The sequence below is a fragment of the Rattus norvegicus genome (assembly GCF_036323735.1).
Source record: "Rattus norvegicus strain BN/NHsdMcwi chromosome Y unlocalized genomic scaffold, GRCr8 chrY_unlocalized_1, whole genome shotgun sequence".
Lineage (NCBI taxonomy): Eukaryota > Metazoa > Chordata > Mammalia > Rodentia > Muridae > Rattus > Rattus norvegicus.
This window is the reverse complement of record NW_026947367.1, coordinates 1,611,688-1,683,776: the sequence shown is the minus strand read 5'-3', so window position 1 is coordinate 1,683,776 and position 72,089 is coordinate 1,611,688. Positions and strand designations below refer to the sequence as shown.

The window sequence follows — 72,089 nt, the reverse complement described above, 5'->3', positions numbered from 1 at the left end:
ATCCTCAACACTCAATCATATTTCAATTGCCTGCTGTCCTAGTGTATGATACATCTATGCCTGCTTTCTGAAGAAAATTGCATTCCCAACCACTTATTTATGAACTATCCAAATAGAAGTCCACCAGTAGAGATTGGATTTAAGAGCACAGTAATAATTTAGAGTGAGACTGTAATCTAGGAGATTACTGTAAAAGAAATAGCAAATTTAGTAATTATGTTTCTTAATTTACATGCCTAACTTTGCCCTCTCTATTGCCCCTTCCTCCCAGAGTCTCTGACACAATCATCTTTTCTCCTAAGATGATGACATACCTAGGTTGCTCAAACTCTGAAATATCAAGTCTCTTCAGGATTAGGCACATCTTCTCCAACTGCAGTCAGATAAGCTAACTTTGTTTGGGAACAGATTCCTCAGTCAGGCTACAACTTGACTACAACAGGACATCCCCCACTCAAGTTTTTGTGGAACCCACATGAAGATTGATCTACATGTCAGCTCCATATGCACTAGGGCTTAGGTCCAGCCTGTGCATGATTTTCGGTTGGGGTCTCAGTCTCTAAGAGCTCTCAGTGGTCTAGGTTCATTGACACTGTTGTCTGCCTGGTGCTTTCCCATGGGATGGGTCCCTATTTGCACTGGCAATTCACTCAGTGCCTGATTTTCTTTTAGACTTGACAAAATGTCTGTAGAAAGTTTTGTGAGTGTACTTGTTTCTTTATCCCTCCACTGTTGGTCCTTCCTGACTAAAGGAGTTGGCCTATTCATGTTCCATATCACCAATGTAAGTGACATCTTAGGTCACCCCATTGATTCATTGGTACGTTCCTTATCTTAGGTCTCTTTCTCTTCCTGGAGATTTCCCCTAACTCCTCATCTCCATAAGTTCAAGATTTCCATTACTTCTCTTGCCTATATCGCCATATCTTCTGTCCCTTCCCACACGTAATCCACTCTCCACTCCCTTCCTTCTCCCATCCATTTCCTTCCCTCATTCTGCCTCCAAGACTATTTTATTCCCCATTCTAAGTGAGAGTCAAGCATCTGCACTTGGGCCTTTCTTCTTGTTTATCTTCTTTGGATCTATGAGCTTTGTGGAGCGTATCCTATAGTTTATGGATAATATTAACTTGTAATTGAGCAATTTCAACAACCCTGAAGAATTATATTTTTATAGTAGTATTCGACATTGAAATTTATAGTTCAGTATGAGTGAATGTCAGGAAGGGCAAAAATTAAGCAAAAGGCAACTTAAAACATAGATCAAATCACAAATTTTACCAGTTGATACTCTTATAATAATACTCTACTACCATAAGTAATTATTATCTTACAGGTGATTTTTTAAATGATACCAAAACTTGGCAGGCAAGTGATGTTTCTACCAAATAATTATGGATAGTATGACTAAGATTAAATAAGTTAAATAGATTGTTTTCATTTTCATATCACTTTCTGGCATTTTTCCTCAAACATGATGTATATTACATTAAATATTAAGGTATTAATTTTAAATTTTAATATTTATTTTAACCTAACCTATAAAGTAACTGGTTGCCTTATGTCATGTTTGTAAACATTCAACTTCATCCTTCTTTCCTCAGTACTTTTTCCCCACCACCACTATGTCCCTAACACTTGCACTATTCTGTCTGTGTTATTCTTACTTCTACATTCATACCGCACATGTTCAATAACTGCCAACCTATACTGTTTAAAACACTACTTTCTAGTTCATGAGACACATTCCAGTTTAATGAATTCAAACCACTCACAGCTTCACATAAATACAAGTATGTGAAAATGAGATTCTATTATCTACATGAGAAAGAACACATCGTATTTCCCTTTCTGAGTCTTTGTTACCTTTCTCGGAATATTTTCTAGTTACATCTATTTTCCTGAAAACATCATAGTTTCGTTTTCCAAGGGGTGAATGAAATACCATTGTGTATATTGTGTTAGTCTTCCTTTCTACCTATCAATGAACATTCCTTACTATTTTCAATAAAAAAGCAATAGATTTCCTTAAGAATAATGATGAGAAAGCTCAGATACAGAAGTCAAGATTTATTACTGACAAACCAAGAAAAAATTTTTCAAAGATGAAATAATAACATATTTGTGTTTATAGTAATTAGAGATTTGTATTTTCATAAATGTTATTGTATTCATAATACTGTATACTAATTAATAATGGAAAATATTTAATAATTTAGAGAATGTTTGTAAAATTGACAATCACTAAGTGATATTTCCACTAAAAATTAATCTTTTTATAATATATATATATACATATATATATATATATACATATTTAATTTACTTTCAAAATAAAGCTCATTAAGAAGTTACTGGAATAAAATTCAGTAACACAACCAAAGACCTGTTATATGAATGAACAGCAGTTTAGGTGTTATTGAATACCTCTCCAGTTAAATTAAGAGACTTAGAAGGAGTTAGCATTTTAATAGAAATTCACATGTCAAACAAGATACAATAAAATCCTGAAACTCTAGCCAGATGGTTACTATGCATTCCTATCTGCAAAGGTTTCTTCACACACATGGTACATGAAGAGTATGTATATATGAGAAATATATATTCATATTATCATTGTAACTTTCTTCATAAACCCAAGCAGACATGTATCTATTTTGTGGCTTAAAAAGTATGTACAAAGTACGGCTTTTGATAATAACACTAATATTTCAAAACTATCATGTAAACATGCTAAGACCTTAATACAAAGGACAGAGGTTTCAGAGCAACCATAATTTTTTTTTTATTAACTTGAGTATTTCTTATTTACATTTCAAGTGTCATTCCCTTTCCTGCTTTCCGGGAAAACACCCCCCTAATCCCTCCCGCTCCCCTTTGTTATGGGTGTTCCCCTCCCCATCCTCCCCCCATTGCCGCCCTCCCCCCAAAAATCTAGTTCCCTGGGGGGTTCAGTCTTAGCAGGACCCAGGGCTTCCCCTTCCACTGGTGCTCTTACTACGATATTCATTGCTACCTAAGAGGTCAGAAACCAGGGTCTCTTAAGATGAAAAAGAAAAATTTTCTAGGTACACAGATATGCATAATGAAGTCCCCAGCTAACCAATACCAGAGGGGTAAAATTTATTGTCCTATATATTCCATAGAATACTCTCTCCCAGTCCGTTGTCCCTTAGCAGACTTTTTTCCTTATCTTTCTCTGTTTCTTATCTTCTCAGAGGAGGTTGTATTTCTCACAAAATTTGTTCAAATCATCAGATCTGGACTTCAATAAAAAGAAGCTGTATACTTTAGAGGAAAACCAATTAAAGGTTCTCATTTTTATTGTGCAACATTTTAGATTAGATTTTGTATGCTTAATATACATCTATACCTTAGTCATTACCTTTCAAGATTGACCTGAAATCCACCATTCTAAATTAACAATGTGAAATCCCTTTAGCTAATCACAGAAAAACTTTCAAACTGTATTTACATAGGTTTATTTAATAAAAATTCAGCTTGTAGTTTAAGGAGAATAGTGATGGAAAACATCTTTTCATACATTTTAAGTGCCTTCACATTATTTTAAAGCTAAAATATTGCATTAGACTCAAGATAAAATTATTAACATCTTACTAAAATAAAATGAGATTTTTTTCTTTGTATACTACAGAAGTTGTAACTGAACTTTTTTCGAGACAGTGTTTCTTTTATATCCCTGGCAGTACTAGAACCTTATCTTTCCGTTTCTCTGTAGACCAAGCTGGCCTTGAACTTAGAGTTCTACTGCCTTCCTCTTCTTACCCAGTGCTAAGATAAAAGGCCTGTGCCAGCACATCCAGTGCTTTCTTCATCTTTAACAAGGTCTTATTTGATTATATTCCAAATCATATGAAGTCACTTCCCTAGAAATATCTAGAAGAAATCAAATACCAACATCATATTTTGCACACCTAAATCCCTCATCCCGAGTTCCTGATTGATCTAGTAACCTAGCAAGCTCTCTGAGGGAACTGAAAATAACAAGTATTTGCTTTCATTACAGGAATAAAGAAAAGGCCGTCTCACTGCACAATCTCATGATATCATGGAAGAATTCTTCCAACATTACAAAGTGAAATCTCATAAGGAGCCCTGTATCTGAAGCCACAGTTCCTTATCTTGTGTTTGGTTTTGTACACTGTGACCACCATTTCATTATAACCAGGTTGAACCCAAAGGTATTCTCTGCCCCAATGATCCATTTCTATCATATTGTCATACTCAGCCATATTCAGTTAAATTTAACCATCGACCACACCAAAGTGAGGATTTATAAAATACCCAACAGAAACCTGGGAAGAAATGCTACAAAAATAAATTCATGCCTAACAAATAAACAAAATATCTCTTACTTGTTGTAACACAGCGTCTATCCATTTTCATTGTTTTGATTGGTTCTGGATATATTCACAAGCCAAGAAAATTGTATTTAAGCCAGGAAACAACTTGTGAGATTTAGTTCTCTCTGTTTATTATATAGACTATGAATACTAAACTTAGATATCAGTTCTTAATAGAAAGCAATTTTACATGTTGTGTCATTTCACTGTTTCTTAGACTTTTTTGTATAATTGAAAAAGTAGAGCTAAAGCCTGTTATTTAATATTTTTCTCAATACATTTCAATTTCTACTCTAATCCTGAATGCTAAGTCCAACTTGGATCTGATTAAGTTTATTGGCCTCATACTTATTTTTCTTAAAATCATGAGGCAATAATTTTATATGCTAGAAAGTATACTTTTGGGAGGACAATTTACTGTAAATTTAGTTCATCCCTTTTCATTAATTTTGTCTGAATGACTTCATTATTTACTAAACTGTTTTAAATTTTTAGAAGTATTGTGTGGTTTTGCGTGTGTGTGTGTGTGTGAGTGTGCCTGTGTGTGGATAAATACCTACATATGTATATTTGATAATTCAAATATAATATGAAAAGAGAAAGTTGCTTGAGTGTTATTGATAATTTATGGACACAGTGAATTTTTGTTTATGCTGTATATATAACCTTGAAAGTATGTACTGTATAATTTTTCAAAAGCAATGTTTAAATATGTATACTACATGAAGCATACTAATTGCAGTTTTAGCTATTTCCACACTAATTTTATCTCTTTAGATGTCTAGAAAGAAATACACGGAAGCATGAATCATCTCTTAACTCCAAATGTAGGTAGACTCAATGATATATCTTGCTTTTGCACATGATTGCTCACCTTTAGTTCATAAATTATATATTTAATTTGCTCTATTTATGTTACAAAGGTGTGGCACATTGCTTTTGTAATGTGTGGCACATTGTATATATGTATTCGTTGATAACTATCTTCTGTCAACAAACATTAAGAACAAATAATTTTTAAACATTATTACAAAATCTAAGATCATTCAGTTTCTTTCATAATCAAATAATAAAATGCATAAATATCAGAAGCATTTCCTTATTTTGACTATTAACAGAAGTATTTAATGTACCATTCCTATAAACATATTTTGATATTATCCATTAAAATATCTTCAAGGAGTAGTTTAAATATTAATGAAGGTAAGTATAATCAAATTGTTAGTATATTTGAATCACAAATGATGTCAGTATTTTACATAGCCAAATATGCATAAACATGTAATTTTAAAACTGGATTCCATAAACGTGAATTTATATATTTCCATTCAAAATCACCTGGGCCTAACTTACACGCATTCTCACAATTACACTCTTAGACACACAAACATGCATACATTCTTGTAATTACATACTTACACAGATATTCTTACTTACATAAGCATAGGGAGCAAATGACCAAGCACCAGTGCAGAAAGATGAGCTCCAATCTTTATTACATAAAGAAAAAAATCACTTCGACCCTTTTAATGCTAAGTGAATTAAACCCAAGTGTGTAAGAGAAAAGCCTTGTTCCTTTTGATAAGAGTAAGCCTGCATTGCTATTAAGAAATGACCTGTTCTGTCCCATGGTAAGGAGAAACCAGACTGCACCTTCCGCTCTTTCCAGCTTCTTCTGTTTTCCTCATCTCCTCTGCATTCTGCAGATTGCCCTCTTATGTTACTTATAGTATCTACATTATACCTTTCTACATTTCTTCTCAGCCCAGATATTTTTGGCTCAGTTCTACTAAGCTCCGTTCTCCTTAGCTCAAAGCTGACTTTTCAGCTCGGCCCCTCTCAAGCTCAGTCCATCTGTCTCTGTCCTTCCAGTTCAGTCCTTCTCTCTCAGTCCTTTTTTGTGTTTATTTCTTTCTCCTCAGCATTTAAACATATTTCAGAATACATGATCACATGTTTCAAAGTTCATCTCTAGTTCATATGAAAGATCAAAGCATAAATTGAAATACAATTTACAACCGAGAATTTTTACATGAATATTTATCAGGAGTAATTATCTGGCTAAACATTCATCACCAGTGTCAGCTCTATAGGTTCACTGAAGGTCTAAAACCATAGTTGATAGAGAAGTTATTTACAGATAAACCCAGTCAATATCTTATCATCTGTCCTTGCACCTGTAACAAATCATTTCTTCTCTTTTTATGACTCTTGATAACTGTTTTACAACCTTGTTAATGGGTTCTGAATAGGATAAAGTCTGTTTACTATCTCAGAAGAATTAACTGGTGACACCTGGTAGACTGGCAGAGTTCTCACTGCAATTTTGACTATAAAAAGAGACTTCTAGCAGTCCCACTATAAAAGAGCTTAATAACCATTGATATAATATTAGAAATTATTGTAGGATCATTATTAAGTGTAAAGAATTGATCTATTTGTCTGTATAGCATCACTACAGGACAGTACAACTTCGTAGCTCTGCAGAGATCTCCTCCAAGTGGGTGTGCTCTTACTCAATGATTGTTATATATTTCTAATAATAACAACAGGAATAGCATTTCAATAGCAGGAAAATTTCCCAAAATGTATCCCTTACAGCCTTGCTTAATAAGGGCAAACAAGTTGTGGACTATAAAATAATCCAAGGCTGTCCATCTGAGGATGACCACCTGCTAGTTATTAGCTTGTCCTCTTATGGCTCCTGACACTTTCCTCTCAGTCCCACATGGTACCTTCTCCAAAACTGACAATAACATCCATCACGAAACATGCCTCAACAGATACAGGAAGATTGAATTAATTCCATGCATCCTACAAGATCATTACAGACTAAAAATTGTCTACAATAACAACAAGAACAACCAAAGTCCGACTTATACATGGTAGCTGAGGAATGATTTACTCGAGGAGAAGTTATTCAAATAGAAATAAAGAAAAAAAATTAAAGACATTCTTGAATTTAATGAAAATGAAGGCCTAACTTGAGAATACAAAAAAGCAATGCTAAGAGAAAAACTGATAGCTCTGAGACCCTCAACAAAGAAACAGGAGCTATGATACACTAGCAGTTTGACAGAACACTTGAAATCTCAGAACTAATAAAATACAAATACACCAAGAGGACTAGACAATAGGAAATATTCAAACTCCGGACTGAAATCAACCAAGTAGAAACAAAAGGAATTATATAAAGAATCGAGAAAACCAGGAGCTGGTTCTTTAAAAAAATCCAGAAGACAGGTAAATCCTTATTATTCAAATTAAAAATAACAAAATCATAAGTGAAATAGAGATATAACCATAGAAAATGAGAAAACTCAAAAAATTATCAGATCCTACTATAAAAGCCTATACTTAACAGAACTGGAAAGTAAGGATTTAATGGATAATTTTCTAGACAGATACAAGGTACCAAAGTTGAATCACGATCAGATAAACCATCTAAATACTCCCATAACTCGTAAAGTAGTAGAAGCAGTCGTTAATTGTCTCCCAACAGAAAGATCCCTGGACCAGGAAGGTTTAGTACAGAATTCTCTCAGACATTCATAAAATACCTAATACCAATATTCTCCAAACTATTCCACAAATTAGAAATAGAAGGAACACTACACAATTCCTTCTCTGACGCCACAGTTATGCTTATAAGTAAAGCAAACAAAGACCCAACAAAGAAAGAGAATTTCAGATCATTTTTTTCATGAATTTCCCTGCAAAAATTCTGAGTAAATTTCTTGCATGCAAATTCCAAGAACACATCAAAACAATGATACATCATGATCAAGTATGCTTCATCCCAAGAATACAGGGATGGATTAATATACAGAACCTAATAACCAATCAGTCTAATCCACTACAAAAACAAATCAATGAAAAAAAACAAGCAATCATCTCATTAAATGCTGAGAAAACATTTTATAGAACCTAACCCTTCATGGTAAAACTCTTGGAAATATCAGAAATTCAAGTACCGTACTGAAGAACAGTAAAAGCAATATACAGGAAACCAGTAGCTAACATCAAACTAAATGGAGAGAAACTTAACACAATCCCACTAAAATCAGGAACTAGACAAGGACACACACTCTCTCCCTACCTTTTCAATATAGTATTTGAAGTCCTAGCCAGAGTAATTAGACAACAAATGGAGGTAAAGAGATACATATTGCAAAGGAAGTATTCAAAATGTCACTATATGCTTGCAGATTATGTGGTAGTATATTTATGTGACCCCACAAATTCCACAAGTGAACTTCTAAGCCTGATAAACAACTTTGGCAGAGTGACAGAATATAATATTGATTCAAACAAATAAGTAACTTTCCTCTACTCAAAAGAGAAAAAGGCTGAGATAGAAATTACGGAAATGACACCCTTGACAATAATAAAGAAGCTTATAAAATAACTCAGATTCACTCTAACCAAGCAAGTGAAAGATATATATGACAAGAAAACAAGTCTCTGAAGAAAGAAATTGAAGATCTCAGAAATTAGAAAGAACTCCCATGTTCGTTTATTGGCAGGATTAATATTGTAAAAATGGCCATTTTACCAAAAGCAACCTATAGATTGAATGGATTCCCCATCAATATTCCAACTCAATTCTTCACAAACATAAAAGTGAAAGTTTTCAAATTTATTTGCAATAAAATAAATCACAGGATAGAGAAAATTATTCTGAAAAAAAAAGCATTTTGGAGAAATCACCATCCCTGAGCTCAAGTTGTATTACAGAGCAATCGTGATGAAAAATTGTATTGTATTGGTATTGAGACAGGCAGGTAGATCAATGGAATAGAATTGAAGATGCAGAAAAGAACCCACACAACTATGGCCACTTCATTATTGACAAAGGATCTAAAATCATTCAGTGGATAAAAATTGTGCTGTTTCAACTGAAGGACAGAATGTAGGAGAATGCAAATCAATACATTCCTATCTCCTTGTACACAGCTCAAGTAAAAATGGATTAAAGACCTCCAAATAAAACCAGAGAAACTGAAACTAATTAAAGAAAAAGCAGGGAAAACCTTGAACACATTGGTACTGGGGAAAATTTCCTGAATAGAACACCAATTACTTTTGCTCTAAGATCAAGAATCGACAAATAGAACTTCATAAAATTTCAAAGTTAGTGTAAAGCAAAGACCACTGTATTTAGTTTCATACAGCAACATACAGATTGGAAAAAGATTTTACCAATCCTACATCTGATAGAGAGCCAATATCCAATATTTACAAAAAACTCAAGGAGAAGATTTACTCCAGAGAATCAAATAACACTATTTAATAGTGGGCTACAGTTCTAAACAAAAATTCTCAACTGATGAATATTGAACAGCTGAGAAGCACCTAAACTAATATTCAACATCCTTAGTCGTTGGGGAAAAGCCATTTAAAACAATCCTTAGATTCTACCTCATACCAGTCAGAATGGCTAAGATAAAAAATCAGTTGACAACAGACTCTGGCAATGGTGTGGAGAGAAAGGAACACTCTGTCACTGTTGATAGTGCAAGCTCTTAAAACCACTCTGGAAACCAGGCTGGAGGTTCTGCAGAGAATTGAACATAGTATTTACTACCTGAGGACCCAGCTGTACCATTCGATGGCACATACCCAAAACTTGCTCCAACCTACAACAAGGACACGTGCTCCACTATGGTCATAGCAGTCTTATTTATAAAAGAGAGAAGCTGGAAAGAACCCAGATGTCCCTCAAAATAGAAACAGATTCATATAATGTGGTACATTTACACAATGGTTTGATACTCAGCTGTTAAATAGAATGACTTCATGAAATTCATAGGCAAAAGGATGAAATCAGAAAATATCAATCTGAGTGAAGTAACCCAATCACAAATAAAGGCACATAGCATGTACTCACTGGTAAGGGGGTATTCTCTAGAATGTCCCAGGTACTAGGGATGCGACAGGTTCCCCGGACCCAACAGTGATGACATTAGCCAACATACACAACAGTGATATTGAACCTGAAGAAACCACCTGCAGTAGATAGACATAGCCCCCAGTGCAAGGATGGGACCAGTCACCCAGCTCTTATTAAAGCAGAGTTATCCCTGTCTAATGAAAAGGCAGGGGCAAAAATGGAGCAGAGGCTGGAGGAAAGGCCTTCCAGAGATCTGCAGACACCAAACCGGACACTGTTGCTGTTGCTGAGATGTGCTTGCAAACAGGAGTCTGATATGCCTGTTCTCTGAGAGGCTTTGCCAGGAAAGCCAACCATTGAACTGAACCTAGAGATCCCAATGGACGATGTAGGGGAAGGGATTTAGAATCTGAAGGGGATTGTAATTAGAGGTAGAACAATGATTTCAATTAACCAGACCCCTCAGAGTACCCCTGGCCCTAACCACCAACTATAGAATATACATTGTCTGGTACCCTACATATGTAGCAGAGAACAGCCTCAACTCACATCAGTGGAAAGGGAAGCACTTGGTCCTTTAGATGCTTGATGTCCTAGAGAAGAGTAATTCAGAGAACAGTGATTCTAGATGGGTGAGGCAAGAATGATTGGGAGAGTTGGGGAGGCACCCTCTTAGAAACAAAGAGGAGGAGTATGTAGTGGATGGAGTTTATTAACAGGATCTGGAAAGGGGTTAATATTTGAAATGAAAACAAATACAATGGTTAATAATAATAATAATAATAATAATAATAATAATAATAATAATAATAATAATTATAAAGGAATGGTATTTTCCATACATTATTTTACTGCTCAGGTTAGCTTGGAACACTTATTGTTCCCTAGATGCATATTTCTTCCTACAGTTCCTGATTGCTTGTTTCTCTGAGGAGTGTAGCCTTAGATCTTTCTCTTCATTCAAAGAAGGCATAACACTTAACTCCTTTCTCCAAGCAAGGGAGATTGTAGATATGTCTGTAAAAGGCGGGGGGCATTTGCACAATCTAATTGGGGATCACCAAAAGAATTATTTAAAAGAAAAGTTTGTAATGCAAACAGTTGTATTCAATCAGCTTACCAGTATTGAAAGCATCCCAGGATTTCTAGCCAGGCAACTGCGTAAGATATCAAGAGACATTTAGAATTTCAATACATGTGACTAGAAAAAATACATTCCATTGTGTAGCATACTCAATATTTAAAAACTATCATATTGGAAAGAATATTAAGAGCTTTTGGACAAGAAAAAATAGTGATACATCTAGGCAGAAGCATCACAGTAACACCTGGAAGTCACATGGAATTCTAATATCAATCCCATGCATTCTATGCTCTATTCACATCCTCACATGTTCATTCCGTAACACAGTCAACCAGTGATTTTCTAGTCCCTGCAGTCTCTGAGGAGCAAGGGTCTGGATCAGCCTTTCCCATTTGCTTATGATGTTCCAAGACACATCACTGCACCACTGATGGCCTCCAGTTAGAGCGATTTACCCTGTTGTAATATTCGCTTGACCGCACAATGTCCTAAGCACCCCTTTCCCTTTCCATTCATGTTGCTCCTTCCAGAATCCCTTATCTCGGCCCCTGACAGAGAGCAGATAGCACTCTGGACTCAAAGGAAGAGAGTCGATAGGGTTCCTCCTCAATCAGAAAGCTTGGATGATCGCGCCGCTACTACAAATACTGACAAGTGAGGCAGCTCCTGACTGGTCCGTGCAGACCTCGCGACTGCAACGTGCAGACCTCGCTATTGCCCCACGCAGACCTCGTGACTGCCCCAGCAGACCTTGTCACTACCCCGTGCAGACATCGAGACTGCCCCTTGGAGACCTCGCAACTGCCCCATGCAGACCTTGCGACTTCCCCGTGGAGACTTCGCAAGTGCCCGGTGCAGACCTCGCAACTGGTCCGTGCAGACCTCGCTACTGCCCCGTGCTAACTCGAGGACAGCCCCTATCCAACTTTGTTTCCTGAGATCAAGGTTCACTCGAGATTCCCCTGCTTTTCTTTCTGGACTTGTCCACAGTTCTCGGGAGAGAGACCCATACTCAAAGGATACAGCTCAACTGATGTTCACCAAGACTCACCTCTGGGCAAGTACATTCACTGCCCCTTACGTGGTAGTAGCCCATTCACGATTTCTTGTTCAATTTTCTTAACGACTAAACAGCCAGATGTGTGGAGAGAGGCCAGCGAGCCTCATCCGGGACTTTACCCTCTGACCATGCACTGCCGATTTCCCAGCCTCCACAGCCTGGAAGCCCCTTCAGTGTCCCCCCAAGCAGATTATAACACCGGACTCCAATGGGGGAAGCACTTGAAGGGTTCCCAGCCTATGCCACCTGAGACTGCCTTCAGTGTCCCCGAACCAGATTACAACATCATTCCTCAATGGGGGAAGCACTTGAATAGCAGAGACCCGAGCAAGTTTGCACCTCCAGGACTACTTACATGGACTCGGCACAAGTTCAGATGCCCAAAACCCTATGAAGACCAGAGATTCAAAAAACCTGATGCTCGTGTTACAGAAAACCTATAGAAACTCAAAGATCATATAAAGGCTTCAGTCAGTAAGAGGGCCCTAGACCCCAAGAGTTAACTGACTGAGAACAAGAAATGGACAGTTCCACTTCCTCTGAGGGTTCCTTAGGGCATGAGTAATCCACTGACCAAGGATAGCAGATCACTGAGTAACACACTGACCAGGGATACCAGAAGATCTGCTTTACATCCTGCTACTAGAAAAAAGAGTGGCCTCATCTTTATTGCCCATTCTTGGGAAGATGAAAAAAAAAAAAGCGGGTTATGTCTACTGGGTTTGAAAAAATCTGGACATTGACGAGTTGGTAGCCAGAGTGCCTGCAACATCTACAAACCACAGTACTGGAGAGAACAGTGAAAGTTTCAGAGAAAACCACACTGTACCTGGGCCACCTTCTGCTGACTCTTCTACTGACAAACTGGGCCAGGTAATATTCACACACATTCCAGGTTCCCAACATCATTCCCTATCTAGACATGGAGAACTTGGATCTCCCATTTTTCCCCAAGATGTTCCTATCCACCCAGGACTTTCCGGAAATAACCAAATGTTTCCAATATTCAATAGGGTTTTTCGACATTTGTCCAGGTGTCCAAAATTCTTCCCATTGATCCTTAACGGAAAATCATATGTTCTCCTCTTCCAGACGGAGTGTTTTTTTTTCTTCTATTTTCATTAACTTGCAAATTTATTATTTACATTTCAAATGTTATTCCCTTTCTAGGTTATAGGTTAACATTTTCCTAGCTCTTCCCACTCAGCTTCTATAGGGGTGTTCCTAACCCGATCCACCCCCATATTACTTTCCTTCACTGGGGGTTTAGTCTTGGGAGGACCAAAGTCTTCCCCTTCCACTGGTGCCACTACTAGGCATTCAGTGATACCAATGATTTTGGAGTCCCGGGTTAGTTCATGTATAGTCTTTGGGTAGTAGCATGTAACCACTAATGAAGACAAGACAATTCTCTAGATTTAGAGAGATGGAGTATGTAAAGGTTTCCACTGTGTCACAAGAGACTCTCCTGGAAAAGGCACTCTTGAAACTGGTCAATATAAGGAAAGCTGTTCAGCAGGTAGGACATGGAGGTTCTCAGTGACATCATCATCATTAGGTCCTTCCCGAAAAATCTCTTGTAACCTGGAGAGCCCTAGCTCCTTCTGTGAGGTCAGAAGTGTTGTTGTGACACCACCTGCTTCTCAGATATTCCTTCAGTACATCTAGGGTTTGTAACTGGCCTTTAATTCAGAGTAAACAGCCATTTTTTAGGGAGAGCAAAGAGGATGAAAGGATCCGAGATGAGGAGAAGGAAGCTGCCCTTCTGTCATGGTATAAAAAAGGAAGAAATACATGGTCCACTGGAGAGCTCAGTGAATCCTGGGTAGGTGTTTAGTGTGTTCCCTGAACAGAAAGCCTTGATCTGACCCTTCCACATATGGGAATCAAGAGCTGTGAGCCTCTCAGAAGCATCTGGACTTCCCTGTTCTTATGGTTCCTGGAAGTCAGAGAGTTTATATCATTAATTTCTTTATTCCCAAAGCCAAGGGTTGGGAAGGGCACAGTTGATTTCCTGAGAGCTCATGGACTTTACTCCTTTTGAAAAGAAGAAAAAGGTCCTAAGGAAAAAGGGAGAGACAGGAATTGTGTACCTAGCTCAGAGAAAACTCCTCCATGGTTTGGATACCTATATTGCACTTTGTGTCTGACACTGATATCTGGGAGAGAGAAGTGCTTCTAGTTGAGATTTCATCATCAGTCTTTCACTAGTATTACTCTGATTACCATTCCCTTACAGTAACCCTTTAGATTTCAATAGGTGAGATTAGGTAGCAGTTTCTTTTACTTCTTCCATTTTTTTTTTTATTTTTTGGCAAAATTCATTGCTCATTTAATTGGATATTTCTATATTTACATTTCAAATGTTATTTTCTTTCCCAGTTTCCTGTCAATATGAGCCCTATCTGACCCCTCTCCCCTTCTTCTATAACCTCCCATACTAAACCTTGACATTCCCTTGAACTGGGAGTCAAACCTGGAAAGACCAAGGGCTTCTCCTTCTATTGGTGCCCCACAGGGTCATCCTTTGTTACATATGCAGTTGGAGCCATAATTCTGTCCATGCACAAAATATTGGGTTAGTACCAGAAATCTCTGGTTCTTTGGCATTGTTTTTCTTATGTAGTTGAAAGCCCCTTCAGTTCTGTTTGGAGCGACACTCTTGATGCCCTCCACTGTTGATGATATTATTATGGTTAGAATTTACTATCACTATTTTCATGGAAAATCCCCACCAAGCTGCAAAATAGTAATACACATTTGGTGGTAAAGAAAAAATAATACTATTTTAAAGTTGTCCTGCTGACTAATAATATGACAAACCTGTGACATTTCTGATACTTTGTGAACATCACCTTATTACCTGACCACACCAGTATTGTATGTTGATCCTGGGTAAATGTTTCTTACTTTTCCCTGCCCTCTGTTACCCCTGTTATGGTATAAATTCAGCCTTGGAGGAAAATAAAATTGCCGCCCTGGTCAGACTCCTGTCTTAACGTCATTATTTATCCCAAGAACCCTTGTCCCAATTCTATTCCAGGCACCCTCTGATCTCTCACTTACAAAAGGCACCCAAGTTGTGGCTCTTTGAAGGTGTCCTGGAGGAGAAAGTCTTTCCCTATTAATAGGCTGGTCTGTCTTCTTTGTTTGTGGAAGACTTTGCTCCTTCTTGGACCTTTGGCTCCCACCCCTAACCCCCTCCCAGAGCTATTGCTGAGTGATGGGACAAGCATTCTACTCTCATCTTTTGTGACAGGACACAGAGAGTCATTCAGGACACAAAGAATAGGGCTATGGGGTCTTAAAGCACTTTGGTGCATCACAGGGACTGTGCTCCCTCCAGACCACAATTGGTTAAGAGATCAGAGGTAAGCTTGAGCAAGTCTGTGTTTTGTGTTCTGTGTTACTTTCTGTTTTGTCTCTGTGTCATGTTTCGCCTTTGTTTCATGCTGACTTGTGTTGTATGCCCCTGCTGTCTGAAGGGTTTGAGTCCCAACTGGAGAAGTTTTAGAGTCCACTTGGTGGTCGCTATTGGTCCTGTAAGGGGCTTATGGCTGTGACAGGTCGACTTGCTTGTTGTCACAGGCCAGAGAGGATGCTCTAGGAGGAGAAAGGAATATAGAGGACACTCTAGAGTCACATTGGGAGGTGGGATCAGATGTTCTGCCTCATCCCAGAAACAGCTAAGGTTAAGCTGCATTTTGGGCCAGGTATTGAAGGTAATGGGCATCTGTGGAATTCACTTATAGAATGCTTTTTCTTGGTCTTGTTTGTCTAGTTTTTTTCTTTGGTATTGTCGAGTGTCTTTTTTGGCTGTTGTTTCATTTTTGGACTTGGACTGATGATAGTGTTTGAAATCATGGAACTGTTTGCTTTCTTTCTCAAGAAGTTTTACTTGGTCTACTTGGTGCTTAACTTGGAAATAATTTGCTTGAGAGAAATTGTTTTCTGCCAGGGAACCTGCCTTATCTGCTGGCCCTATTGCAAGTGAGGAGTTGGTCTTCAGCATTAAGTCACCTTCCTTGTTAGTCATCATTGACATACACAGTGCCTCTGATCCTATTCCTGCAGCAGTCAGTTCTTACCCCTGTGGTCAAAATGCCCCAGGTTGGGAATCAGGGTAGTCCCGAAAATAGTTTCAGAAAGAGTCTGCAGCAGACTGTGAGGAACTTCTTTGTGCCAGACAGAAAAGGCTTTACTCTAGGATGACAAGTGGAGAAAGTCTTAGCACCGGCTCTTCAGCTTACTCCAACTGGAGGCTGTGGCCACGGTCAGGATCAATGTTTTCTTTTTCATGGCCCTCTAACTCAGTGAGGCGGCTTGGTGAACGGCTACCACTGAAGTCCTTGGAGGGCTATACTTCTATTAAAGATCAGTACTCCAATGTTAGTAATCTATTTATTGGTTGTAAGAGTCCGGAAACCCAACACAATTGTGACCAATGCCTCAGGAATGGTAGCCGAAAGCGTCCTTAAAACCAATTGCCTGTAACTATAGTTTACTCTATGATATCTGAGGCTTCAATCGGATAACACCCCCTGGGCAAGCCCCCCTTCAATTCTCAAATGCTATTTTCTCCTGGTCTTTTGGCGCAAGGTCATCTAGCATGTATGACAGCCTGGAAGAAACTTCCCCCTTAAAGTAGACGAACCATACAATTATTTTATCAGCCACTTGGCATCTAGCACTCAGTTCTTAACCATCTCTCTATCCTTTTGTTATTAATTCTTACTGGAAGCCTAGTGTCCTTCAGAGGCTGGGTCTCTTGATAGGCAGAGCCACTGAGCTGACTCTAAGGAGCTGAGCTGAGCTCAGGACAATCAAAGTCCAGAGAGACAGCCGGTAACAAACCAGCTGCCACTCTGCTCTCATTTTTGTTTCACAGGCACAAAGCTTGTGCCTGATTATGGGCTGGCCTTTTTGCCCCAAGAAAGCTGGCCCATTTAGCTGTATGACTGAATGCTATTTGTCACCTATCTGGTTGTTCCACGTGCTCTCACCAGGTCACCCCCTAGCATTCTTGCCTGGCACCTCACCGCTGTTCTTAAGAATTTTATCACCCAAGACACTGTGTAATTTGACTTAAAATATATCCCATCCTGCTAATATGGATGTCCCAGATTCACATTCTGAAGGTACTAATTTTAAAACAAGGGATGGTACATTCCCCTAAATATTAAATTGATATACTTGGGGTCTTAGAACGTTTCAATCAGAGGTTGATACAGAGATTATAATTACTTTAAAATTGTTAAAAGATACAGTGCATTCTTACTGACCTGCTTTTGGGCAAAAAGATCCAAAGAAGGAGCCCAGCGAGGCACTTAACATGGCGTAAGGTACACGCGACTTCATCTACAGCCTGCATTCCACTCAAAGGACCTGCTTCCTCAAAGAACTGCATCGCTTCAAGAAGAATGAGAAACCTAACACCCACTCCAGGACAGCTAAATTATGTATTCTTCAAAAATGCAATACCATTCATAGGATTTGACTTTTTGGATAATGCAATTATGATTGTTGCAGGAACCCAAATTGTATTGTCTATTTGATTTATTTTGAGACTTTAAAAAATGTCAATCAGCATGCTATTTTTCCTTTTATGTATCAACACATTATTTATTTTTCAGTTAATGATGCTGTACATTAATTATTTGGGGTTTGCTTATTCCTTATTGGACATGCATGGGATACCTATTTATCTCCTTGTCTTTTGCTTATATATTTTGGCCCTTGGACATTTAATCATTTATCATCCTTGTTAAGTAACAGGGAGATAATATAACAACAAAACCTATTCACTTATATTATCATAGGCTAACTATCGACGATGCTTTGATGAGGGTCAAGTTCACCTACAAATCTCCATCCCAGTCCAGGGAAGGACATTTTTGTTCCTCAGTCAAATGAGGCCATCATTCTTTTTTGCCTACTGTCCTGATGCCTTTGCTGAAAAACCAAAAAATTCTCACCCCTGCGTGAAGAGCTGGACAGTCATTGATGGATAGAGAATGATATATTCATGAATAAATGGCCTAAGACAGGAGGGCCAACATTAGCTGCTGCCTTATCCCATGATGGGCCCTGGCTACAAGATTCTCTTGGCCATGTGACAAATAACACCCCAAGTTAGACAGACGCAGTTTCCAAGGGGTGCATTCCAGTACATGCATGGGCACTGGTCACTTTTACATTTGAATATATGTAAATTGGAGATGTTGGTTGCAATTCCCTTGAAGCCCTCCATTGTAGATGTTATTATTATGATTAGTATTAAGTATGACTGGGTTCATGGAAAATCCCCAGTCAGCTGCAGAAGACTAATACAAATCTGGTGGTCAAGAAAATAAAAATATGGTAATGTTGTCCTGCTGATTAATAATATGACAAACCTGTAAACTCTGTACCATCCTTTCAACATCAATCCGTGACCAAACAAATCATGTGTTTTGCCCTGCGTAAATGTTTCTTAGTTCCACCTCCCTCTGTTAACCCTCTTATGGTATAAATTCAGCCTTGGAGAAAAATAAAATTGACGCCTTTTTCAGACTCTTGTCTTGGCATCCTTCTTTGGTCCTTTGTCCCACATTCTCTTCCAGGTACCCTCAGAACCCTCACTTACACAGCATTTGTAATCCCTTCTCAAAATCTACCAACAACATATCAGTTGTCAGTAAACTAGTTTGCCACTAGCATTCACTTCTGTATTTGATATGCTCTAGCTGTCTCTCTTAGGAAGGAGCTATATCCGGTACCTGGCAGAATGCACTTCATAGCTTCATCACTCATATCTAGTTTTGAATATATATATATATATATATATATTCAAATATATATATTTGGTGTCTCCTACAGCAATGAGGTTAGGTAGAATTTTAGCATGGATTTTGCGCAACTAGCTAAAGAATGTAGAATCCACAAATGACAATGGCAAATAATCTCACTCCTGTTCTTAGGAACCTATTGAGGTTGATGTTTAACTGGACCTCAAGCCATTCCTCTCACTGCCCATCCTCCTAAGTATGATGTATGGCCTGAAGAAATAATCATGGTGGGAACACAGGTAGGTAGATATGAGAGAACTGATACTTAATTGGAAATAGAACCACATTCTATAGTCAATGTTGTCCTTTGTTTTATTGATATCTGCTATTTTTTGGATAAAATAAGCATTTGGGAGTTTATCATTCGAAGTAGGTAGACAATATTTACATTGTTATATTCATTCTATTGCTAGACCCACATTGTTGCCAAAATCAATGAAAAAAAATGGAATTGGAAAACAGATTATTTGATAACACATTCTGGAATATATATATATATACATATATATATATTCCAGAATATATACACACACACACATAAATATATATATATATATATATATATATATATATATATATATATTCCAGAATATATATACGTATATAATATATATATATACACATATATATATATATACACACACACACATATATATATATATATATATATTTATATATATATAAATTCCCCAATCAAAGAATGTTCAAATAGAAAATGAAATACAATATACACTCAATTAAAGGTCTGTAGGGTAAATACAGGTTTTTGGGAAACAAAGAAAACCTAGGAAACTGAACTGTATATCACAGGAATGGACCTATTAATAGAATTATGATCCAGAAGAATCTCCTCCATCCTATGTTCCTAGATGTTTTCTACTCATGCCAAGCCCCTGAATAACTTTCTCCATTCAGACCATGTAAACACTAATACAGGAAAGAGAAGTATCTAGACTTAGAGAGATGAAGTTTGTAGTACGTACAGGTTTCCACTGTGTCATAGGAGACACACCTGCAAATCACATTCTTGAATCTATTCAATGTACCTCTCCAATATTCCTTCAGTACATATAGGGTTTACTAATTGGCTGCTAATTCAGTGTAAAGGGCCATTTAGGAGGGAGGACAAAGAGGATGAAGAAATCAGAGGTGTGGAAAAGAAAGCTGGCCTTCTGTCTTGGTATAAAAAAAGGAAGATATGCATGGATTATGGGAAATCTCAGTCCTTGGTAGGAGTTGAGTATATTCACTTGAGACACAGACATGACCTTAGCCCTCCACATACGAAATTCAGGTGCTGGAGCCTATCAGAAGCATCCTGACTTCCCTGCTTCTAATGGTTCCTGGAAGTCAGAGAGTTTATATCATTAATATCTTTATCCAAAAGGCCAGGTGTTGTGAAGGACACTGTTCTTTTCCTTAGAACTCATCGTTTTTATTCTTTCTGCCCAGAAGAAAATGGTCCTAAGGAAGAAGTAAAAAACATGTATTGTATCCTCAGCTCAGAGGAAATTACTCAATTATTTGGATACTTATAGAGCAGTATGTTCTGATACTGGTATTTGAGAGAGAGAATTGCTCCAAATTTGGACTTCATCACCTCAGACTTTCCACTAGTATTATTCTGACTATAATTCCCTGATAGGGACCATTTGGATTACTGAGCCAATAGGTCTGATTAGCTGCTAATTTTCTTTTCTTTTCTTTCTTTAATTTTTTTTTTATTTTTTTAGCAAATTTTATAGCATTTTTAAATGGGTATTTCTATATTTACATTTCAAATGTTATTTTCTTTCCCAGTTTCTTGTCCATAAGATTCCTAACTGGTCTTCTTACCCTTCTTCTATAACGCCTTTACTGAGCCTTGACATTCCCTGGAACTAGCAATAAAAACTAGGGAGAACCAAGGGCTTATCCTATCACTGATGCCCAAAATCACCATACTCTGCCACATATGCAGTTGGAGCCATAAGTCTGTCTATAAACAGTCTTTGAATATTGGTTTAGTACCAGAAAGCTCAGGTTAGTTGAACTTGTTTTTCTTATTTGGTTGAAAGTCCATTCAGTTCTTCAAATCCTTTCTCAACATCTACAAACAAGGGGTCTTTTTTCAGTTATCTGGTTTGCCACTAGCAATCACTTCTGTATTTGACATGCTCTGGCTGTCTCTCTAATGAAAGATCTATAACTGTTTATTGGCAGAATGCACATTTTAGCTTCATCAATCTTATCCAGTTTTGGTGCCTGATTTTATATATATATATATATAAAATGGCTCCTACAACTATGAATTTTAGTGGAATATTTACATGGATTCTGTGCAATTAGGTCAAGAATATAGGATCCACAAATGACAATGCCAAATAGATTCCTTCCTGTTCTTATGAACCTGCTGAAGTTGAGGTTTCACTGGACCTCAAGCAATACATTTTGCTGCACATCCCCCTGAAACTGACGTTTGGACTGAAAAACTCTCATGTCTTGCCCTGGGAATACAGGAAGATAGATATTAGAGAAAAGATATGTAATAGAACTATAGAACTGCATTCTATAGTCATTGTTGTCTTTGCTTAACTGATGTCTGTTAATCTTTGGATATTATAATGATTTGGGAGTTGATCATTTGAGGTAGTACACAATATTTCCACTGTTATATTCACGCTATAGCTGGGTCAAGTTTGTTTACCAAATTTATTGCAAAAAATGGAATTCGAAAAATGAAATTTTTGAGTACTCATGCAGGAATATATAGAATGTCCCCTGTCAATGAATGTACAATCAAAAAATGTAACAAAATATCCAGTAAATTAAAGGTCTGTAGGGAAAATATTGGCACATGGGAAACTGAGAAAACCTAGGGATTTGAATTGTATTTCACAGGATTGGACGTGGGAATGAAATTAATCTCCAGAAGAATCTCCTTCACTCCTTGTTCCTAGATATTTTCTACCCATGCTAAGCCCTTGCCTAACTTTCTCCATTCAGAGCATGTGACCACTAATGAAGCAGAGAAATCTCTAGCTTTAGAGAGATGTAGCATGTGAAGTTTTACCCTGTGTCAAAGGGGACACTACTGGAAAGGGCACACTTGAAACTGGTCAATGTAAGGAAAGCTGTTTAGCAGGTAGGCCATGGCAGTTCTCAGTGACCTCATCATTAGGCCCTCCACGAAAAATCCCTTGTATCCTGGAGAGCCCTAGCTTCTTCTGTGACGAAAAAGTGTTGCTTCGTCAGCAATTGTCTCTCAGATATTCCTTCCATATATCTATGGTTTACTGATTGGCCTCTAATTCAGAGTAAAGAGCCATTTGGGAGGGTGAACAAACAGGATTAAGAGATCAGAGATGGGGAGAAGGAAGCTGGTCTTTTGTCTTGGTATAAAAGAAAAAAGAAACATGTGGTTCTTGGGAAAACACCCTGGGAAGATGGCTTTAGTTTTTTTGATCTCTGGTTTAACTGTGATCTTGGAGAAGTTGCTGAACATTCTAAAGACCTTTGGGCAGATGGTAAAGTTTCTAGATACCCCTTTTTTATTTCATTGGTCCTGGGGATTGTACGGCTGATGGTAAATGTTTCCGAGGAAGACTGCTAAGCCAGATTGATTTTTGGATGCTTTAGAAGACATGGAATATTTCTGATATACTTGGGCTGATGGCACAAGGTCTAAAAGATATTTTTCGATGTGGACTTTCCCTCAGACCTTTGAAAATATAAAAAAAGCTTTTGTAATTTTGAAGTCTAATTTGCACAATGACAAATCACTTTGAGCATGGACAACACTTACTGGAGCCCTAGAGTAGTGTGAAGAAATTCCCTGAAACCCTGGGCAGACCGTGAACATGCATTTTGGTAGAAAAGTGAGTTTCTTGAGCACCTTGGGACAATATGGAATGTCCAGTATGCCCTTGTAAGGATTGGCAACTTTCCAAAATTCCTTCGTCATTTTTGGAAAATTCAAAGGGCCTATGGACAGATGGAGAATGTGTGGGACTCACCTGAGGAGTAGTTGTATCTTTTGGTGTCTCTTTGTTTCCAGAAGATGACACAATATCCCAATTCACAACTGTCTTCCTCAGAGGAGAAAGTTCTCAAGACTCTATCCGAAGGATCAAATCTTAACCCTGTGTTTCTAGAGACTGGATGCTTATGGTCCACTATGGTAGAGGGAGAATGCAATCTATTTCTTCCCAGAGTGCACATGTGATATAAATCTACTTGGGTAGACAGGGATAGGTGTAAAGCATGCTGTTCAGGTGCAGTAGATCCTCAGACATCCTTCTCAGATGAGGAAGGTCTTAATGTATCATGTATATGTGTAGAAATCCTGACTGTGACATCAGAATGGTGGTTAGGTATTAGAGCTACCTCTGAAGATATGACTTCTTCTAGAGCATCATGGACATATGTGAAAGATCTGGGAGCCTCATGAGCAGATAAGGATGTTTCTACACATCATTGTGTAATTGTGGAAGTTCCAAGAAAATTTTCTTCTGCGGGAGAAATGGAATCAGACTTTCATATAGAAGTGTCAGGTTCCCTAGCCTGCTTGATAGGCAAAACGGCTTCGAAGGCACCTTCAGGAGATAAGGTAAAATCCAGAGCCTTAGAAGTATTTTGCAGATGTTCTGGGTCTGCTTGTGGGTATAAAGAAGGACTGGATACCCTTTGGGAATATTTGGAAGAGTCTGTAGCGTCTTTTGTGTTTGTGGATGTTGGCTGAGCTTGAGGAGATTAAGAAGTTCGTATAGACACCTGTGAAGTTAGCAGAGGTCATATCCATTCTTTTGCACAAATGCAATCCAAGCAATCCCTTTCCTCAGCTGTTGAGGATGGTACAGACACTGGTATTTCGTTATCATGTTCCCCCACTCCTGGTTCATATATGGTTGAATCCATAACCTTCTCTACAGATGGAATATGTCCTAGAACATCTTTTGTACATGTGTCACATCGGCAAGCCATTTCTACATATGTGGCTGTGGGTAGAACTCCTTTTCTAGATGTTTCTTCTCTCACAGTCTCTTTAAGAGATATAGTACTACTCAGAGAATTCTGCTAAGTTTTGGGAAATGCTAGCATCTCTGCTGTATATGTGGAAAAATTTGGAGCCTCTCCTTACAGGACAGAATGACCTAGAGTCCCTTGAGGAGGTAGGGGATGTTGTATCTTCTCTGCACTTTGTATAAATATGGAGTCTGCATGGCTCATTGACTGTGTGTTGTGATAAACTTGGTTCTTTTGGGCCTGATGACAAGTCAGGAGGGACCTTTTCGGTGGTAGAGGATATTTGAATAATTCTCTGTTGTATAGTGACATTGTAAGTACTGGGGGAGATGGTGAGGGTGCTAGATCATATTTTTTATATGCTGAAGGCACAAGAGTTCCTTTGGTGGACTTAGAATTTTCTACCACATCTTGCTTGCGTATGGAACACTGAAGAGCCCCTTCTGAAATTGTCAATGGTCCTTGATCTAATGTTGTACATGCAGAAAGTTTTGTCTCTGCTTGGGCTGGTATGTGCGTTATGAGTTTCACTTTGGGATTTGTGACTGCATTTTGTCACTCTGGACCATAAGTGATGATTTAATCTCATTTTTAATAGTGGAGGGCTTTTAAGTTCCTCTTGGTTTAATAGGGATGTTCTGAAACCCCCTTTTTCAGCAGAATCAGGTTTAAAATTCGCTTTACCCTAAGCAGATAGCATTAGGCACTTTGATGTAGATTGGGGACATCTTTGACTGTCTTTCGGATTGGACATAGCTCTCTGCCCTGCTTTGGCAGCTATCAACGGTATTAAAGTCTCCGGTGGAGAGGGGGCATGTATTAATCCATTTGTGGAATATGAATAATCACTGAGATTACCTTTAAGAGAAGTAGTTTTGCAGCCCTCTTTTTCTGATGGGGCCTGTTGTACCTCCCCTTGACCAGAGGGGTCTTGTCCATCACACTTTGGAGGAGAATTGGAATGATTAGAGACCTACAGGATAGGGAATGAACATTTGAAACTCCTCTGGAATCTCTGTGTGACAGAGAGCTGATCACCCAGAAGAGTGGGCAATACTGGGACCTCAGGGAAGGAGAGACTGCCACTTCTGTCCACCTGTGCTGACATCCCTAGCCCAAGAGGAAACTGCACAGTGCCTCTGGATACATGAATAGAGTAGGAGTCAAAGTACAGGAGCCCTGCAGTCCAAACTGCATCTTTATCTGGTTTAGTCCAAAATGCATCCTACACCCAAATCTCATGGGATTGGAAGACTTAGAGCATCAGAGGGGTGGAAACCCCTGAAAACCACCTAGCTCCAACTGGGCCTCCTGTGCATAGGGACCTAGGAGCAGTAGGGGTAGGACATTTCTGCTTGTGGCTCTCATAGAGAGCTGAAAGTCAGCTGTGGAATGACTTCTGGCCTGAGACCAGTGGTAAATCCAACTTTTCTGCTCTAAGTGACCTGACTGGTGGACTCAGAGCAAGCAAAGGCAGAACTTTTCTGGGACCAGGCACTTCCAGTTTCTAGCTTTCTCCTGAAACTCGTCATCCCGGCCCAGAGCTCCCTGCTCCTAGACGCTGTGGGAGAGAGAGCTGATTATCCAGTATTGTGCACAATACTGAGCCTACAAGGAAAAGAGGCTCCCATGTCTTCCCACTGTTACCCACATCTCTGGCCCCAGACAAAAGAGCATAGTGCTACTGGACCCAGGAATATAGAGGAGTAAAACTGTAGGAGCACCATGTCCCAGACTGTGCCTGGATCTGAAATGAACTGGATGAATAGCTCACTGCACACAAATCCAGAGGGTGGGGGAACTATACTTTCAGAGGAGCGGACACTCCTGGGAAACCAGAGGATACTATTCTATCCCCAAATTCCTGTCTCAAGAGGGAAACACCTTGTGCCTTCTGTGCCCCCACCCGCACAGAAGGACCTAGGAGAAGTATGTGAATTTCCTTCTGGTTCCTGCCCACAGGGAGAGCTGAAAGCCAGTGGACAGGAGAAACTACTCGGCTGAGAGCAGAATACTCTGTTCCCATAACTGGCTAAAAGAAATCAGGAAAACAGGTTTACAGCCGTCCTGACACACGAGCATACAGGACTGTCAAGCCACTGTCATAAAGAGCAAGACAAGCTAACTCTAGAGACAACCTGATGGCTAGAGACAAGAACAGGAACTCAAACAACAGTAATCTAGACTACTTAGGCTCATTCAGAGCCCAAATCTCCCACAAAAGCAAACACTGGATATCCAAACACACCAGAGAAGCAAGATCTAGATTTAAGTTCACATTTTATCATAACCATGGGGGATGTTAAGAAGTTCATAAACAACTTCCGTAAGAAAATACAGGACAGTAAAAAAATACAGAAGTAAACAGGTAGAATCCCATAAAGAGGGAACAAAAAGGTACCTTAAGAACTACTGGGAAAACAACAAAACAGGAGAAGGAAATGAACAAAACCGTCCCGGAATTAAAAATGGAAATAGAAACAATAAAGAAACACAGAAGAAGACAACCCTGAAGATGGAAAACCTAGGACAGAGACCAGGAGTCACAGATGTTAGAATCACAAACAGTATAAAAGAGATAGCACACATAATCTAATGAGCAGAAGATTCCATAGAAAACATTGACACAACTGTCAAAGATAATGTAAAACTGAAAAAAACTCCTAGCCCAAAACATACAGGAAATCCAGGACACAATGAGAAGATAAAACCTAAAGATAACAGGATGGAAGAGAGTGAAGACTGCCAACATCAAGGGACAGTAATATCTTCAACAAAATTATAAAAGATAACTTCCATAATCTAAAGGAAGAGATGTCCATAAACGTACACAAAGCCTACCGAACTCGAACTCCAAATAGACTGGAATGGAAAAGGAAATAATCCAATCACATAAAAGTCAAAACACCAAATTCACAAAAGAAATATAAATATTAAAAGCAGTAAAGGGAAAGGTTAAATAACATATAAAGGCAAAGCTGTCAGAATTCCACCAGAATTCTCACCAGAGACTATGAAACCCAGAAGATCTTGGACAGATGTCATACAAACACTAAGAGAACATAAAGGCCAGCCCAGGTTACTGTATCTAGCAAAACTCTCAATTAACATAGCTGGTGAAACCAAGATATTCCATGACAAAACCAAATTTACACAATATATTTTTACATATCGAGTAAGACAAAGGAAACTAACTGGTAAACCCCAATACAAGGAGTCAGGTAAAATCATAGATAAAGCAAGAAATTAATCTTTTCACAACAAAACAAAGAGAAGCACACAAACGTAAACTAACCTTCAATATGAAAATAAGAGAAAGTTACCATCACTAATCCTTAATATCTCTCAACTTCAATGGACACAATTTTCCACTAAAAATACACAGATTGACAAACTTGATATGTAATGAGGACCCAGCGTTTTAAACTACAGGAAACACACTTCAGAGACAAAGACAGACACTACCTTAGAGTAAAAGGCTGGATAAATACTTTCCAAGCAAATTGTCTGAAGAAGCAAGCTGGAGTAGCGATTCTAATATCATATAAAATCTACTTTCAACCAAAAGTCATTAAAAATCATAAGGAAGGACACTTCATATTCATCAAAGGAAAAATCCACCAAGATGAACTCTAAATCATAAATATCTATGCTCCAAATACAAAGGCACCTACATACATAAAAGTAACCTTACTAAAGCTCAAAGAACATATGGCACCGCAAATAATAATAGCAGGAGATTTCAATGCCCTACTCTCATCATTAGACCGATCAGGGAAACAGAAATTAAACAGAGACATAGACAGATTAACAGAAGTTATAAACCAAATGGACTTAACAGATATTTTAGAACATTCTATCATAAAACAAAAGGATATAACTTCTCACCACTTCATGGCACTTTCTCTAAAATTGATCATATAATCAATCAAAAACCAGGCCTAAAAGAATATGGAAAGATAATAATAATCCAATGAATCCTACCAGACTCCATGGGCTAAAACTGTTCTTCAATAACAATTAGGAAAGAACACCCACATATACATGGAAGTTGAACAATGCTCTACTCCATGATAACTTGGTCAAGGAAGAAATGAAGAAAGAAATTAAAGACTTCTTAGAATTTCATGAAAATTAAGGTACAATATACCCAAACTTTTGGGACTAATATAAGCTATACTAAAAGGAAAGCTCATATCTCTGAGTGCCTGCATATAGAAACAGGGGAGAGCATACAGCAGCAGCTTGACAGCACACCTAAAACTCTAGAACAAAAAGAAGCAAATATTCACAGGTGTAGTAGAAGGCAGGAAATAATCAAACTCAGAGCTGAAATCAACCAAGTAGAAAAAAAGGGGACTATACAAAGAATGAAGAGAACCAAATGCTGGTTCTTTGAGAAAATCAACAGGATACATTAACCCATAGCCAGACTAACCAGAGGGCACACAGAGTGTTTCCAAAATAACAAAATCATAAACGGAAAGGGAGAAATAACAGCAGAATCAGAGCAAATTATAAAATTTATCGGGGGTTGAGAATTTAGCTCAATGGTAGAGCACTTCTGTAGCAAGCACAAGGACCTGGGTTCGGTCCCCAGCTCTGAAAAAATAATTTAAAAAAAAAGTTATCAGATTGTCCTACAAATGCCCATATTCAAGAAAACTTGAAAATACGGAGAAAAAGGACAATTTTCTCGACAAATGCCAGGTACCAAAGCTAAATCAGGAACAGAAAAACCGTTTAAACAACCAATAACTGTTAAGAAATACAAGCAATCATTAAAAGCCTCCCAACATAAAAGGAGTCCAAGATCAGATGGGTTTAGTTCAGAAATCTATCCAATATTCATAGAACATTTCATACCAATACTGTCCAAACTATACAACAAATTAGAAACAGGTGGAGCACTACCGAATTCCTTTTATGAAGCCACAATTACTCTTATACATAAACCACACAAAGACCCAACAAAAAAGAAAACTTCAGAGCAATTTCCGTTATGAATATTGGTGCAAAAATACTCGATAAAGTCTTGCAAACTGAGTCCAAGAACACATCAAAAAATCATCCATCATGATCATGTAGGTTTTATCCCAGGCATGCAGGGATGGTTTTGTATATAGAAACCATCAACATAATCCACTATATAATCACACTCAAAGATAAAAACCCAATGATCCTTTCATTACATGCTGAGAAAACATTTGAAAAAATTTAAAACTACTTCATGATAAAAGTCCTGGAAATTATAGGAACATAAGGACCGTTCCTAATCATATACAGCAAACCAGTAGCTAACATTAAATTAAATGGAGAGAAACATGAAGCAATCCCACTAAAATCAGGGACATGACAAGGCTGTCCACTCTCTCACAATTTATACAATGTAGTTCACGATGTCTTAGCCAGAGGAAGCAAACAACAAAAGGAGGTCAAAGGTATATAGACTGGCAAGGAAGAAGTAAAAATAGCACTGTTTGTAGATGATATGATAGTATACTTAGTGATCTCAAAAGTTTCACAAGATAATTCCTGAGCCTGATAAACAATTTTAGCAAAGTGGCTGGGTATAAAAGTAACTCTACACAAAAGCTAAACTAGCAGAGCAAGAAACTAGGCATATGACAACCTTCACAATAGCCCCAAATAATATAAATATCTCAAGGTGACTTTATCCAAGCAAGTAAAAGATATGAGCATATGAGCAGAACCACAAGTCTCTGCAGAAAGTGAAGGAGATTTCAGAAGATGGAAAGATATCCCATGCTCATGAACTGACAGGAATAATATAGTAAAAATGGCCATTATACCAAAAGCAACCTACAAATTAATTCCAATCCCCATCAAAATTCCAATCCAATTCTTCGTAGAGTTAGACAGTACAATTCATTATTTCATCTGGAATAACAAAAAACACAGAATAGCTAAAACTATCATCAACAGTAAAAGGACTTCCTTGGGAATCACTATCCCTGAACTCTAGTATTACAGAGCAACAGTGATAAAAACTGTATGGCATTGAGACAGAGCCAGGCAAATCAACCAGTAGAATAGAATTGAAGACCCAGAACTTAACCCATACTCCCATGGTCACTTAATTTTTGAGAAAGAGCCAAAACCATCCAATGGAAAAAAAGATAGCATTTTCAGCAAGTGGTGCTGGTTCAACTGGAGGTCAGTATGTAGAAGAAGGCAAATTGGCCCACTCTTACTGCCCTGTAAAAAGCTAAAGTCCAACTGGATTAAGGACCTCCACTTCAAACCAGATAAACTCAAACTAACAGAAGAAAAAGTGGGGAAGCATCTGGAACACATGGTCACTTTAGAAAATTTCCTGACCAAAACACCAAAGGCTCATGTTCTAAGATCAAGAATCAACAAATGCCATCTCATAAAACCGCAAAGCTTCTGTAAGGCAGAGGACACTGTTCTTAGGACAAAATGGCAACCAACAGATAGAAAAAAGATCTTTACTAATCCTACAACAGATAGAAGGGTAATATCCAAAATATGCAAAGAAAACAAGAAGTTAGACTGCAGGAGACAAATAACCCTATTGAAAAATGGGGTTCAGAGCAAAACAAAGAATTCACAGCTGAAGAATATCGAATGTCAGTGAAACACCTAAAGAAATATTCAACATCTTTACACACAAGGGAAATGCAAATCAAAACAACACTGAGATTTCACCTCAAACCAGTTAGAATGGCTACGATCAAAAACTCAGGTGACAGAAGATGCTGGCGAGGATGTGGAGAAAGAGGAACACTCCTCCATTGTTGGTGGGATTGCAGACTGGTCCAACCATTCTGGAAATCAGTCTGGATGTTCCTCAGAAAATTGGACATTGAACTACCTAAGAACCCAGCTATACCTCTCTCGGGCATATACCCAAAAGATGTACCTTCATATAACAAAGACACATGCTCCACTATTTTCATAGCAGCCTTATTTATAATAGCCAGAAGCTAAGAACCAAGATGCCTTCAACAGAGAAATGGATACAGAAAATGTGGTACATCTACACAATGGAATATTACTCAGCTGTCAAAAACAATGTCTTTATGAAATTCATAGGCAAATGAATGGAACTGGAAATATCATCCTGAGTGAGGTAATCCAATCACAGAATCACATACATGGTATGCACTCATTGATAAGTGCTATTGGCTCAAATTCTCGAATTACCCTAGATGCACAGAACCAAAATGTGAATGCTTCACTCCTTCTTTAAAAGGGGATCAAGAATACCCTTGTCAGGGAATAGGGAAGCAAATTGTAGAACAGAGGCCGAAGGAACACCCACTCAGAGCCTGCCCCACATGGGGCCCATACATATACAGCCAGCAAACTAGGTAAAAAGGATGAATCAATGAAATGCAGGCTGATAGGAACAAATGTAGATCTCTCCTGAGAGACACAGCCAGAATATAGCAAATACTTAGGCAAATGTCAGCAGCAAACCACTGTACTGAGAATGCGACCCCTGCTAAAGGAATCAGAGCAAGGCCTGAAAGAGTTAATGGGCTTGAGACCCCATCTGAACAAAAATGCCAACCAAACCTAGGTTCAACCGACTAAGCCACTACCCAAGCCTATACATTAACTGACCTGAACTCCAAATTCACAGGTATCAATGAATGCCTATTAGGGACACCAGTGGAAGGGGAAGTCTTTGTTCTCCCAAGAATGAACCCCCAGTGAATGGCATTTTTGGGAGAAGGGCAGTAATGTGTGGGTGGATCGGGAGAGGAAAACCCCTATAGAAGGGGAGAGGGAGGGGCTAGGAAAATGTTAATGGGGAAACTTGGAAGGGGAATAACATTTGAAATGGAAATAAGAAATACTCAATTTAATAAAGATGGAAGAAAAAAAGATACTCCCTCTGGAAGAGGAGAATGTATGATTTTCCTTTCAGGATCTGTGGGAGGAATTTTGGACACCTGGGCAAATGTGGAATAACCCTATAGAACATTGGAACCATTTGGTTATTTCCGGAAAGTCCTGGGTGGGTAGGAACATCTTGGGGAAAAATGGGAGATCCAAGTTCTCCATGTCTATATAGGGAAGGATGTTGGGAACCTGGAATGTGTGGGGAAAGTACCTGTCCCAATTTGTCAGTATAAGAGTCAGCAAAAAGTGGCCCAGGCACAGTGTGATATTCTTTGAGTCTTTCACTATTCTCTCCAGTATTGTGTTTTGTAGATGTTACAGGCACTCTGGCTACCAACTCGTCCTAGTCCACATGTTCCTCAATCCCAGTAGACATAACCCGCTTTTCTTTTCTTTACTTTTTTTTTTTTTTCATCTTCCCAAGAACCAAGAATGGGAACTTAGATGAGGCCACTCTTTTTCGGGTAGCAGGATGTAAAGCAGATCTTCTGATATTCCTAGTCAGTGGGTTTCTCAGTGATCTGCTATCCTTGGTCAGTGTATTACTCATGCCCTCAGAAACCCTCAGAGTAAGTGGAACTGTCCATTTCTTCTTCTCTGTCAGTTCCCTTCTGGAGTCTAGGTCCCTCTTATTGACTGAAGCCTTTATATGATCTTTGGGTTTCTGCAGGTTTTCTGTAACACGAGCATCAGGTTTTTTGAATCTCTGATCTTCATAGGGTTTTGGGCATCTGAACTTGTCCCGAGCCCTTCTAAGTAGTCCGGGAGGTTCAAAGTCGCTCGGGTCTCTGCTGTTCAATTGCTTCCCCCACTGGGGTAGGAAGTTATAATCCACTTGGGGGACACTGAAGGTCTTCCAGGCTGTGGAGGCTGGGAACCCTTAAAATGCTTCCCCCATTGGAGTCCGGTGTTATAATCATCTTGGGGGACACTGAATGGGCTTCCAGGCTGTGGAGGCTGGGAATCCTTCAACTGATTCCACTGTTGCACTCAGGTGTTGTTGTCATCTTGGGGGACACTGAAGGGTTCCCAGGCCGTGGAGGCTGAGAAATCGTTGGTGCATGGTCAGAGGGTGAAGTCCGGGATGAGGGTCCCTGGCCTCTCTCCTCACATCTGGTCGTTTAGTCTTTAAGGAAATTGAACAAGAAATGTCGAATGGGCTACTACCATGTGAAGGGGCAGTGAATGTACTTGCCAGTGGTGAGTCATGGTAAGCATCAGTTGAGCTGTATCCTTTGAGTATGTCTCTCTATCTTCCGAGAACTGTGGACAAGTCCGGAAGGCAAAGCAGGGAAATCTCGAGTGACCATTGATCTCAGGAAACATCCAAAGCTCGAGAGGAGCTGTCCTCGAGTTTGCACAGGGAAGTAGCGAGGTCTGCATGGGGCAGTAGCGAGTTCTGCAAGAGGCAGTCGCGAGGTCTGCACCAGGCAGTCAGGAGCTGCTTCACTTGTCATTTCTGCTTGTAGTTGCGGAGCGATCATCCAAGCTTTCTGAATGAGGAGGAACCCTGTCGAATCTCTTCCTTTGTGTCCAGAGTGCTATCTGCTATTGTGCCCACTGTCAGGGGCCAAGACAAGGGATTCGGGAAGGAGCAACATGAATGGAAAGGGCAAGGGGTGCTTAGGACACTGTGCGGTCAAGCGACACTTACAACACGGTAGATCCCTCTAACCAGAGGCCATCTGTGGTGCAGTGATGTGTCTTGGAGCCTCATAACCGAATGGGAAAGGTTGATCCAGACCCTTGATCCTCAGAGACTGCAGGGACTAGAAAATCACTGGTGGATTTTTTTAGGGAATGAACATGTGATAGGATTTGTATAGAGCATTGAATGCATGGGATTGATATTAGAATTCCATTTGAGTTCCAGATATTACTGTGATGCTTCTGCCTTGATGTATCACTATTTTTTCTTGTCCCAAAGCTCTTAATATTCTTTCCGTGATGATATTTTTGAAATATTGAGTATGCTACACAATGGAAAGTATTTTCTCTAATCACATATATTGAAATTCTAAATATGTCTTGATATCGTATGCAGTTGCCTTTATTATTACTATTATTAACAATTGTATTTCTTTGCATTTCAAATATTGCCCCCTTTCCGGTCCGCCTCTATAATCCCCACCACCACATACTCTTCCTCTTTGTCTCTAAGAGCGTGCGTCCCCAACACCCCCAGTCGTTCTTACCTCACCCCTCTAGATTCGCTCTTCTCTGGGACATCAAGCTACTAAGGACCAACTGCTTCCCCTTCCACTGATGTGAGATGAGGCAATTCTCTGCTACATTTGTAGGGTACCAGAACATGTATATTCAATGGTTGGTGGTTAGGTCCATGGGTTCCCTGAGGGGTCTGGTTAATTGATATCGTTGTTCTATCTCTAATAACAATCCCCTTCAGCCCCTTCAGCCCTTCCCCTACATCTTCCATTGGGATGTCTAGGTTCAGTTCAATGGTTAGCTGTGAATATCTGCATCTGTCTCAGTCAGGTGTTGGCAAAGCCTCTCAGAGGACAGGCATATCAGACTCCTGTTTGCAAGCACATATCAGCAGCAGCAACAGTGTCCAGGTTGGTGTCTGCAGATCTCTGGATGGCCTTTCTTTCAGCCTCTGCCCCACTTTCCCCTCTGCATTTCCATTAGACAGGATAACTCTGAATATATTTGAGATGGGTGAGTGGTCCCATCCTTACACTGGGGGCCATGTCTATCTACTGGAGGTGGTGTCTTCATGTTAATTTCAGTGTTATTGTTGATGTTGGCCAATGTCATCAGTATTGGGTCCAGGGAACCTGTCGCATTCCTAGTATCTGGTTTATCCTAGAGGTTACCCCCATCCTCAACTGTTCCTTCTCTCTATACTAATTTTCCTGGTCCTCTGTTTTTTTCCCTGTTTCTTCCAACATCTTATCCTGATCTCCTATTTTTCTATTTCACTCCCCTCTCTCACACAGGGTGATTCCTCCATCTGACTCCCATGAAAATTTTCTTCCCCCTTCTAATTGTTAATGAAGCAATCCCCCTTTGTCCTTTCTTGTTAAGCTTCAGAGTGCATATGAGTTTATGGTGGATATTATGAGCTCTTGGGCTAATATTCACTTACTAGTGAGGGCATGCTATGTGCATTTATTTGTGTTTTTGTTATGTCACTCAGGATTATATTTTCTAGTTTCATCCATTTCCCTATGAATTTCATGAAGTCATTCTTTTTAATAGCCGCATACCACACCATTGTGTAAATGTACCACATTATATCAACCTGTTCCTCTTTTGAGGGACATCTGGGTTCTTTCCAGCTTCTGTCTGTTATAAATAAGGCTGCTCTGAACATAGTGGAGCATGTGTCCTTGTTGTAGGTTGGAGCAAGTTTTGGGTATATGCCATCCAATGGTACAGCTGGATCCTCAGGTAGTAAATACTATGTTCAATTTTCTGAAGAAGCTCCAGCCTGGATTCCAGGGTGATTTTAAGAGCTTGTAATTTCCACAGTGAAAGAGTGTTCCTTTCTCTCCACATCCTTGACAGAGACTGTTGTCACCTGACTTTTTTGACTTAGCCATTCTGACTGGTATGAGGTAGAATTTCACGATTGTTTTGATTTGCATTTCCCCAATGAGTAAGGATGTTGAACATTTTTAGGTGCTTCTCATCCATTCAATATTCATCAGTTGAGAATTTTTGTTTAGAACTGTAGCCCAGTATTAAATAGGGTTATTTGATTCTCCGGAGGATAGCTTATTGAGTTTTTTTGTATATATTGGATATTAGCACTCCATCGGATATAGGATTGGTAAAGATCTTTTCCCAATCTGTTAGTTGCTGTATGGAAGTAATAACAGTGTTCTTTGTCTTAGAGAAACTTTGAAATTTTATGAAGTTTCATTTTTCAATTTTTGATCTTAGAACAAAAGCCTTTGGTGTTCTATTGAGGAAATTTTCCCCAGTACCAATCTGTTTGAGGCTTTCCCCTGCTTTTTATCAATTAGTTTCAGTGTATCTGGTTTTATTTGGAGTTCTTTAATCCAGTTTTACTTGAGCTTTGTACAAGGAGATAAGAATGGATTGATTTGCATTCTTCTACCTTCTGCCCTTCAGTTGAAACAGCACAATTTTTAAAAAATGCTATCTTTTTTTTCCACTGTATGGTTTTAGATCCTTTGTTAATTATCAAGTGGCCATAGCTGTGTGGGTTCATTTTTGGGTCTTACATTCTATTCCATTTTTATACCTGACTGTCTCAATACCAATACAATACAGTTTTTCCTCACCATTGCTCTGTAATACAACTTGAGCTCAGGGATAGTGATTTCCCCAAATGATTTTATTTTTAAGAATAGTTTTCTCTATCCTGGGATTTTTTTTATTCCATATAAATTTGCAAACTGCCATTTTTATGTCTGTGAAGAAATCAGTTGTAATGTTGATGGAGATTGCATTGAATCTGTAGGTTGCTTTTGGCAAGATGGCCATTTTTACAATATTAAACCTGCCAATACATGAACATGGGAGATCTTTCTAATTTCTGAGATCTTCTTCAATTTATTTTTTTCAGACAGTTGTGTTCTTGTCATGTATATCTTTCATTTGCTTGGTTAGAGTCACACAGAGGTATTTTATAAGCTTTTTCACTATTGTCAAGGGTGTCATTTCTGTAATTTCTTTCTCAGCCTATTTCTCTTTTGAGCAGAGGCAGGATACTGATTTGTTTGAATCAATTTTAAACTCTTCCACTCTGCTATAGCTGTTTATCTGCTTAGAAATTCACTGGTGGAAATTGTCGGGTCACAACATCTGCATATAGTGACATTTTGAAAATTTCCTTTGCAATATGTATCCCTTTACATCCATTTGTTTTCTGTTTACTCTGGCTAGGGCTTTGAATACTATATTGAAAAGGTAGGGAGAGAGTGGTTATCATTGTCTAGTTCCTGATTGTAGTGGGATTGCATTAAGTTTTTCTCCATTTAGTTTGATATTGGCCTCTGGTTTGCTGTATATTGCTTTTATTGAGTTCAGTATGGTCCTTGAATTTCTGATCTTTCCAAGACTTGTAACATGAAGGGCTATGTTCTGTAAAATGCTTTCTCAGCATCTAATGAAATGATTGCTTGTTTTGTTTTCTTTGAATTTGTTTTTATAGTGGGATTAGTTTGATTAGTGATCAGGTTCTGTATATTGAACCATCCCTGTATCTCTGGGATGAAGCCTACTTGATCATGATGGATCATTGTTTTCATGTGTTCTTTGATTTGACTAGCAAGAAATTTACTGAGAATTTTTGCAGGGATATTCATGAATAAATTGGTCTGAAATTCTCTTTCTTTTTTCGGTCTTTGTTTGCTTTAGTTGTAAGCATAATTGTGGCATCAGAGAAGGAATTGCGTAGTGTTCCTTCTATTTCAAGTTTGTGGAATAGTTTGGAGAATATTGGTATTAGGTATTCTATGAAGGTCTGAGAGAATTCTGTACTAATCCTTTCTGGTCCTGGGATCTTTTGGTTGGGAGACATTTAATGACTGCTTCTACTACTTTACAAGTTATGGGAGAATTTAGGTGGTTTATCTGATTCTGATTCAACTTTGGTACCTTATATCTCTCTAGAAATTTATCCATTGAATCCTTACATTCCCACTTGTTAAGTATAGGCTTTTATAGAAGGATCTGATAATTTTTTGAGTTTCCTCACTTTCTTTGGTTATATCTCTATTTCATTTCTGATTTTGTTATTTTTAATTTGAATATAAGGGATTTACCTATTTCTGGATTTTTCGAAGAGCCAGCTCCTGGTTTTGTTGATTCTTTATATAATTCCTTTCATTTCTACTTGGTTGATTTCAGTCCTGAGTTTGATTATTTCCTGCTGTCTAGTCTTTGGATTTTTATTGGTTCTGAGATTTCAGGTGTTCTATCAAACTGCTAGTGTATCATAGCTTCTGTTTGTTTGTGGAGGCTCTCAGAGCTATGAGTTTTCCTCTTGCATTGCTTTTTTGTGTTCCCAAGTTATGCCTTCATTTTCATTAAAATCTGAAATGTCTTTAATTTTTTTCTTTATTTCTTCCTTGAACAAGTTCTCATCGAGTAAATCATTCTTCAGCTACCATGTATATGTGGGACTATGGTTGTTTTTGTTGTTATTGAATACCATTCTTAGTCTGTAGTGATCTCATAGGATGCATGGGATTAATTCAAACATCTTGTATCTCTTGAGGCCTGTTTTATGATGGATCAGATTGTCAGTTTTTGAGAAGGTACCATGTAAGACTGAGAAGAAAGTGTCAGGACCCATAACAGGACAGGCTAATAACTAGCAGGTGATCATCCTGAGATACACAGCTTCAGATTATTTTATAATCTACAACTGGTTCTCCCTTATTAAGCAAAGTTGTAAGGGATTCATTTTGGGAAAGTTTACGCTATTAAATGCTATTCCTGTTGTTATTATTAGACATATATAACAATCATTGAGTAATAGCACACCCCTTTGGAGCAGATCTCTGCAGTCATACGAAGTTTTACTGTCTGTAGTGATACTATACAGGCAAATAGATGAATTCTTTAGTCTTAATAATGATTCTACAATAATTCCTAAAATTATATCAATGGTTATTAATCTCTATTATAGTGGGACTGCTATAAGTCTCTATATTTTTTTTCTTTTTCTTTTTTTCAGAGCTGGGACTGAACCCAGGGCCTTTCGCTCGCTAGGCAAGTGCTCTACCACTGAGCTAAACCCCGAACCCGTATAAGTCCCTTTCTAATAGTCAAAATTGCAGTGACAATTCTGCCGGTGTCCCTGGTGTCAACAGTTAATTTTTCTGAGATAGGAAACAGACTTTCTCCTACTAAGAACACATTCCATGATGTTGCAATACAGTTATCAAGAGTCATAAAAAGAAAACAAACGATTTGTTGCAGGTGCAAGGACAGTTAATATAAGATATTAACTGGGTTTATCTATATATAACATCACTAACAACTATGGTTTTGGATCTTCAGTGAGCCTGTGGAGCTGACACAGGTGATGAATGTTTCGCCAGATAATCACTCTTGATGGATATTGATGTAAAAATTCTCGGTTGTAAATTATGTTTCAATTTATGCTTGATCTTTCATATGAACTTGTGATGAACATTGTAATATGGGATCATATATTCTTAAAGATGTTTAAGTTCTGAGGAGAAAGAGAAGTCACACAGAAGGACTGAGAGAGAAGGACTGAACTGGAAGGACAGAGACAGATGGACTGACCTGGAGATGGACAGAGCTGAAAAGTCAGCTTTGAGTTAAGGAGAACTGAGCTTAGTAGAACTGAGCCAAAAATATCTGGGCTGAGAAGAAATGTAGAGAGGAATAATGTAGATATTATAAGTAACATAAGAGGGCAATCTGCAGAATTACAGAGGAGAAGAGGAAAAGAGAAGAAGCTGGAAAGAACAGAAGGTGCAGGCAGGTTTCTCCTTACCATGGGACAGAACAGGTCATTTCTTAATAGCAATGCATGCTTACTCTTATCAAAAGGAACAAGGCTTTTCTCTTACACACTTGGGTTTAATTCACTTAGCATTAAAAGGGTCGAAGTGATTTTTTTCTTTATGTTATAAAGATTGGACCTCATCATTCTGCACTGGTGCTTGGTCTCTTGCTCCCTATGCATATGAAAGTAAGGATGTCTGTTTAAATATGTAATTACAAGAATGAATGCATATGTGTGTGTGTAAGAGTATAATTGTGAGAATGCGTGTAAGTTGGACCCAGCTGATTTTGAGTGGAAATATATAAATGCACGTTTATGGAATTCAGGTGTAAAATTACATGTTTATGCATATTTGGCTATGTAAAATACTGACATCATTTGTGATTCAAATATTCTAACAATATGTCTATACTTACCTTCATTATTATATAAACTACTCATTGAAGAAATTTTAATGGATATATCAAAATTTGTTTATAGGAATGGTACATCAAATATTTCTGTTAATAGTCAAAATCAGGAAATTCTTTCTATATTTATGCATTTTGGTATTTGAATATGGAAGAAACTGAATGATCTTAGATTTTGTAATAATGTTTATAAATCATTTATTCTTAATGTTTGTTGAAAGAAGGAAGTTATCAATGAATACATATATACAACGTGCCACACATTACAAAAGCAATGTGCCACACCTTTGTAACATAAATAGAGCAAATTAAATATATAATTTATGAACTAAAGTTGAGCAATCATGTAAAAAAGCAAAATATATCATAGAGTCTACCTACATTTGGAGTTAAGAGATGATTCATGCTTCTGTGTATTTCTTTCTAGACATCTAAAGAGATAAAATTAGTGTGGAAAAGGCTAAAACTGCAATTAGTGTGCTTCATGTAGTATACATATTTAAACAATGCTTTTGAAAAAATATACAGTACATATTTTCAAGGTTACATATACAGCATATACAAAAATTCAGTGTCCATAAATTATCAATAACACTCAAGCTACTTTCTCTGGTCTTATTATATTTGAATTGTCAAAGATATACATGTATGTATGTATGTATACTCAAACAGGCATACTCACAGACAAACAAACAAACACACACAATACTTCTAAAAATTTAAAACAAATTTGTAAATAATAGTCTTTCAGACAAAACTAATGAAAAAGGATGAACTAAATTTCCAGTGTAATGTACTCTCAAAAGTGTACTTTCTAGCATATAAAACTTTACCTTATAATTTTTAAAAAAATCGTACGGGGCCAATATATGTAATCAGATCCCATTTGGACTTATTACTCAGAGTTAAAGTAGAAATTGAAATGAAGTGGGAAAAATATTAAATTACAAGATTTAGCTATACACTTTCAATTATACAAAAAAATCTGAGAAACAGTGAAATGACACAACATGTAAAATTGCTTTCTATTAAGCATTGATATCTAAGTTTAGTCTTCATAGTCTATATAAAAGAGAGAACTAAATCTCAAAGTTTTTTTCCGGGCTTAAATACAATTTTCTTGGCTTGTGAATATACCCAGAACCAATCAATACAATGAAAATGGATAGATGTTGTGTTACAACAAATAAAACACATTTTGATTATTTATTCAGTATAAATTTATTTTTGTAGCATTTCTTCCTATGTTTCTGTTGGATATTATATAAATCCTCACTTTGGTGTGGTCAGTGCTTAAATTTAACTGAACATGACTGAATATGTCAATATAGTAGAAATGAATTCTTGGGGCAGAGAATACCTTTGGGTTAAACCTGGTTATAATGAAATGGTGGTGACAATGAGCACAACTAAATAGAAGGAAAGAAACTGTGGCTTCAGGTACAGGAGTCAATATAAGATTTCACTTTGTAGTGTTGGAAGAATTGTTCCGTGATATCATGAGATTGTGCAGTGAACAGGCCTTTTCTTTATTCCTGTAATGAAAGCAAAAATTTGTGGCTTTCAGTTCCTTCAGAGAGCTTGCTACGTGTGCAGATCAATCAGCAACTCGGGAGTAGGGATTTAGGTGTGCAAAATATATTTTTGATACTGAATTTCTTCTAGGTACTTTAGGGAGCTAACTTCATAAGATTTGGAATATAATCAGACAAGAGCTTGTTAAAGATGTAGAAAAGCACGGAGTGTGGTGGCACAGGCCTTTAATATTAGCACTGGGTAGCAGAAGCAGGCATAACTCTAAGTTCAAGGCCAGCTTGGTCTACAGAGAGAGAGAGAGAGAGAGAGAGAGAGAGAGAGAGAGAGAGAGAGAGAGAGAGAGAGAGAATAGGTGAAAGAGATAGTGAGTTCTGGTACTGCCAGGGATATAAAAGAAACAGTGTCACAAAAATTTTCAAGAATAAGTTCTGTATTATACAGAGAAAATTCTCATTTTATTTTAGTAAGATGTTAACAATTCTTTCTTGATTCTAATGAAATCTCTTAGCTATAAAATAATGTGAAGGCAACGAAAATGTAAGAAAAGATGTTTTACATCACTATTCCCCTTAAACTATAAGTTGAATTTTTACTAAATAATCCTATGTAAATACACTTTGAAGGCTTTTCTGTGATTAGCTAAAGGGCATTTACATTGTGAATTAAGAATGATGGATTTCATGCCAATTTTGAATTGTCATCACTAAGGTGTAGAAGCATATTAAGCATACAAAATCATACATAAAATTTTGCACAATAAAAAATGAGAACCTTTAATTGGTTTTCCTCTAATGTCAACACCTTCTTTTTGTTGGAGTGAAGATTGGATGATTTGAACTAATTTTATGAGAAATACCACCTGCTTTCAGAAGATAAGTAACAGAGAAAGATGAGGAAAAACATATGCTAAGGAACAGTGAACTGGGATAGAGTATTCTATGTAATACATAGAACAATAAATTTGACCCATCTGTTACTGGTAAGGTGGGGACTTCATTACGCACATCTATGTACTTAAAAATGTTTTCTTTTCCTTCTTAAGTTTGTATGGTTGCTATGAAAACTATGGGTTTTGTGTTAAGATCTTTGCATATTTAATGATAGTTTTGAAATATTAGTGTTATAATCAAAAGCCGTGCTTTGTACATACTTTTTAAGCAACAAAAAAGAGAAGTGTCTGCTTGGGTTTTATGAAGAAAGTTACTATGTTAAACATGAATTAATTTTTCTGACATATACATTATCTTCATGTACCATGCTTGTTGATGAAATCTTAGCACATAGGAATGAATAGTAACCATCTTAGTATAGTTTCAAGATTTTATTGTATCTTGTTTGCCATGTGCCTTTCTATTAAAATGCTATCACTTTTCTAAGTCTCTTAATTTAACTGGAGAGGTTTGCAATATCTCCTATTCTGTTGGTTATTCATATAATTCGTCTTTGGTGTTGTTATTGAATTTTATGACTAACTTCTTAATATTCTTTATTTTGAAGGTAAAATATATATATACATATACATATATATATATATATGTAAAATAGTTTATAAAAAGATTACAGTTTTAGTGGAAATATAACTTAGTGATGAACAATTTTATAAGTATTCTCTAAATTATTGAATATTCTACATTTTATTAGTATAAAAATATTATAAATACCACATCCTTTATTAACTTTAACACACACTGCTCCAGTTAATATAAACACAAATATGTTCGTCATATTTATCTTTGAAATTTTCTTAGTTTCTTAGTTTCTTAGTTTCTTAGTTTCTTGACTTTTCTATCTGAGCTTTCTCATCGTTTTTCAAAAATAAATCTATTGCTTTTATTGAGAATCATAATGAATATTCATTGATACATAGATATATAATAATGTGACAATATACACAATGGTACTTCATTCTCCCTAGGAAAACTAAACCGAGTAAGGTAACAAAGACTTAGAAAGGCAAATACCATGTGTTCTTTTTCAAAGAGATCAAAGAATCTCCTTTTAATATACTTGTATTTATGTGAAGTTGTGGGTGGTTTGAGTTCATTTAACTGGTATACGTCACAGAGATTAGAGAGTAGGGTTTTAAACAGTGTGGTATGGAAGATATTGAGCATGTGGGATATGAATCTAGAAGCAAGAATAATGAAGAGAGACTAGTATAAGTGGTGAGGGACATAGGGCAGGCGGAAACAAAGAACTGAGGAAGCGAGGATGAGGGTGATTGTCTACAAACATAACATATGGCAACCTGTTACTTTATAGGTTAGGTTAAAATAAATATTAAAATTTAAAACTAATACCATAATGTTCAATGCTATAAACATCATGTTTGAGGAAAAACGCCAGGAAGTGATATCAGAATGAAAATAATATATTTATCTTATTTGATCTTAGTCATATTATCCATAATTACTTGTTAAAAACATCATTTGTCTGCCAAATTTATGGTACCACTTAAAAATTGCCTGTGATATAATAATTCCTTATGATAGTAGAGAATTTTTATTATTAGGTCAATTTTTAAAATCTGTGATTTGATCTTGTTTTAAGTTTCTTTTTACTTAAATTTGGTCCTCATGACATTCACTCATACTAAATTATAATTTTCAATTTTAACATACTACTGTAAAATATGATCAAGAGGGTTGTTGAAATTGCTCAATTATAAGTAATATTATCCATAAACTACAGGACATCCTCCACAAAGCTTAAAGGTACAAAGAAGATAAACAAGAAGAATGGCCAAAGTGCATAAGATTGACTCTCACTTAGAATGGGGAATAAAATAGTCTAGGAGGCCGATTGAGGAAAGGAACTAGATGAGAGATGGAAGGAAGAGGAGAATGGATCCTGTGTGTGAAGGGACAGGAGATAGGACCCGATAGTCATGAGAAAGAAAGGAAATCTTGAACTTTAAGAGATGAGGAGGTGGGAGAAACCTCCAGGAAGAGAAAGAGACCTGGTATAATGGAGGTACCCACGAATCAATGGGGTGACCTAAGCTGTGACGTACATTGGTGATATGAAACATTAAGAGGCCAAATCCCATTGACTGGAAAGACCAGCAATGGAGGGATAAAGACACAAATACACCCACAAAACCTTCTTCGCAAAATTTTTCAAGCCTAAAAGAAAATCTGAACCGCATTCTAAAGTCCATATTGTCCTTTGCTTTACTGATGGCTGGTAATTTTTGCTTAAATTAAGGATTTGAGAGATTATCATTTGAAGTAGGTATACAATATTTATACTGTTATATTCATGCTTTAGCTGGGCCAACTTTGTTGCCAATATCATTGCAAAAATTAAAATTGGAAAACAGAATATTTGAGTACACATTCAGTAATATATATAAAGTCTCCTTTCAAAGAATGTACAATAAAAAAATGTAATACAATATTCATTCACCTAAATGTCTGGAAGGAAAATATTGGACTTTGGGAAACAGAGAAAACCTAGGAACTTGAACTGTATGTCACAGGAATGGAACTGGGAGTGGAATTATTATCCAAAATAATCTCCTCCACCCCATGTTCCTAGATCTTTATACCCATGCCAAGCCCCTGACCAACATTCTCTATTCCGAACATGTACGTACTAATGAAGCAAAGAGAAGTCTCCAGCATTAGAGATATATAGTATTTAAAGGTTTCCAGTGTGTCACAAGAGACACTCTTGGAAAGGGAACCCTCAAATCTGGTCAATGTAAAGAAAGCTGTTCAACAGTTAGATCATGGCAGTTCTCAGTGACATCATCATTAGGTCCTCCCTGAAATATCTCTTGTATCCTGAAGAGCTCTAGCTTTTCTGTGATGTCACAAGTGTCATGGTGACAGCAACTGCCTCTTGGATATTCTTTGAGGACCTCTAGGGTTAACTCATTGACCTCTTATTCTGGCTAAACAGCCATTTGTTAGGGAGATAAAAGAGAAGGAAGCTGGCCTTCTCTCTTTGTATAAAAAAAGGAAGAAATAAATGGTCCATGGGAAAGCTCAGTGAGTCTTGGGTAGGCGTTGAGTGTTGTATCTGAAGAGATAGCCTTGATCTGAGCCTTACACACATGGGAATCCAGAGCTGGGATTCTCTCATTATCATCTGGACTTCCCTGCTTGATATGGTTTCTGGAATTCAGAGAGTTTATATAATCATTTTCTTCATTCCAAAAGTCAGTTGTTGGGAAGGGCACAGTTGTTCTAGTGAGAGCTCATGGCTTTCACTCTTTTTGCCCTGAAGAAAAAGGTCCGAAGAAACAAAGGATAGACAAGTATTGTCTCCTCAGCTCAGTGTAAACGCCTCCATGCTTTGGATACCTATAGTGCAGTTTGTGTCTGACACTGATATTTGGGAGAGAAGAGCTTCTAGTTGAGACTTCATCATCTCAGTCTTTCCACTAGTATTACTCTGATTACCATTTCCTGATAGTTACCCTTTAGATTTCTGAGTCAATATGTGTAATTAGCTGACAGATGTCTTTTCTTTAATTTATTTCATTTTTTTTAATTTTTAGCAAATTTTATTGCTTTTTTTATTTGGATATTTCTATATTTGAATTTCAAATTTGATTTTCTTTCCCAGTTTCATGTCCATAAGACCCGTAACTAGTCCCCCTAACATTCTTCTATAACCTAACTTAGTGAACCTTGATATTACCTTGAACTGAGAGTTAAACCTAGGTTGGACCAGGAACTTCTCCTTCCATTTGTTCCCAACAAGGCCATCCACTGCTACATATGCAGTTGGACACATAGGTCTGTCCAAGTACAGTCTTTGAATATTGGTTTAGTACCAGAAAGCTCTGGTTCACTGGCATTGTTGTTCTTATGGAATTGAAATCCCCTTAAGCTCTTGTAATTCTTTCTCAAAAACTACCAACAAGAGATCCATTTTTGGTTCACTGGTTTGCCAGTAGCATTCTCTTCTGTATTTGACTTGCTCAAGCTGTGTCTCTCAGGAAAGATGTACATCTGGTTCCAACTATACATTTGGTGGCTCCTACAGCTAAGAGGTTAGGTGGAATTTTCACATGGATTATGTACACCTAGGTCAAGAATGTAGAATCCACAAATGGCAATTCCAAACACCTCCCTCTTGTTCTTATGAACCTATTGAAGTTGAAGTTTCCCTGGACATTAAGCCATTCATCTCCCTGCACATCCTCCTGAATTTTATGTTTGTCCTGAAGTAACAACCATGGTAAAACCTCGAAAACCTTCACGTCTGGTCCTAGAGGAACAGGAAGTTAGATATTAAAGAACTGATGTCTAATGAGACTACTGAACCATATTCTATATTTCATGTTTTCCTTAGCTTTTCTGATGTCTGGAAATTTTTGGATAAACTAAGGATTTGGAAGTTCATCATTGGAAGTAGGTACATAATATTTACATTTTTATATTCAACGTTAGGTGGGACCCTTGGGTTGCCAAAATCATTGCAAAAAAACATGAAATTGGAAAACAGAATTTTTCACTTCACATTCAGGAATATATAAAGTCACCTATCAAGGAATGTACAATGAGAAACTGTAATGAAATATGAATTCAATTAAAGGATTGTAGGGAAAATGCTGGCCTTTGGGAAACAGAGATAACCTAGGATATTGAACTGTATGTCATAGTAATGGACCTGGTAATAAAATTATTATCCAGAGGAATCTCTTCCACTCCATGTTCCGAGATCTTTTCTACCCATGCAAAGCTCCTGATTATCTTTTCCTTTCAGAGCATGTAACCACTAAGGAAATAAAGAGAAGATTCTAGCTTTAAAGACATGTAGTATGAAAAGGTTTCCATTGTTTCACAGGAGACAAACCTTGCAAGGGCACCCTCGAATCTGGTCATTGAAAGGAAAACACTTTAGCAGGTAGGCCATGGCAATTCTCAGTGACATCACCATTAGGCCTATCTAAAAAAATCTGTTGTATCCTGGAGATCCCTAGTTTCTTCTGTGATGTAACAAGTGTTGTCCTGACAGAAGTTGCCTCTCCAGTAGTCCTTCAGTACCTCCAGGGTTTACTATTTGGCCTCTAATTCAGCATAAACAGCCTTTGGGAAGGAGAAAAAAGAGGATGAAGTGATCAAAGATGGGAAGAAGGAAGCTGGCCTTCTGCTTTGTTATAAAAAAAAAGAAATATGTGGTCCATGGGAAATCTCAGTCATTTCTGGGTAGTGGTTGAGAAGGTTTGCTGAAAAGATAGTATTGATTGGAGCCTTCCAAATATGGTAATAAGGAGATGGGAGCCTCTCAGATGCATCTGGACTTCCCTGCTAGTTATGGTTCCTGGAAGTCGGAGAATTTATATCATTCATGTCTTTTTTCCAAAGCCAAGTGTTGGGAAGGGCACAGTTTTCTTTAAAGCTGATGGTTTTGGTCCTAAGGAAGAAGGGAAAGACAAGTATTGTGTCCTCAGCTCAGAGTAAATTACTCCGTGCTTTGGATTCCTAGAGTGCAGATTGTGTCTGACACTGATATCTGGGAGAGAAAATTGCTTCTATTTGAGATTTCACCATCTTCGTCTTTGAACTAGTATTACTCTGACTACCATTCCCTGACAGTGACCCTTTAGATTTCTGAGTCAAAGGGTGTAATTAATTGGCAGTTTTCTTTTCTTTTATTTCTTTCATTTTTTTCTTTTTTAGCAAAATATATAGCTTTTTTAAATTTGATATTTCTATATTTACATTACAAATGTTATTCCTTTTCCAATTTCCTGTCTCTAAGATCCCTAACCAGTCCACCTCCCATTCTACTATAATCCCCTTACTACCCCTTTGCATTCCCATGAACTGTGAATCAAATATAGGGAGGACCAAGAGCTTCTACTTCTGTTGGTTCCCAAGAAGGCCATCTGGTACTAAATATGCAGTAGGAGCCATAGGTATGTCCATGTACATTCGTTGAATATTGGTCTAGTACTAGAAAGCTCTGGTTCATTGACATTGTTTTTCTTATGGGTTTGCAAACCCCTTTACCTCTTGTAATCCTTTCTCAAAAGTTATCAACAAGAGTTCCATTTACAAGTAACTGGTTTGCCACAAGCATTCACTTATGTAATTGACATATTCTAGCTGTGTTTCTCAGGAAATGTCTATATCCTCTTCCTGGCAGAATGCACTTCTTAACTTCAACAATCTTATCTTATTTTGGTGGCAGATCTATCTATCTATCTATCTATCTATCTATCTATCTATCTATCTATCTATCTATCATATATATATATTGGCTCCTATGTGAGGTTAGATGGAATTTACCATTGATTCTGCGCATCTAGAACAAGAATGTAGAATCTACAGATGCAAAGTTCCCTCCTGTCCTTATGAACTTATTGAAATTGAGGTTTCAGTTGAACTCAAAACATTTCTTTCCCTGCCCATCCACCTAAGTCTTATGTTTGGCCTGAAAAAAGAATCATTGTAAAATATCCAAAAACCTCAAGTGTGGCCATGGGAACACAAGAAGGAAGATATTGCAGAAATGATATCAAATGGGAATAGAGAAACAAATTGTATAGTACATGTTGTCTTTGATTTACTGATGTATGATAATTTTTGGATAAAATAAGAATTTGGAGTTTATCATTTGAAGTAGGTACAAAATATTTACACTGTTCTCTGCACTCTATACTTCGGCCCTCTTTTTTGCCAAAATCATTACAAAAATGCAATTGTAAAAGAGAATTTTTGAGTACACTTTCAGGAATGAATACAAAGTGCCCTATCTAGGAATGAAGAATTAGAAAATGAAATACAATATTCACTCAATTAAAGGTCTGTATGGAAAATAATGGCCTTTGGGAAACAGAGAAAAACTAGGAAATTGAACTGTATGTCACAGGAATGGACCAGGGAGCAAAATTATTATCAAGAAGAATCTCCTCCACTCCATCTTCCTAGATCTTTTCTACCCATGCCAAGTCCCGATTAATTTTGTCCATTAAGACCATGTAAACACTAATGCACAAAGAGAAGTCTCTAGCGTTAGAGAGATGGAGTACAAAAGGTTTCCACTGTGTCATAGGAGACTCTCCTAGAAAGGGCACCGTCAAATCTGGTCAATGTAAGGAAATCTGTTTAGCAGGTAGTCCATGGCAGTTCTCAGTGACATCATCCTTAGTACCCCCGTAATATATCTCTTGTATCCTTGAGAGCCCTATCTTCTTCTGTGTTGTCACAAGTGTTGTCCTGACAGCAACTGCCTCTCAGATATTCATTCCATATATCTATGGTTTACTAATTGGCCTATAATTCAGTGTAAAGAGCCATTTGGGAGGGAGGACAAATAGGATGAAGATATCAGAGATGGGGAGAAGAAAGCTGACCTTCTGTCTTGGTACAAAAAAGGTCCTTGGGAAAGCTCTCTGAGTCCTTAGTAGGTGTTGAGTTGTTTCATGAAGAGATTGTCTTGATCTGAGCCGTCTACAAATGGGAATTAGGAGCTGGGGTCCTCTCAGAAGCATCTGGACTTCCTGCTCTTACAGTTCCTGGAAATCAGAGAGTTTATATCATTAATTTCTTTATCCCAAAACCCAAGTTTGGGAAGGTCACAGTTGTTTTCCTGACAGCTCATGGCTTTTATTGTTTTTGCCCAGAAGAAAAATGTCCTAAGGAAGAAGTGAAAGACAAGTACTATGTCCTCATCTCAGGGTAAACTCCTCCACGCTTTGGATTCCTATAGTTCAGTTTGTGTCTGACACTGATATCTGGGAGAGAGAAGTGCTTCTAGTCGACTCTTAATCATATCAGTCTTTTCACCATTATTATTCTGATTACCATTCCCTGACAGTTACTCATTATATTTCTGAATCAATAGGTGAGAATGGCTAGCAGTTTCTTTTTTCATTTCTTCCATTTTTTTAGTAAATTTTTGCTTATTTCATTGGCTATTTCTATATTTACATTTCAAATGCTATTTTCTTTCCAAATTTCCTCTCCATAAGGTCGTAACTGGACCGACTCCCCTTCTTTTACAACCCTCCTTACTGCACCTTGACATTTCCTAGAACTGGGAACCAAACCTGAGAAGGACGAAGGGCTTCTACATCCATTGGTGCCCAAGGAATCCATCCTCTGCCACATATGCTGTTGGAGCCATAGGACTTTCCATGGGCAGATTTTGAATATTGGTTTAGTGTCAGAAAGCTCTGGTTTGTTGGAATAGTTGTTTTTATGGGGTTGAAAGTCCCTTCAGCTCTTGTAATCCTTTCTAAATATCTACCAAGAAGAGACATGCTTTCTGTTCACCAGTTTACCACTAACATTCACTTCTGTATTTAACATGCTCTAACTATGACTCTCTGGAAAGATCTTTCTCCAGTTCTTGGCAGCATGCACCTCTTACCTTCATCAATCTTATGTAATTTTGGTGTCTCCTACACCTATGAGGTTTGGTGGAATTTTAACATGGATTATGCACAACTGGGTCAAGAATGTAGAATCCACAAATGACAATGCCAAATAGATGCCATTCTCTACTTATGAAACTATTGAAGTTAAGTTTCCCTGGACCTCAAGACATTCCTCTCACTGTCCATCCTCCTGAACCTTATGTTTGGCCTGAACAAAGAATCAGGTTAAAAAACCCTCAACCCTCATGTCAGAACCTTGGAAATAAGGAAGGGAGATATTAGATATCTGATTATCTTTTGGGACTACAGAACCACATTCTAGAGTTGATATTGTCCTTTGCTTTACTGATGTCTGTGATTATTGGATAAAATAAGGATTTGGGAGTTTATCATTTGAAGTAGGTACACAATATTTACACTGTTATATTCACTTTATCATTGGGCCAAAATCATTGCAAAAAATGGAATTTTAAAACAGAATTTTTAAGTAAACATTCAGGAATATTTATAAAGTTCCCTATCAAGGAATGTACAATAAGAAATTGAAACACAATATTCATTCAATTAAAGGTCTATAGGGAGAATACTGGCCTTTGGGAAACAGAGAAAACCTACAAAATTTTTATGTATTTCACAGGAATGAACCTGGGAAAAAATTATTATCTAGAAGAATCTCCTGCACTCCATTTTCTTAAATCGTTTATACACATGCCAAACCAATGGCTAACTTTCCCCATTCAAAGCATGTAACCACTAATGAAGAAAAGAGATTTCTACAGTTTTAGAATGATGGACTATGTAAAGGTTTCCACTGTGTCACAGGAGACGTACCTGGAAAGGGCACTCAAAATCTGGTCAATGTAGGGAAATCTGTTTAGCAGGTAGGACATGGCAGTTCACAGTGACATCATGATTTGGCCCTACTGCAAGTATCTCTTGTAACCTGGACTCCCTAGCTGCTTCTGTGACATCACAAGTGTTGTTGTGGCTGCAACTGCCTCTCTGATATTCTTGCAGTACCTCTAGGGTTTAATAATTGACCTCTAATTCACGGTAAACAGCCATATGGGAGGGAGAACAAAGAGCATAAAGATTTCAGTGTAGTGGAGAAGGAAGCTGGCCTTCTATATTTGTATAAAAAAAGGAAGATGTACATCATCCTTGGGATAGCTCAGAGTCCTTAGTAGGGATTGAGTGGGATCTCTGAAGAGTTAGGCTTGATGTGAATCTTCCACATATGGGAATCAGGAGCTGGGAGCCTTTCAGAAGCATCTGGACTTACCTGTTCATATCATTCCTGGAAGTCAAAGAGTTTATATCATTATTTTTTTTTATTCCAAAGCCAAGTGATGGGCAGGGCACAGTTGTTTTGCTGAGATCTCATAGCCTTATTCTTTTTGTCAAGAAGAAAATGGTCCTAAGGAAGAATGGAAAGACAAGTATTGAGTCCTCGCCTCAGAGTAAATTCCACCATGCTCTGGATGCCTATAGTGCAGTTTTTGTCTGATACTGATATCTGGGAGAGAGAAGTGTTTCTAGTTGAGTCTTCATCATCTCAGTCTTTCCATTAGTATTACTCTGACTATCATTCCATGAAAATGACTTTTACATTTCTGAGTCAATAGCTGTGAATACTTCGCAGTGTTCTTTTCTTAAATTTCTTTATTTCTTTTTATTTTTTTAGCAAATTTTATTCCTGTTTTAATTGGGTATTTCTATATTTACATTTGAAATGTTATTTCCTTTCCCTATTACCTGCACATATGATCCCTAACCGGCCCCACTCCTCTTTTTCTATAACTCCCCTACTGTCCGTTTTCAATTCACTGATTTGCCTCTAGAATTCACTTCTTTATTTGATATGCTCTAGCTGTGTCTCACAGGAAAGATCTCTATACAGTCCCTGGCACAATGCACTTCTTAGCTCCATCAATCTTATCTAGTTTTGGTGACTGATGTGTATATATTTTTCCCACATGTACAGCCTGCTCTGAATGGGATTTCCTCAGTCTCTGCTCGAAATTCATAGATATTATTGTGTCCACCTTTTGAAAAGGATTAAAGCATGCACATTTTGTGTATCATTTTATTGAGCTTCCAGTTGTCTGTGAACTGCATCTTTGGTAATTTTAGCTTTTGTGCCAATATCCAATCACTTTTGGTGATTTCATAAAATGTGTGATTTCATACCATTTTGTGATTGGGTAACCTCAATCATTATGATATTTTCTAGATCATCCCATTTGTCTTTGGCTTTCTTGAGATAATTGGTTTTAAGAGTTGAGTAGTACACAATTGTTTAGATGTACTACATTTTCTGTATTCATTCCTCTGGTGAATGCCATTATGGATTCTTCTAGCTCTTGGGTATTATACATAAGGCAGCTCCCAGAAATGAACCCACACACCTATGGGCACTTTACTTTTGACAAAGGAGCCAAAACCATTCAATGGAAAAAAGAGCATTTTCAGGAAATGGTGCTGGTTCAACTGGAGGTCAGCATGTAGAAGAGTGCAAATCGTTCCATGCTTATCACCGTGTGCAACGCTTAAGTCCAAGTGGATTAAGGACCTCCAAATCAAACCAGATACAGTCAAACTAATAGAAGAAAAACTAGGCCAGCATCTCAAACACATGGGCACTGGAAAAAATTTCCTGAACAAAACACCAATGGTTTATGCTCTAAGATCAAGAATTGACAAATGGGGTCTCATAAAACTGCAAAGCTTCTGGAAGGGAAAGGACACTGTGGTTAGGATAAAACGGCAACCAAGAGATTGGGAAAAGATATTTACCAATCCAACAACAGATAGAGGGCTTATATTCAAAAGATGCAAAAAACCCAAGAAGTTAGACAAATAACCCTATTAAAAAATGGGGTTCAGAACTAAACAAAGAATTCACAGCTGAGGAATGCCGAATGGCTGAGAAACACCTAAAGAAATGTTCAACATCTTAAGTCATAAGGGAAATGCAAATCAAAACAACCCTGAGATTTCACCTCACACCAGTGAGAATAGCTAAGATCAAAAACTCAGGTAAAAATAAATGCTGGCGAGGATGTGGAGAAAGAGGAACACTCCTCCACTATTGGTGGGAGTGCAAACTGGTACAACCATTCTGGAAATCAGTCTGGAGATTCCTAGGAAAATTTCACATTGAACTACCTGAGGATCCAGCTGTACCACTCTTCGGCATATACCCAAAAGTTGCCCCAACATATAAAAAAGACACATGCTCCACTATGTTCATCACCCCCTTATTTATAATAGCCAGAAGCTGGAGAGAACCCAGATGCCCTTCAACAGAGGAATGGATACAGAAAATGTGGTACATTTACTCAATGGAGTATTACTCAGATGTCAAAAACAATGCCTTTATGAAATTCATAGACAAATGGTTGGAGCTTGAAAACATCATCCTGAGTGAGGTTACCCAATCACATAAAAACACACATGGCATGCACATGATAAGTGGCTATTAGCACAACTGCTTGAATTACCCTAGATGCATAGAACACATGGAACGCAAGATGGATGATCAAAATGCTAATGCTACACTCCTTCTTTAAAAGGTGAATAAGAATACCCTTGGCAGGGAATAGAGAGGAAAAGATTAAAACAGACACAGAAGGAACACCCATTCAGAGCCTGCCCTACATGTGGCCCTTACATATACAGCTACCCAATTATACAAGATGGATGAAGCAAAGAAGTGCAGGCCGACAGGAGGCGGATGCAGATTTCTCCTGAGAGACACAGCCAGAATACAGCAAATACAGAGTCTAAGGCCAGTAGCAAACCACTGAACTGATAACAGGACCCCCGTTGAAGGAATCAGAAAAAGAACTGGAAAGCTTGAAGGGGGTCAACATCTCATATGAACAAAAATGCCAACCAAGCTGAGCTTCCAGGGACTAAGCCACTACCTAAAGACTATACATGGACTGACCCTGGAATCTCATTTCATAGGTAGCATTGAATATCCTAGTAAGATCACCAGTGTAAGGGGAAGTCCTGGGTCCTGTTAAGACTGAACCCCCAGTGAATATGATTGTTGTGGGGAGGGCGGCAATGGGTGAGGATGGAGAGTGGAACACCCATATAGAAGGGGAGGGGAGGAGTTAGGTGAATGTTGGCCCGGAAACCAGGAAAGGGAATAACACTGGAAATGTAAATAAGAAATACTCAAGTTAATAAAAAAAAGAAAAGAAAAGAAATGGCATGCTAAAAAAAAGAAGTTAAAAACATATATGATATTTTTAAAAAGGCATTTTTTTTTCCATCCACTCTATGTTGGGAAGCAGAATAAGCAGGTTTTTCTTTGTTTTTATTTTGATAACTGTCACTGAATCTCCTTTGTCAAATAAATAAGTTTATTTTTCTTCTGCTTGCATCCTGTCTGACCTTCCGATTGCTTTTAGCAACAGACCTCAGAACAGATGAAGCTAACGGGGGTAGAGACATTACAGTTGTTGTCCTGCTTTGTACCCGAGGCTGTCAGAAAGTGTTCAGTAGTTTAAGGTGCTAAGTCCTGGAATGGCTTGTTGTATAACATATAGCTTTAAGTCTTGTTAGGATAAAAGTCTTCAAGAGCTTGGTAGGACTTACTTCTAAAGTATATACTAATAAGTATTAATAAAAATAGTAAAAATAGCAATAAACAATAATAAGAATAGGTGACTGGGATTTTTAATGAAAGGAATAATGGCAATTTTATTGACCAAACTTTTAAGATAGAAAAGGTTTCTTAAACATTCTGCAGAGGAAGACAAAATTCTCAAAGGAGCATGCTGAATGTGGTAGTTTAATGTCTTTTCCTAGCAAGAATTCATAGGCAAATAAAAGCTAAGGCAAGAACTGTTGAGTGTGATTTTATGCAGAAAAGGAGTAAACCTGCATGTTTTTCACATGGAAGGATGGGCTGTGTCATATGCCATCATTGCTTATACATGGGAAGTATAGCCTCAGCTTTCAAATGTAGTTGTGTGACTTGATATGGATGGTAAATGCTGAAGGATGTGATAGGTTGTTGAGTCCAGGACAATGATGTAAGGGATAACACAGGGGTCATGCATTTTTTTTCCTTCTTGTCTCACTCTTCTGTTGTTACAATTGCCATGAATGATCTCATCATTCAGGGGACTGGAGTGAACAAAATGATTTTGAGGAGCATGGGAGCAGATTCTTCAAAGATCATGTAGAATATGAAAGCTGAATGCTGATATCTAATGCTATTAGATTTGTGAATTTGCTTCTTTGTTGTCATTGTAGACAACATAAACAATGTGGATGTACCAAAAGTGAAATAATAATGGAACGTTTATATGTTAATATTATGAATATTTCGTATCATTTATTTTCTCCCCCTCCATCACTTTTTACAATAAACTAAATGTACTCAAAAAAAAAAAAAAAAAAGAAGGCCATAAGCGGTAAGCAGAAGAGTAAATCTGAATAATAATAAAGTCTGTTAAAACAAACATGAAAAGGGCTAGAAGCGAGCAAGCAACCCATGGAGAAAGACCAATATACCTTTTGAAAATAAAGTGAACATTGGAAAATAAGTGCTGTAATTGGAAGTAAAAGGTACAGCAAGTCCTACAGTTAGGACAGTGATGGCACCCAGGCTACTGTACTCCAAGAATCTATAGTAAAACCTAAAATTGTGACAAAGCAATTGATTTCATAATGGTCACTGGATCTACATATTCAGTCTTCAATAATGTACTGTGACAATTACCTGATCAAAAGGTACCATTCACGGTAGCAAAAGGAAAACTCCCTTAATGTCTCTGAAGCAGCAAACATGCCATTGACATAGGCAAGGGGATAATAACTCACCTGTTATTAATCATGTCTCATTGCCCCCCTTCTTCCTGTTTCCTTCTGGCAAGAGGCCTCTTGCATAAACAGAAAGCAACCATCATCTTTTTGAAAAATTAGACACAGTTCGACTTACATATACTAAAAAAGTTAACCTTTTTTCTGTTTACCAAAAGAATATCTTCTTTGTGAAAGTCCTGAAACGTATTAAAAAGATAGTTGGACTAAAACTCACACTTGTAGTTTCAGATTAGTAGTGAAGAATCCTAGGTATATTGGGAGAATCTATCTTCCCATACCTGTCCCTAAAACATAATCCCATAATTATTCAACTAACCAGATCATTTGTGCATATGTAGATTAAATAATGCACACTCTGGAAGCAAAGGGAGAGATACAGTCTATATTACCAACTGAAAGAGATGGGCATCATGATATCCTCACAGTCTCACTGGAGTTGTTGTCATTACTTGAGAAGAAACTGGGCTATTTATCATATGAACTATCCAAGATATGAGGGACTGGCAATAGAGGGTAGAGACTACCAACCCCATAGTTCCGATCTCATATACACTCAGAAGTCTGAATCTCCAGTAAAGTATGTAGATTTTCTTGTTCTTGGAAGATGTATTCTTCAGGTGCTTTTTGCAAAGGAGATAAAATTAACATTTGAATGACCATTTCAGAATGAGTTAAAGTGGGCAAATACCTTAGACCCTATTCTTTCACGGATTTCAAAATTCTTCAGTCCTGTCTGTTGATGGCCTCAGAAGTTTCACAGGTTGACACCCTTACAACAGAGAGATAACCTCCTCCTCTCTCCTGAAGCTCAAAATAATTGAACAAGGGACACTGAGGCACTGGTCCAAGAGTTATAATCACTTAGCTAGCAAGGGTGAGCTAGGAATTTTCACATTTCTATATTAGGAGGACAACAATATTGGCAAAAATCTGGGGGAGGCAAAAGGAACCTGTATCATAGAATGGTTGATGTAATCCTACTGTTCTCAACTCCGGAGGTACTAGACAGGTTTGAGAGATTATTTGTGTGTGTGGGTATTGCTCTGCCTGGATACCAGGGTTTTGGAGAAACAGCAAATCCTAGATACCCCAGAACACATGGGGATACTAGAACCTAATCTGCATGGAGACAGATGGTATGGAGTTTGATACTTGATAGTTCATTGTGGTTTAACTCCTAGAATTTCTAGGTTCCTCAGAATGTTTCCATCTTTTTTTTTTCACGAAACACATGAAAAGACACGGCATGAAGGATTTACATGAACATTTTAGGGCCGTGAAAACACCTTGTGTGCATCTCTCTAAACAACTGGACCTTGTAGCCTCAGGAATGATCACTTGTCTAAAGGCTATATTAGCTGCCCCTCTTCTGTGAAAGAAGCAAGGTAGTTAATTCTGTGTCAGCATTTTATACTCCTATCAGACAAGAGAGTTGAAGCCTTTCTACAAGGAACACCACAATCTGGCTTCTATTATTTTTCTCATCTATATTAACTTGATTATTTCTTATTTACATTTCGATTGCTATTCCCCTTCCTGGTTTCCGGGCTAACATCCCCCAACCCCTCCCCCTCCCTTTCTATATTTGTGTTCCCCTTGCCAACCTACCCCCAATTACAACCCTCCCCCCAACAATAACATTCACTGGGGGTTCAGTCTTGGCAGGATCAAGGGCTTTCCCTTCCACTGGTGCTCTTACTAGGCTATTCATTGTCCCTATGAGTTTGAAGCCAGGGTCAGTCCAAGTATAGTCTTTAGGTATTGGCTTAGTCCCTGGGAGCTCTAGTTGTTTGGCATTGTTGTTCATATGGGGTCTTGAGCCCATTCCAGCTCTTTCAGTGCTTTCTCTGATTCCTTCAACTGGGGCCCGTTTTCAGTTCAGTGGTTTGCTGCTGGCAGTCACCTATGCATTTCCTGTATTCTGGCTGTGTCTCTCAGGAGAGATCTATATCCAGTTCCTGTCAGCCTGCACTTCTTTGCTGCTTCATCCATCTTATCTAGTTTGGTGGCTGTATATATATGGGCCACATGTGGGGCAGGCACTGAATGGGTGTTCCTTCTGCCCCTGTTTTAAAATTTGCCTCCCTATTTTCTCCCAAGTGTATTCATGAGACCCTGGCTTCTATATGTCCCTGTTGCACACTTACAGATACTATTCCTGCACCATCCTGGAGTGTAGTTAAGAAGACCCACTTGACATAAATCCTGTTACCCTGTTGTGTGGTGTAGACCCACAGATGTTCATCACTGACTGTCCAAGGTAACAACAATGGTCCAATTTATCTAGACAGACCTAATGGATTACTGCAAAACCCCATCCCAAGAAAGACTCTAATGCAATAGTCAGCACAGTTGGTAGTATTTTCATTAAACATTGAGCAAGGTATCGAGTAGCTTCAATAGTTACTGTTATTGAAATTATTTCACGGCAGCCTTAGGGCCAGGTACCTAGGCCCAGAGAAGAGAACTGATTTATCACTCTGACTCAGGATGTCAAATAAGGAAAGGGGAAACCTGTCATCTTGTACATCCACAGACATTATGCTTTGGATACTCCACATGTCTTTTTTATAATACAGAGACAAAATTGTCCTTTTGCTGAGTAAAGGACATTAAAAATTTAGAGAATGTCTTGGCTCTCCAAGAGAATATTTGGATTCCCCTATGATCTGCTAGGCTTACTACTATGCACATCAAAGAGATGTCTGCCTTGTGACTGAAGGTAACAAGATCACTGACCTGGATTCCCAACAAGTGTCCCTAAAACCCATGATCATACTGACCTGCTACCTGAGACTTCACAGTATAAATAAGATGTGAGCATGCAAAAGAATCAAATGGATACCTTGAATCACAGGTTGGTAGTGAACAGGAGAAGGAAAGATCATTCTTTCAGAAACAATTGGCAGTTCTCTGGTAATTCAGCTTGACCAGGCTACCTGTCTTGGGTCCACAGAACTCTATGAATTGCCAGTAACAATGTATATTATAACTACCTACATTGAACGGCATGGCAGGATATGTCTAAGACAGACGTCAGGTTTATATTGTACATTAAATAATCTAGAACATTACAAAATTAATGTATATCATACATTAATATATATTCCCCTATCATATAAAAATGTAATTTAAATTAATGAATTAAGACATAAAACCCAACTTTAACTTCATTGCATATTAACATGAATATTCTCAAATACATTAAAATAATGATTTATGAGCTTAAGTCCAAGTGGATCAAGGACCTCCACATCAAACCAGACACACTCAAACTAATAGAAGAAAAACTAGGGAAGCATCTGGAACACATGGGCACTGGAAAAAATTTCCTGAACAAAACACCAATGGCTTATGCTCTAAGATCAAGAATCGACAAATGGGATCTCATAAACTGCAAAGCTTCTGTAAGGCAAAGGACACTGTGGTTAGGACAAAACGGCAACCAACAGATTGGGAAAAGATCTTTACCAATCCTACAACAGATAGAGGCCTTATTTCCAAAATATACAAAGAACTCAAGAAGTTAGACCGCAGGGAAACAAATAACCCTATTAAAAAATGGGGTTCAGAGCTAAACAAAGAATTCACAGCTGAGGAATGCTGAATGGCTGAGAAACACCTAAAGAAATGTTCAACATCTTTAGTCATAAGGGAAATGCAAATCAAAACAACCCTGAGATTTCACCTCACACCAGTGCGATTGGCTAAGATCAAAAACTCAGGTGACAGCAGATGCTGGCGAGGATGTGGAGAAAGAGGAACACTCCTCCATTGTTGGTGGGATTGCAGACTGGTAAAACCATTCTGGAAATCAGTCTGGAGGTTCCTCAGAAAATTGGACATTGAACTGCCTGAGGATCCAGCTATACCTCTCTTGGGCATATACCCAAAAGATGCCTCAACATATAAAAGAGACACATGCTCCACTATGTTCATCGCAGCCTTATTTATAATAGCCAGAAAATGGAAAGAACCCAGATGCCCTTCAACAGAGGAATGGATACAGAAAATGTGGTACATCTACACAATGGAATATTACTCAGCTATCAAAAATAACGGCTTTATGAAATTCGTAGGCAAATGGTTGGAACTGGAAAATATCATCCTGAGTGAGCTAACCCAATCACAGAAAGACATACATGGTATGCACTCATTGATAAGTGGCTATTAGCCCAAATGCTTGAATTACCCTAGATCCCTAGAACAAACGAAACTCAAGACGGATGATCAAAATGTGAATGCTTCACTCCTTCTTTAAATGAGGAAAAAGATTACCCTTGGCAGGGAAGGGAGAGGCAAAGATTAAAACAGAGACTGAAGGAACACCCATTCAGAGCCTGCCCCACAGGTGGCCCATACATATACAGCCACCCAATTGGACAAGATGGATGAAGCAAAGAAGTGCAGACCGACAGGAGCCGGATGTAGATCGGTCCTGAGAGACACAGCCAGAATACAGCAAATATAGAGGCGAATGCCAGCAGCAAACCAGTGAACTGAGAATAGGTCCCCTATTGAAGGAATCAGAGAAAGAACTGGAAGAGCTTGAAGGGGCTCGAGACCCCAAAAGTACAACAATGCCAAGCAACCAGACCTTCCAGGGACTAAGCCACTACCTAAAGACTATACATGGACTGACCCTGGACTCTGACCCCATAGGTAGCAATGAATATCCTAGTAAGAGCACCAGTGGAAGGGGAAGCCCTGGGTCCTGCTAAGACTGAACCCCCAGTGAACTAGTCTATGGGGGGAGGGCGGCAATGGGGGGAGGGTTGGGAGGGGAACACCCATAAGGAAGGGGAGGGGGGAGGGGGATGTTTGCCCGGAAACCGGGAAAGGGAATAACACTCGAAATGTATATAAGAAATACTCAAGTTAATAAAAAAAAAAAAAAAAAAAAAAAAAAACCCAAAACAGCGCTTGCCTAGCAAGCATAAGGCCCTGGGTTCGGTCCCCAGCTCCGAAAAAAAAAAAAACAAAAAAACCCCAAAACAACAGAAAGGGAAGTTTGTGAACCTTTAAAAAAAAACAAACAAAAAAAAAAAACAAAAACAAAAACAAAAAAAAAAAGAAAAAAAAATAATGATTTATGGACATATTTGTGTTATCAGACATACACCATAAAAGTCATAAACCTTTCTTTTCAATAATACTATTACCTACCCCAATTGGTTTCTATTTCTACCATTCTCTGCAAAATCAACAACCTGCCCACTAGTCCCCCTCTTCTCGCTCAGGGCCCATACAACATGGGGGTGAATAACGTGAAACTTTACCAGGCATCTGGTTCTTAATTCAGGGCCATTTACTGCTTTATCATCCATACATTCCCCTGAATAAGACATCTCTATGGTAACGGGTCTAATTAATGAATGATCATCACAACTGCGATGTCATACATTTAGTATTTTTTTTTTCGGCTGCCTTCTGTCAACATACCTGCTCAAGATGTTTTGCAGGTAGGCCATGGCAGGTCTCAGTGACATCATCATTAGGACCTCCTGGAAAAATCTCTTGTATCCTGGAGGGCTCTAGCTTCTTCTGTGATGTTACAGGTGTTGTCGTGAAAGCAACTGCCTCTCAGATATTCATTCATTACCTCTAGGGTTTACTAAATGGCCTTTGATTCAGAGCAAACAGCCATTTGGGAGGGAGAAGAAAGAGGATGAAGATATCAGAGATGGGGAGAAGAAGCTGGCCTTCTGCCTTGGTATAAGAAAAATGAAGAAATATCTTGTCCATGGTAAAGCTCAGTGAATCTTGTGTAGGGTTTAGTTGGTTTGATGAAAAGATAACATTGATCAGAGCCTTCCTCATATGGGAATCAGGAGCTGGGAGCCTCTCAGCAGCTGGACTTCCCTGCTTGTTATGGTTCCTGGATGTCAGAGAGTTTATAACATTAACTTGTTTATCCCAAATCTGAGTGTTGGGAAGGGTACAATAGTTTTCTTGAGAACTCATGGCTTTTGTTCTTTTTGCCCAGAAGAAAATGTCCTAAGGAATAATGGAAATATAAGCATTGTGTCCTAAGCTCGGTATAAAGTGCTCCATGCTTTGGATTCCTATAGTGCAGTTTGTGTCTGACACTGATATCTGGGAGAGAGAAGTGCTTCTAGTTGAGACTTCACCATCTCAGTCTTTCACTAGTATTACTCTACTACCCTTCCCTGACAGTGATCCCCTAGATTTCCAAGTTAATGGATGTGATTATCTGGCAGTTCTCTTTTCTTCAATTTCTTCCATTTTTTTTTTTATTTTTTAGCAAATTTTATTGCTTTTTTAACTGGATGTTTCTATATTTACATTTAAAATGTTTTTTTTCCTTTCCCAGTTTCCTGCCCATAAGATCCCTACCCGTTCCCTTCCCCTAATCCCCCTTAAGTCCTTCCTTTAATCCCCCTTAAGTCCACTTGGCATACCCTTGAACTAGGAGAGAATCCTAGGGAGGACCAAGGGCTTCTCCTTCCATTGGTGCACAACAAGGCCATCCTCAGCCACATATGCAGTTGTAACCATAGGTCTGTCAATGCACATTCTTTGAATATTGGTCTAGTACCAGAAAGATCTAGTTTTTTGGCATTGTTGTTTTCATGGTGTTGAAAGCACCTTCAGCTCTTGTAATCCTTTTTCAAAATCTTCCAACAAGAGGTCTGTTTTCAGTACACTGTTTGCCACTAGCATTCTTGTATATAGTTGACCGGCTCTAGATATGTCTTTCAGGAAATATCTACATCTGGTTCCTGGCAGAATGCACTTCTTAGCTTCATCAATCTTCTCTAGTTTTGGTGGCATATATATATATATATATATATATATATATATATATATATACACAAACACACTTTTGGTTTCTCCTACAACTATGAGGGTAGGTGGAATGTTAACATGGATTCTGCATAACTTTGTCAAGAATGTAGAATCCACAAATGACAATGCCAAATAGACTACCTCCTGTTCTTATGAACCTATTGAACTTGAGGTTTCACTGGACCTCAAGCCATTCCTCTCCCTGTACATCCTCCTGTATCTTATGTTTGGCCTGAAGTAAGATCATGGTAGAACATCCAAAACCCTCAAGTCTGGCCATGGGAACACAGGAAGATACATTTTTGAGAACTGATATCTAATGGGACTACAGAACCACATTCTGTAGTCCATGTTGTCCTTTGCTTTACTGATGTCTGAAAAATTTTGGATAAAATGAGGATTTGGGAGTTTATCATTTGAAGTAGATACACAATTTTAAACTTATATTCACTCTAAAGCTGGGCCTTCTTTGAAGCCAAAATCATTGCAAAAAATTGAACTGGAAAACAGAATTTTTGAATACACATTCAGGAATATATGTAAAGTCCACTATCAAGGAATGTACAGTAAGAAAATGTAATACAATATTCTTTCAATTAAAGGTCTGTTGGTAGAATACTGCCCTTTGAGAAACAGAAAACCCCTAGGAAATTGAATTGTCTTTCACAGGAATGGTCCAGTGAATAAAATTATTATCCAGAAGATTCTCCTCCACTCCAAGTTCCTAGTTCTTTTCTACCCATGCCAAGCCCCTAACTAATTTTCACCATTCAGAGCATGTAACCACTAATGATGCAAAGAGAGGTCTCTTTCTTTATGGAGATGGAGTATGTAAAGATTTCCACTGTTTCAAACGACACACTCCTGGAAAAGACACCCTCTAATCTTGGCAATGTAAGGAAAGCTGCTCAGCAGTAGGCCATGGCAATTCTCAGTTACATCATAATTAGGCCCTCCCTGAAAAATCACTTGTGTCCTGGAGAGCCCTACCTTCTCCTGTGATGTCACAAGTTTTGTTGTGTCTGCAAATACCTCTCAGATATTCTTTCAATACCTATAGGGTTAACTAATTGGCCTCTAGTTCAGAGCAAACAGCAATTTGGGAATGAGAACAAAGAGGGTGAAGAGCTCAGCGATGGGGAGAACAAAGATGGCCTTCTGTCTTGGTAGAAAAAAAATGAAGAAATATGTCGACCCTGGAAAATTTCACTGAGTCTTTGGTAGGAGTTGAGTAGGTAATGAAGAGATAGAATTGATCTGAGCCTTCCACATATGGGATCAGGTGTTCAGACTCGGTCAGAAGAATCTGGACTTCCCTGCTTCTAGTGATTCCTGTAAGTCAGGGAGTTTATATCATTAATATCTTTATAACAAAAGCCATTTGTTGGGAAGGGGGCTGTCCTTTTCCTTAGAGCTCATGGCTTTTATTTTTTTGCCCAAAAGAAAAAAGTCCTAAGGAAGAAGTGAAAGACAAATATTATGTCCTTACTCAGAATAAACTCCTCGATTATTTGGATAACCTTAGTTCAGTTTGTGTCTGATACTGGTATTTGGGAGTGAGACATGTTTCTAGTTCATCATATCAGTCTTTTCAATAATATTTCTCTGACTCCTGATCGTGACCCCTTAGATTTCTCAGTCAATATGTGTTTAAATGGCAGTTTTCTTATCTTTAACTTATTTACTTTTTTTTATTTTTTAGCATTTTTTTGCTTTATTAATTTGATTTGTCCATATTTACATTTCAAATATTTTTGCCTTTCCCTGTTTCCTGCCCATAAGATCCCTAACCGGTCCCCCTACCTTTTTTGTATAATCACTCTTACTGCATTTTGACATTCCCTTGAATTGGTAATAAAACCTCATTTAGACCAAGGGCATCTCCTTCCATTGGGGCCGAACAAAACCAGTCTCTGCTACATATGCAGTTCGAGCCATAGGGCTATCCATGTACAATCTTTCAATATCCATATAGTACCAGAAGACTCTGTTTCGTTGGCATTGATTTTCTTTATTTTTTTTTGTTTGTTTGTTTGTTTGTTTTGTGGTATTTATTTCCCTACTTTTCTTTCTTTTTTTTTATTAACTTGAGTATTTCTTATATACATTTCAAGTGTTATTCCCTTTCGCGGTTTCCGGGCAAAAGTCCCCCTCCCCCCCACCCTTCCTTATGGGTGCCCCCCTCCCTACCCTCCCCCCTTTGCCGCCCTCCTCCCATAGTCTAGTTCACTGGGGGTTGAGTCTTTCAGGACCCAGGGCTTCCCCTTCCACTAGTGCTCTTACTAGGATATTCATTGCTACCTATGGGGTCAGAGTCTAGGGTCAGTCCATGTATAGTCTTTAGGTAGTGGCTTAGTCCCTGGAAGCTCTGGTTGCTTGACATTGTTGTACTTTTGGGGTCTCGAGCCCCTTCAAGCTCTTCCAGTTCTTTCTCTGATTCCTTCAATGGAGGACCTATTCTCAGTTCAGTGGTTTGCTGATGGCATTCGCCTCTGTATTTGCTGTATTCTGGCTGTGTCTCTCAGGAGCGATCTACATCCGGCTCCTGTCGGTCTGCACTTCTTTGCTTCATCCATCTTGTCCAATTGGGTGGCTGTATATGTATGGGCCACATGTGGGGCAGGCTCTGAATGGGTATTCCTTCTGTGTCTGTTTTAATCTTTGCCTCTCCCTTCCATGCCAAGGGTATTCTTTTTCCTCATTTAAAGAAGGAGTGAAGCATTCACATTTTGATCATCTGTCTTGAGTTTTGTTTGTTCTAGGGATCTAGGGTAATTCAAGCATTTGGGCTAATAGCCACTTATCAATGAGTACACACCATGTATGTCTTTCTGTGATTGGGTTAGCTCACTCAGGATGATATTTTCCAGTTCCAACCATTTGCCTACGAATTTCATAAACTCGTTGATTTTGATAGCTGAGTAATATTCCATTGTGTAGATGTACCACATTTTCTGTATCCATTCCTCTGTTGAAGGGCATCTGGGTTCTTTCCATTTTCTGGCTATTATAAATAAGGCTGCGATGAACATAGTGGAGCACGTGTCTCTTTTATATGTTGAGGCATCTTTTGGGTATATGCCCAAGAGAGGTATAGCTGGATCCTCAGGCAGTTCAATGTCCAATTTTCTGAGGAACCTCCAGACTGATTTCCAGAATGGTTTTACCAGTCTGCAATCCCACCAAAAATGGAGGAGTGTTCCTCTTTCTCCACATCCTCGCCAGCATCTGCTGTCATCTGAGTTTTTGATCTTAGCCATTCTCACTGGTGTGAGGTGAAATCTCAGGGTTGTTTTGATTTGCATTTCCCTTATGACTAAAGATGTTGAACATTTCTTTAGGTGTTTCTCAGCCATTCGGCATTCCTCAGCTGTGAATTCTTTGTTTAGCTCTGAACCCCATTTTTTAGTAGGGTTATTTGTTTCCCTGCGGTCTAACTTCTTGAGTTCTTTGTATATTTTGGATATAAGGCCTCTATCTGTTGTAGGATTGTTAAAGATCTTTTCCCAATCTGTTGTTTGCCGTTTTGTCCTACCACAGTGTCCTTTGCCTTACAGAAGCTTTGCCGTTTTATTAGATCCTATTTGTCGATTCTTGATCTTAGAGCATAAGCCATTGGTGTTTTGTTCAGGAAATTTTTTCCAGTGCTCATGTGTTCCAGATGCTTCCCTATTTTTTCTTCTATTAGTTTGAGTGTGTCTGGTTTGATGTGGAGGTCCTTCATCCACTTGGACTTAAGCTTTGTACAGGGTGATAAGGATGGTTCGATCTGCATTCTTCTACATGTTGCTCTCCAGTTGAACCAGCACCATTTGCTGAAAATGCTATCTTTTTCCATTGGATGGTTTTGGCTCCTTTGTCAAAAATCAAGTGACCATAGGTGTGTGGGTTCATTTCTGGGTCTTCAATTCTATTCCATTGGCCTATCTGTCTGTCTCTGTACCAATACCATGAAGTTTTTATCACTATTGCTCTGTAATACTGCTTGAGTTCAGGGATAGTGATTCCCCCTGAAGTCCTTTTATTGTTGAGAATAGCTTTAGCTATCCTGGGTTTTTTGTTATTCCAGATGAATTTGCAAATTGTTCTGTCTAAGTCTTTAAAGAATTGGATTGGTATTTTGATGGGGATTGCATTGAATCTGTAGATTGCTTTTGGTAAAATGGCCATTTTTACTAAATTAATCCTGCCAATCCATGAGCATGGGAGATCTTTCCATCTTCTGAGGTCTTCTTCAATTTCTTTCCTCAGTGTCTTGAAGTTCTTATTGTACAGATCTTTTACTTGCTTGGTTAAAGTCACACCGAGGTACTTTATATTATTTGGGTCTATTATGAAGGGTGTCATTTCCCTAATTACTTTCTCGGCTTGTTTCACTTTTGTATAGAGGAAGGCAACTGATTTATTTGAGTTAATTTTATAACCAGCCACTTTGCTGAAGTTGTTTATCAGTTTTAGTAGTTCTCTGGTGGAACATTTGGGATCACTTAAATATACTATCATGTCATCTGCAAATAGTGATATTTTGACCTCTTCTTTTCCGATCTGTATCCCCTTGATCTCCTTTTGTTGTCTGATTGCTCTGGCTAGAACTTCAAGAACTATATTGAATAAGTAGGGAGAGAGTGGGCAGCCTTGTCTAGTCCCTGATTTTAATTGGATTGCTTCAAGTTTCTCTCCATTTAGTTTAATGTTAGCAACTGGTTTGCTGTATATGGCTTTTACTATGTTTAGGTATGGGCCTTGAATTCCTATTCTTTCCAGGACTTTTATCATGAAGGGGTGTTATATTTTGTCAAATGCTTTCTCAGCATCTAATGAAATGATCATGGGGTTCTGTTCTTTCAGTTTGTTTATATAATGAATCACATTGATGGTTTTCCGTATATTAAACCATCCCTGCATGCCTGGGATGAAGCCTACTTGATCATGGTGGATGATTATTTTGATGTGCTCTTGAATTCGCTTTGCCAGAATTGTATTGAATATTTTTGCATCGATATTCATAAGGGAAATTGGTCTGAAGTTCTCTTTCTTTGTTGTGTCTTTGTGTGGTTTAGGTACAAGAGTAATTGTGGCTTCATAGAAGGAATTCGGTAGTGCTCCATCTGTTTCAATTTTGTGCAATAGTTTGGATAATATTGGTATGAGGTCTTCTATGAAGGTTTGATAGAATTCTGCACTAAACCCATCTGGACCTGGGCTCTTTTTGGTTGGGAGACCTTTAATGACTGCTTCTATTCCCTTAGGAGTTATGGGGTTGTTTAACTGGTTTATCTGTTCCTGATTTAACTTCGATACCTGGTATCTGTCTAGGAAATTGTCCTTTTCCTGAAGATTTTCAAGTTTTGTTGAATATAGGTTTTTAATAGTAAGATCTGATGATTTTTTGAATTTCCTCTGAATCTGTAGTTATGTCTCCCTTTTCATTTCTGATTTTGTTAATTTGGACGCACTCTCGGTGTCCTCTTGTTAGTCTGGCTAAGGGTTTATCTATCTTGTTGATTTTCTCAAAGAACCAACTTTTGGTTCTGTTGATTCTTTCTATGGTCCTTTTTATTTCTCCTTGGTTGATTTCAGCTCTGAGTTTGATTATTTCCTGCCTTCTACTCCTCCTGGGTTTATTTGCTTCTTTTTGTTCTGCTTTTAGGTGTGCTGTAAAGCTGCTGACGTATGCTCTTTCCTGTTTCTTTCTGCAGGCACTCAGCCCTATGAGTTTTCCTCTTCGCACAGCTTTCATTGTGTCCCATAAGTTTGGGTATGTTGTATCTTCATTTTCATTAAATTCTAAAAAGTTTTTAATTTCTTTCTTTATTTCTTCCTTGACCAGGTTATCATTGAGTAGAGCATTGTTCAATTTCCACGTATATGTGGGCATTCTTCCCTTATTGTCATTGAACACCAGTTTTAGGCCGTGGTGGTCCAATAGCACGCATGGGATTATTTCTATCTTTCTGTACCTGTTGAGGCCCGTTTTTTGACCAATTATATGGTCAATTTTGGAGAAAGTACCATGAGGAGCTGAGAAGAAGGTATATCCTTTTGCTTTAGGATAGAATGTTCTATAAATATCCGTTAAGTCCATTTGGCTCATGACTTCTCTTAGTCTGTCGACATCACTGTTTAATTTCTGTTTACATGATCTGTCCATTGATGAGAGTGGTGTGTTGAAATCTCCCACTATTATTGTGTGAGGTGCAATGTGTGCTTTGAGCTTTAGTAAGGTTTCTTTTATGTATGTAGGTGCCCTTGTATTTGGGGCATAGATATTTAGGATTGAGAGTTCATCTTGGTGGATTTTTCCTTTGATGAATATGAAGTGTCCTTCCTTATCTTTTTTGATGACTTTTAGTTGGAAATTGATTTTATTTGATATTAGAATGGCTACTCCAGCTTGCTTCTTCTGACCATTTGCTTGGAAAGTTGTTTTCCAGCCTTTCACTATGAGGTAGTGTCTGTCTTTGTCTCTGAGGTGAGTTTCCTGTAGGCAGCAGAATGCAGGGTCCTCGTTGTGTATCCAGTTTGTTAATCTATGTCTTTTTATTGGGGAGCTGAGGCCATTGATATTGAGATATATTAAGGAATAGTGATTATTGCTTCCCGTTATATTCATATTTGGATGAGAGGTTATGTTTGTGTGCTTTCATTCTCTTTGTTTTGTTGCCAAGACGATTAGTTTCTTGCCTCTTCTAGGGTATAGCTTGCCTCCTTATGTTGGGCTTTACCATTTATTATCCTTTGTAGTGCTGGATTTGTGGAAAGATATTGTGTAAATTTGGTTTTGTCATAGAATATCTTGGTTTCTCCATCAATGTTAATTGAGAGTTTTGCTGGATACAGTAACATGGGCTGGGATTTGTGTTCTCTTAGGGTATGTATAACATCAGTCCAGGATCTTCTGGCCTTCATAGTTTCTGTCGAGAAGTCTGGTGTGATTCTAATAGGTCTCCCTTTATATGTTACTTGACCTTTTTCCCTTACTGCTTTTAATATTCTTTCTTTATTTTGTGCGTTTGGTGTTTTGACAATTATGTGACGGGAGGTGTTTCTTTTCTGGTCCAATCTATTTGGAGTTCTGTAGGCTTCCTTTATGTCTATGGGTATCTCTTTTTTTAGGTTAGGGAAGTTTTCTTCTATGATTTTCTTGAAGATATTTACTGGTCCTTTGAGCTGGGAGTCTTCACTCTCTTCTATACCTATTATCCTTAGGTTTGATCTTCTCATTGAGTCCTGGATTTCCTGTATGTTTTGGACCAGTAGCTTTTTCTGCTTTACATTATCTTTGACAGTTGAGTCAATGACTTCTATGGAATCTTCTGCTCCTGAGATTCTCTCTTCCATCTCTTGTATTCTGTTGGTGAAGCTTGTATCTACAGCTCCTTGTCTCTTCTTTTGGTTTTCTATATCCAGGGTTGTTTCCATGTGTTCTTTCTTGATTGCTTCTATTTCCATTTTTAATTCCTTCAACTGTTTGATTGTGTTTTCCTGGATTTCTTTCAGGGATTTTTGTGTCTCCTCTCTATGGGCTTCTACTTGTTTATTTATGTTTTCCTGGAATTCTTTCAGGGATTTTTGTGTCTCCTCTCTATGGGCTTCTACTTGTTTATTTATGTTTTCCTGGAATTCTTTCAGGGATTTTTGCGATTCTTTCAGGCATTTTTGTGATTCCTCTCTGTAGGCTTCTACTTGTTCTCTAAGGGAGTTCTTCATGTCTTTCTTGAAGTCCTCCAGCATCATGATCATAAATGATTTTGGAACTAGATCTTGCTTTTCTGGTGTGTTTGGATATTCCATGTTTGTTTTGATGGGAGAATTGGGCTCCGATGATGCCATGTAGTCTTGGTTTCTGTTGCTTGGGTTCCTGCGCTTGCCTCTCGCCATCAGATTATCTCTAGTGTTACTTTGTTCTGCTATTTCTGCCAGTGGCTAGACTGTCCTATAAGCCTGTGTGTCAGGAGTGCTGTAGACCTGTTTTCCTCTCTTTCATTCAGATATGGGGACAGAGTGTTCTGCTTTCCGGCGTGTAGTTTTTCCTCTCTACAGGTCTTCAGCTGTTCCTGTGGGCCTGTGTCTTGAGTTCACCAGGCAGCTTTCTTGCAGCAGAAAAGTTGGTCTTACCTGTGGTCCCGAGGCTCAAGTTCGCTCCTGGGGTGCTACCCACGGGCTCTCTGCAGCAGCAGCAACCAGGAAGACCTGTGCCGCCTTTTCCAGGAGCTTCAGTGCACCAGGTTCCAGATGGTCTTTGGCTTTTTCCTCTGGCGTCCGAGATGTGTGTGCAGAGAGCAGTCTCTTCTGGTTTCCCAGGCTTGTCTGCCTCACTGAAGGTTCAGCTCTCCCTCCCACGGGATTTGGGTGCAGAGAACTGTTTATCCGGTCTGTTTCCTTCTGGTTCTGGTGGTGTCTCAGGCACAGGGGTCCTGCTGTTCCTGGGCCCTCCCCCACGGGAGCCCAGAGGCCTCATACAGTTTCCTCTTGGGCCAGGGATGTGGGCAGGGGTGAGCAGAGTTGGTGGTCTCTTCTGCTCTCCAGCCTCAG

General features: G+C 38.2%; 2 long non-coding RNA genes across 2 annotated transcripts; one reads left to right on the top strand and one right to left on the bottom strand.

Moving 5' to 3' along the window:
• The first annotated feature begins 14,025 nt into the window (after positions 1-14,025).
• LOC134484546 (uncharacterized) lies at positions 14,026-47,571 on the top strand. The gene is made up of 3 exons (XR_010061987.1): positions 14,026-14,226; positions 19,361-19,467; positions 46,862-47,571. It is a non-coding gene; the product is annotated as an uncharacterized LOC134484546 (long non-coding RNA).
• Positions 40,304-52,878, bottom strand: LOC134484545 (uncharacterized). The gene is made up of 3 exons (XR_010061986.1): positions 52,180-52,878; positions 49,872-50,033; positions 40,304-41,553 (listed from the first exon to the last, which is right to left on the bottom strand). It is a non-coding gene; the product is annotated as an uncharacterized LOC134484545 (long non-coding RNA).
• Positions 52,879-72,089: the final 19,211 nt, after the last annotated feature.